The sequence below is a fragment of the Anomaloglossus baeobatrachus genome, chromosome 1, assembly GCF_048569485.1.
Source record: "Anomaloglossus baeobatrachus isolate aAnoBae1 chromosome 1, aAnoBae1.hap1, whole genome shotgun sequence".
NCBI classification, from domain to species: Eukaryota; Metazoa; Chordata; class Amphibia; order Anura; family Aromobatidae; genus Anomaloglossus; species Anomaloglossus baeobatrachus.
The window spans coordinates 33,893,512-33,965,600 of record NC_134353.1 but is presented as its reverse complement, the minus strand read 5'-3'; the positions used below and the strand labels follow the sequence as shown (position 1 = coordinate 33,965,600).

The 72,089-nt window shown below is 43.8% G+C and overlaps 1 protein-coding gene across 1 annotated transcript; it reads left to right on the top strand.

The window, feature by feature from the left end:
- The first annotated feature begins 26,152 nt into the window (after window positions 1-26,152).
- Window positions 26,153-63,109, top strand: LOC142245199 (vomeronasal type-2 receptor 26-like). Its single transcript, XM_075318112.1, has 4 exons — window positions 26,153-26,287; window positions 43,799-44,014; window positions 47,002-47,125; window positions 62,184-63,109. Exons 1-4 carry the CDS (start codon window positions 26,153-26,155, stop codon window positions 63,107-63,109), a joined length of 1,401 nt encoding a protein of 466 aa, XP_075174227.1.
- The last annotated feature ends 8,980 nt before the right edge of the window (window positions 63,110-72,089 follow it).

The window sequence follows — 72,089 nt, the reverse complement described above, 5'->3', positions numbered from 1 at the left end:
TTTTAGAACAAAAAAATCTGTTGTTACTAGAGTTGAGCGCGGTTCGCGGTTCGAGGTTCTCCAGGATAATGGGGATCGCCATTTTTTTTTTTCCTTGTCTTCCTTCCCTAAGCGCGTGCGTGTAGTGGGGCGGGCCAGCATGTCAGCCAATCCCAGACACATACACAGCTAAGTGGACTTTTAGCCATAGAAGCAACAGCATGTGTGATAGGATGTCCATGTCACATGTCCCTGCATTATAAAACCGGACATTTCCTCCAGCACGCCATTATTTGCCTTCTGCGTCCTTGGTGTCAGTCATCACTCCTATCTCCGATACTGCTGTGTACGCTCCATACACAGCGCTGTACAGAATAGGGATAGCACTTTCTATCAGTCCTGTTAAGGGCTCATACCGGCAGGGTCAGAGCCATAGGTGACAGAGTTTAAAACAGAGTTTAACAGCTACACAAGATGACAGCGTCTGTGTAGCTAAGGTCAGGGATTTCCTCGCTGCATTTCCCCATTAGGAGGGATAGAAAGGCAGGCTTCCTTTCCTCTACCAAGACCCACAACCCTGCCACTGTACCCTCCTGCCCTTTGCACACTCAAACTCATTGTTACTAAGCCATTATACTAGCAAACACTGAGTAAACTTAGTGGCATCCTAAACGTGGCTGTTGGACTTCTGTATTGTCCCAGTAGTGCAAAGATATTTGCAGTACGTCTGCCTGCACTGCACACTCAAACTCATTGTTACTAAGCCATTATACTAGCAAACACTGAGTGAACTTAGTGGCATCATAAAAGTGGCTGTTGGACTTCTGTATTGTCCAACTAATGCAAAGATATTTGCAGCACGTCTGCATTGAACATCCAAGCTCATTGTTACAAAGCCATTATACTAGCAATTTATGCTGCCAGTTTAAGGGCCGTAGTTGCATTGTCAGGGATAATTATTCTTTATTATTCTGCTGTTAATAAAGCTAGACCACCGCTGAAATCTACACCACCTCCCAATTTTTACTACCACATTTTAAGTGCACAATCTTGTCGCAATGAACATGAGTGGCAAAATAACAGATGCTGGTGCAAAGGGGAAGAGGCGTGTTGGAAAAGGAAAAAAAGGGTTTGTCCGTGGGGAAGGTGGCAAAGCTCCATTAACATCTGCTGAAGATAGACCATCTACCAGCAAAAGTAAGATGTCTACTACTTACCATGGACAATCCGATGTGCTCCCTTTTTTACGGACACAAACAACTGGAACAAAGGTAGATGATGGCCAAAAAAGGAAAATGCTTGAATGGATCTCAAGTGGTCCAACAAGTGCCCTCTCAGCAACCTCAACAACGCATCCAAAAAACACCAGTCCTCTGAGTTGTCATCCCAATCAAACTTGCTTTCTCCCAGCTCTGAAGTCTCCATCCGCCCTGCACAGTATGGTGGAACTGAGATGGCTGAGTCTGCAGAGCTGTTCAGTCACACTATAGCCTGGGAATCAGAGGTCTGCTCCCAAGCTACAGTGAGTACAGACCAGGAAATGGTCTGCAGTGATGCCCAGAACCTTTGTGACTCTGATTCAGGCCGTGAGGACCAAGTTTCTGAGCATAATGTTGACCCTTTGTCAAAAACTGTAACACCTGTGGTTATAGACAATGAGGAACATACTGATGATGATGAGACGCAGATACCAGATTGTAATGACAACTTAAATATTCGGTCAGGGCAAAAAGAGGCTCGGTCTGAGGGTGAGGGGAGTGCAAACACAACAATTGATGAGGAAGTTCTAGATCCCACCTACTGCCAACCCACAGTCAGGCACTCGAGGAGGTCAACAGAGGCGGTGGAGGAGGATGCAACCGACGACGAAGTTACCTTGCGCCTTCCTGGACAGAGTCAGAGCACTGGTAGCACGTCTACAACTGCATCCTCAGCCACCACTCTGCCTCTGAGCACTAGTCGGGGGGGCTCAGCAGGTCGCATGCCCTCTAAGCCTTGCCTAGCCTTGTCCTTTTTTGACATAGAAAAAGATCGCCCAAATTATGTGATCTATAAAATTTGTCGTGATTCTGTTAGTAGAGGGCAAAACCTCAGCAGTTTGACAACTTCTTTCATGAATCGTCACATGAATAAATATCATATGTCCCAGTGGGAAGCTCACCGTTCTGCAATGCGGCCTAGCGGAGTGAACCATCCACGGCCTGCCCCTTCCAGTGCATCCGCGCGCTCTTCATCTTCTAGGACTGTGGGGACAACTGTCACACCTGGTTTTCCACGCACAACTTCCACCACTGTAACTGCAACAGGCAGTTTGCTTGGTAGGTCGTCAGTTGGTTTGGAAGGGGAAACAACTCTCTCAGACATCGATAGCACCAACGTTGGATGAAGGCAACATCATGTCTCCGCCTGCACTTTCCTCACAAACCTGCATTTTTCCAGGGACACCCTACTCAACACCGTCTACACAGAGCAGCCAGATCTCTGTCCCTCAGATGTTGACAAATAAAAGGCCATTTCCTGCGACCCATGACAAAGCTAAGAGATTGACTTTATCCCTCTGTAAGCTCTTGGCTACCGAAATGCTGCCTTTCCGCCTGGTGGGTACACAGGATTTTAGAGACCTTATGTCTGTCGCTGTGCCCCAGTACCAGATGCCCAGTCGCCACTACTTTTCTAAGAAAGGTGTGCCTGCGCTACACCAGCATATCGTACACAACATCACCGCTTCCTTGAGAAACTCTGTGTGTCAACGGGTGCCTTTCACCACCGATACTTGGACCAGTAAGCATGGACAGGGACGTTACATGTCGCTGACTGGGCACTGGGTAACTATGGTGATAGATGGTGAAGGGTCTGCTGCACAAGTCTTGCCTTGTTGTCCAGCAATTTTTAACACACTATCCCGGCCTAGATGGCCTTCTGACCAGGGCACGAAAACTGTCTGCTCACTTCCGCCGTTCAACCGCCGCAGCTGAGCGACTTGCATCGCTCCAGAAGTCTTTCGGCCTGCTGGTTCATCGCCTGAAATGCGATGTGGCGACATGCTGGAATTCGACTTTCCACATGTTACAGCGACTGTGGCAGCACCGCCGAGCCCTGGTGCAATAAGTCATGACGTATAGCCTGGGCCAACGAGATGCGGAGGTGGGGAAGATCACCCTGATGGAGTGGTCTCAGATCAAGGACCTATGCACCCTTCTGCACAGTTTCGACATGGCGACGAATATGTTTAGCGCTGACAATGCCATTATCAGCATTACAATTCCAGTCATTTACATGCTGGAGCACACGCTAAACACTATTCGGAGTAAGGGGGTGGGACAACAGGAAGGGGAGGAACTACAGGAGGATTCATATGCGCAAGGGACAACACCATCACCAAGGTCCAGACGCTCATCATCACCAACGCGGCAGGCATGGGACCATGGGGGACAGGGATCAACAAGGGCACATGGTAGCAGGTTAAATGTTGAGGAAGGTGCAGGAGAATATGAAGAAATGGAGGACGAACTGTCCATGGACATGGATGACGCAGCGGATGAGGGAGACCTTGGTCAAATTTCAGTTGAAAGAGGTTGGGGGGAGATGTCAGAGGAAGAAAGAACGGTTAGCACCTCTATGCCACAAACACAGCGTGGACTTGGTCCGCATGGCTGCGCAAGACACATGACCTCCAACATGACCCTCGTATTGTCAAAATTAGAAGTGATGATGACTACTTGCTTGCCACACTATTAGATCCCCGGTACAAGTCCAAATTTTGTGACATATTTCCAGCCATAGAAAGGGACGCACATATGCAGGAGTATCAGCAGAAGCTGTTACTCGATCTTAGCTCGGCTTTTCCACCAAACAACTGTGCAGGTGCAGGGAGTGAATCTCCCAGTTGTAACTTGACAAACATGGGACGGTCTCGTCATCTTCAACAGTCTACCTGTGCCAGTAGCACCGTATCTGGTGCTGGTAACTGCAATTTTATGGAATCCTTTCATAATTTTTTTGGACCCTCCTTTGCAAAGCCAACAGAGACAACAAGTCTGACACATAGTCAACGGCTGGAGAGGATGATACAGGAGTATCTCCAAATGAACATCGATGCCATGACTTTGCAAATGGAGCCTTGCTCATTTTTGGCTTCAAATCTTGAAAAATGGCCATAGCTCTCCACTTACGCCTTGGAGATTTTGTTGTGTCCAGCTGTCAGCGTTGTCTCTGAACGTGTCTTCAGTGCTGCTGGGTGTGTGCTGACAGATAAGCGCATGCGTCTGTCCAGTGACAATGTGGACAGACTAACGTTCATTAAAATAAACAAGTCATGGATCCACAAGGAATTTACTACCCCTGTGTCATCCTGGGGAGAATAAATGCTTGTGGATTTGGAATGTGCTTGATGCAAATCAAAACATCCTGTTTGCAACTAGGGCACAAGTGCTGCCACTGAATGGGTGGGTGTGTGTGGGGCACAATTTTTGGAAAAAAGGGAGACTCCACTTGGAATAACCCTTGCTTGCTGTGTTTTTTAAAAGGAGCCAAGATGAACAAGTCATGGTTCAGCAAAGACTTTGCTACCTACCCCGGTGTCATGCTGGGGACGGTTAAGTATGGCGTATTTTTGAATGTGCTTGATGCAAATCTAGCTGTGAAGTGTACATCTGGGGCACAAGTGCTGCCACTGAATGGGTGGGTGGGTGTGGGGCACAATTTTTGGAAAAAAAGGGAGACTCAGCTTGGAGTAACCCTTGCTTGCTGTGTTTTTTAAAAGGAGCCAAGATGAACAAGTCATGGTTCAGCAAAGAAATTGCTACCTACCCCGGTGTCACCCTGGGGACGGTTAAGTATGGCGTATTTTTGAATGTGCTTGATGCAAACCTAGCTGTGAAGTGTAAAAGTAGGGCACAAGTGCTGCCCTTGAATGGGTGGGTGTGTGTGGGGCACAATATTTGGAAAAAAAGGGAGACTCCGCTTGGAGTAACCCTTGCTTGCTGTGTTTTTTTAAAAATGATCCAAGATGCACAGAGCTGGGATCAGGAAAGACTTTGCTACCTACCCCGGTGTCATCCCGGGAACGGTTAAGTATGGCGTATTTTTGAATGTGCTTGATGCAAATCTAGCTGTGAAGTGTACAACTGGGGCACAAGTGCTGCCACTGAAGTGGTGGGTGTGTGTGTGGCCCAATTGTTGGAAAAAAGGGAGACTCCGATTGGAGTAACCCTTGCTTACATTGTTTTTAAAAATGATCTAAGATGCACAGAGCTGGGATCAGGAAAGACTTTGCTACCTACCCCGATGTCATCCTGGAAACGGTTAAGCATGGCGTATTTTTGAATGTGCTTGATGCAAATCTAGCTGTGAAGTGTACAACTGGGGCACAAGTGCTGCCACTGAAGTGGTGGGTGTGTGTGTGGCCCAATTTTTGGAAAAAAAGGAGGCTCCGCTTGGAGTAACCCTTGCTTACATTGTTTTTAAAAATGATCCAAGATGCACAGAGCTGGGATCAGGAAAGAATTTGCTACCTACCCCGGTGTCCTCCTGGGGACGGTTAAGTATGGCATATTTTTGAATGTGCTTGATGCAAATCTAGCTGTGAAGTGTACAACTAGGGCACAAGTGCTGCCACTGAATGGGTGGGTGTGTGTCGGGCACAATTTTTGGAAAAAAAGGGAGACTCCGCTTGGAGTAACCCTTGCTTGCTGTGTTCCTTGAGTTATCTCAGAGCCATCCAGCTCTATAGTCTCCGCCTAACCCACAGGATTCCAGCAGCTCCATTATCATCTGGAGCACGGTGGGCCCCGACTGGCGATTGGGATATATACTCCTAATCTGCCGGCCCCCCATAACAGATTGCTGGTAAGTCCCAACAACACAGTAACGATGAGCGACCTGTATATTGATCTCGGCAGATCATTAAATATACGAGTGTATAACGACCCTGTTAGGAGGTCTTGGTAGGCATCAAACACAGTGATGTGTCCTGCCCAGCAAGACATCGCCTTTGAAGAAAATGGTCTGGACCATTCGGCAACGACTAGCGATCTCACAGCAGGGGCCTGATCGCTGGTAAGTGTCACACATAACAAGATCGCTGGCGAGATCGTTGCGACGTCACAGAAACTGTGACTCAGCAACGATCTCGTTAGTGATCTCGTTGTGTGTGACGGGGCCTTAATTGAAACCTGAAATAAACAATAGGCAATTCGTTCATTTTTTTTCTTGGGTTTTTACATTTAAGCTATTCATCTAGTGGTGTGTTGTACTTAGAACACATAAGTGCTTTACAGAAGAATTTTAAATTTGGATGTGAAAAGGAAAATTTAATTTTTTTTCTGCTTAAATATTGCTTAGCCCAAAGTTTGTAGTATTCGCAAGGTGTAATAAGAATATATGGGCCAAACAGATTGCTAAGCAGAGATGACTGAACCCATGGAAGTTCGGTTCGGTGGATTCAGCTGGATTTTAGATAAAGTTCGGTTTGGGACCTAGACTTGACCTAAACCCCAATGGAAGTCACTAATTGGGCAGTTTGGGTCTCTGCCCAGAGGAAGCCAACCATAAGCAGATTACTAACGGGGTGGGTTGGGCAGGGATTTTCTTTTTTTTTGTTTGGTGTACACTACTCCCAATCAGGCTGTTGTTACCCCCAGTTTAAGCCATTCAAACACTTCAAGTGACTCACACTGGGCAAAGCACCAAGGGTACTCCGAACTCCGATTACTCTTTTTCTCTAAAGTCTGTGTTTGGTACGAACATCGTTATCCAAATTTCAGGTTCGCTAATCTCTACAATTTCAGCTCAGGACAGGACTTGGCCCGAACATGACCCCAGACCCCAGAAAATTATGCATTCATATTGAACTTGCGAAAGAGGGCAGCCATCTTAACCAATCCTGTAAGAGAAGGTCATATTAGCTTTGATTCCAGCTGGGGGAATCACAGAACTGCTTCACTTGCAATATTATATATGACCTCGGCTGAGGAGCTACGGTTTTAACTACAGTCATATGAAAAAGTTTGGGCACCCCTACTAATGTTAACCTTTTTTCTTTATAACAATTTGAGTTTTTGCAACAGCTATTTCTGTTTCATATATCTAATAACTGATGGACTGAGTAATATTTCTGGATTGAAATGAGGTTTATTGTACTAACAGAAAATGTGCAATCCGCATTTAAACAAAATTTGACAGGTGCGAAAGTATAGGCACCTTTATCAATTTCTTGATTTGAACACTCCTAACTACTTTTTACTGACTTACTAAAGCACTAAATTGGTTTTGTAACCTCATTGAGCTTTGCACTTCATAGGCTGGGGTATCCAATCATGAGAAAAGGTATTTAAGGTGGCCACTTGCAAGTTGTTCTCCTATTTGAATCTCCTATGAAGAGTGGCATCATGGGCTCCTCAAAACAACTCTCAAATGATCTGAAAACAAAGATTATTCAACATAGTTGTTCAGGGGAAGGATACAAAAAGTTGTCTCAGAGATTTAAATTGTCAGTTTCCACTGTGAGGAACATAGTAAGGAAATGGAAGAACACAGGTACAGTTCTTGTTAAGCCCAGAAGTGGCAGGCCAAGAAAAATATCAGAAAGGCAGAGAAGAAGAATGGTGAGAACAGTCAAGGACAATCCACAGACCACCTCCGAAGACCTGCAGCATCATCTTGCTGCAGATGGTGTCAATGTGCATCGGTCAACAATACAACGCACGTTGCACAAGGAGAAGCTGTATGGGAGAGTGATGCGAAAGGAGCCGTTTCTGCAAGCACGCCACAAACAGAGTTGCCTGAGGTATGCAAAAGCACATTTGGACAAGCCAGTTACATTTTAGAAGAAGGTCCTGTGGACTGATGAAACAAAGATTGAGTTGTTTGGTCATGCAAAAAGGCGTTATGCATGGAGGCAAAAAAACACGGCATTCCAAGAAAAGCACTTGCTACCCACAGTAAAATTTGGTGGAGGTTCCATCATGCTTTGGGGCTGTGTGGCCAATGCCGGCACCGGGAATCTTGTTAAAGTTGATGGTCGCATGGATTCAACTCAGTATTAGCAGATTCTTGACAATAATGTGCAAGAATCAGTGACAAAGTTGAATTTACGCAGGGAATGGATATTTCAGCAAGACAATGATCCAAAACACCACTTCAAATCTACTCAGGCATTCATGCAGAGGAACAATTACAATGTTCTGGAATGGCCATCCTAGTCCCCAGACCTGAATATCATTGAAAATCTGTGGGATGATTTGAAACGTGCTGTCCATACTCAGCGACCATCAAACTTAACTGAAATTGTTTTGTAAACAGGATTGGTCAAATATACCTTCATCCAGCATCCAGGAACTCATTAAAAGCTACATTAAGCGACTAGAGGCTGTTATTTTTGCAAAAGGAAGATCTACAAAATATTAATGTCTCTTGTATGTTGAGGTGCCCATACTTTTGCACTTGTCAAATTTTGTTAAAATGCGGATTGCACAGAAATAGCTGTTGCAAAAACCCAAATTGTTATAAGAAAAAAGGTTAACATTAATAGGGGTGCCCAAACTTTTTCATATGACTGTATGAGGGTTCACAGAACTGGTTCACTTAGGCTATTTTACAGGATTTCTGCAGAGGAGCTATGGTTCCAGCTAAAGAAACACAGAACTGCTTCACTGCTCAATGCTGATCCCACAAATTTGTTTAGAGAACCCAATTTGGGACAACTTGAACATCTTCTACATATCTTTCTGTGCTTGGTCAGCTTCCTAAGTGGGTGCCTGCCAAAAGCAGGGTGCTGCTGGCTGGGATAGTTGGCCCTGAAAGCCTCGAAAGCACAAAGATTCTAATCCCTTGTGGGCTAGCGGAAGGGTGAGACTCTGTTGCTTCTACCAACTTGAGTTCTTGCTGGAAGTGTACAATATGTTGTGCCTGTTGGTGAGCCAATAAGGGTTTAAGAATGTGAGGTTCCCTCACCGTCTGTTGTCTGATCAATAAATATAGCTATTGGCACAGTACTCCACTGCTAGAGAAATGTACCAAATTGATACATACAGCTCAAATAGGTAAGTAAAATGAAATAATAACCATCAAATATACAGGCATAAATAAAAACCTTTTTCTGATATGTTAATTGGCAATATTGTAAACAAATGTAGTTACTCAGCACTAACTAGTTAGCATTGAATCCAAGAAAGAAAGATGCCTATGACTAAGAAAAAATGATTAAAAAATACAATGAATATATTTAAACTATCAAAAGACTGAAAACAAGTAAAAAGTAGCAATGCATGAAAGTGACCAGTAGATTGCACCAAAACATCACAGTTGGCTAGGACAACATATAATGTAATAAAGGAGTGTTAAACAGTGTTAAGTTAGTATTAATGATAAACGAACCTGTGAATATTCGGGTTTGTCGAACCAGCACAGACAAACCCAGACAACACAGACAAAAAAATCGAGTTCTGCAGCCGAACCTGACCACGGATGAACCTCATATAAGTCTAAGTGACCCAAACTTATGTGTTATAAAATGGTGTTAGTAAGGGCTAGAGATGAGCTAACCTGTTTGATAAAGGATTGCCAATATCAAATTCGGTATGAGTCTTAATTGGTCGTTCAGGCTCAGTAACCCCCAGCACTTTCCCCAAAAGTCAGTAATGTTCAGTTTTGTTTGATTACTGATCGCTAGTGATGAGCGAGTATGCTTGTTACTACTCGGTACTCGCACGAGTATCACTGTACTCGGGCTACTCGGCGGGGACCGAGTAATCTCGCAATACTCGTGCTGTACTCGTGGTCTTCATGTTGGCGCTCTTTTTAGAGCCAGCCCTTATGCAGGGATTGGCTGGCAGACCACTGCAATGCCACAGCCCTGTTGTGGAATTGCAGTGATTGGCCGGCCCTCACAGCATGACCGTGCCTTTAGCCCGACACTTCCCCGCTCGGCTACGGCCCCTCCCGCTCTCCACTCCGCGTGTATATATATATGCACGCTTACACACACACGCACGTTTTTTTTTTTAATTTACAGTTTTATGGTTTCTACATGCTGCCGGTGGTCATTTCAGAATAATACTCGGGTCCCCCATAGGATAACATTGGGCTCGGTGCTCGGGCCGAGTACACGAGTATCTTGGGATGCTCGGCCCGAGCCTCGAGCACCCGAGCTTTTTAGTACTCGCTCATCACTACTGATCGCGTTTTAAAATAATACTTTTTTAATGATAAGATTTTGTATAGGATTATGGTGCTGTGTGATGAATGGGGGCACATGCTTAATGAGTGGAGGGAGTGCGGACTCAGGAGACACCAGATGAGTATGGCACCATTTTTTTTTTACATAACTTTATTTGCGATTGTTCCTGCAGCCAATCAGGGTGCAGCAAACATCCACAAGGTTCAGACACAAGGGTTTGTGTGATTGGCTTCCTAAATCACATGTCCCTCTGCAAATAAATTGGAGACATGTGGAGTAAGTGCCATTTTGTGAATGCTAAACATTAGGGAAGGTGCTGCCACTGGTGCTGGACAGTTAGCTTAGTTAAGGGTTTATTGATAGGTAGTTGAGATAGATAGGAGAGCGATAGTGCAGAATAGGGACGTGCAGTGTAGGGAAAGCTGTGTGCCACAAATCAACATTTAATGATAGAAATAGGGCTAGGTACTTGTCAGTGCCTGCTAAAGAGTTGCCAGTAAAGAAACTAAATAGCTATTGCTACTTATTACAACCTGCTTCCAATATGCCAATCAATTACATTTCTAGGTATTGCTAGTCAGTACTGCCTGCTGTCAATTTGCTGGTGAACGAGGTAAAAAGGTCTTGTCATTTTTGTTAGCCTGCTGAAAATTACACAGTCAATCACATGTGTACGTATTAAAAAAAAAAAGCTAAGAAAGCCAGCTAAACTCAAAATGGCATGTATTATAAGATGTGCACTGCACAAAAAAAATCCAAACTGTACTATTATAAATTTGAGATTTTTGGCAAAAAATTGCAATTTCTTGAGCTACCCCGCCACGTCACGGCAAATCTCTTTGGGACAGTCCTACTCTAAAATATTTTTATATAAAATGTGCCATGCGGCCTCACATATTGTATGAAAAAGTAGAAATGTTCATAGTAGCACTTACCTGGTGTTTTTCAATCCCGTACCCATGACTGAGTCATGGCTGTGGGCGGGACAGACCCAAGCACATACTACATGAAGTAAATAGCCTGTGGACAGGGCCTGATGACTGAATGTGAACAGTCACCAATTGCCAAAATCAAGACAGGTGGAAAAACAAACCAAATTGAGGTGCACGGCAAGGTTGGCGGTCACCGACTAATTCAACAACAAAAAAAAAAAACAAAAACAAGTAAGCAAAATGGCATTGTTAATTTAAGTCAAATTTATTGTCTGGAAGGGCTCAAAAATGCTGGCAAAAAAGCAGAAAGATTTTGACATGCTGCATCTTGGTGGTCACCACAAAGACGCAGCCAAGAAAAAGCTGCAGCGCGTGGACAGAGAAACTGAAATCTCATAGATTTTCCTGGGAAAGGAAATGCATACAGTTTTGGGAGCAAAACTGTGCCTAAAAAATGTGCAAAAATGCGGAAAAAAATGCAGCATGCACACAAGGCCTTAGTCCAGGAATGCTCATGGGCATTCAAACAAGGTGTCTTCATTACCATCAGCATAGGATTGATGCATTCACTATAGGATGGATCATCAAGCAAAGTTCGGCCATGTATGTCAAAGCTCATAGACCTTCCAAACAAGGTAAAGAAACATATATATACAGTACAGACCAAAAGTTTCGACACACCCTCTCATTCAAAGAGTTTTCTTTATTTTCATGACTCTAAACTTCTAATTCCCATTGAAGACATCAAAACTATGAATGAAAACATGTGGAATGAAATACTTAAAAAAGTGTGAAACAACTGAAAATATGTCTTATATTCCAGGTTCTTCAAAGTAGCCACCTTTTGCTTTGATTACTGCTTTGCACAGTCTTAGCATTCTCTTGCTGAACTTCAAGAAGTAGTCACCGGAAATGGTTTTCCAACAGTCTTGAAGGAGTTCCCAGAGATGCTTAGCACTTGTTGGTCCTTTTGCCTTCACTCTGCGGTCCAGCTCACCCCAAACCAACTCGATTGGTTTCAGGTCTGGTGACTGTGGAGGCCAGGTCACCTGGTGTAGCACCCCATCACTCTCCTTAGTCAAATAGCCCTTACACAGCCTGGAGGTGTGTTTGGGGTCATTGTCCTGTTGAAAAACAAGTGATGGTCAACTAAACGCAAACCGGATGGAATAGCACGCCGCTGCAAGATGCTGTGGTAGCCATGCTGGTTCAGTATGCCTTCAATTTTTAATAAATCCCCAACAGTGTCACCAGCAAAGCCCCCCCACACCATCACACCTCCGCCTCCATGCTTCATGGTGGGAACCAGCCATGTAGAGTCCATCCGTTCACTTTTTCTACAAAGACACGGTGGTTGGATCCAAAGATCTCAAATTTGGACCCATCAGACCAAAGCACAGATATCCACTGGTCTAATGTCCATTCCTTGTGTTCTTTTGCCCAAACAAGTCTCTTCTGCTTGTTGCCTGTCCTTAGCAGAGGTTTCCTAGCAGCTATTTTACCATGCAGGCATGTTGCACAAAGTCTCCTCTTAATAATTGTTCTAGAGATGAGAAAGTGTGTCCAAACTTTTGGTCAGTACTGTATATATATATATGTGTATATATATATATATATATATATATATACACTGCGTGCAGACTTATTAGCTATATTTTAGCGGATTATTTTTATTATTGATCAACACCTATGTTCTCAATCAACCCAAAAGACTCATAAATATCAAAGCTTATTATTGGAGTGGGCTTTTTTAGATTTGGCTATCTTAGGAGGATTTCTGTTTGTGCAGGTAACTATTACTGTGCAGAATTATTAGGCAACTTAATAAAAACCAAACCTATTCCCATCTCACTTGTTTATTTTCACCAGGTAAACCAATATAACTGCACAAAATTTAGAAATAAACATTTCTGATATTCAAAAACAAAACCCCCAAAAATTAGTGACCAATATAGCCCCCTTTGTTTCTGATGACACTCAGCAGCCTACCATTCATAGATTCTGTCATTGCTTGATCTATTTATGATCAACGTTGCGTGCAGCAGCCACCACAGCCTCCAGACACTGCTCCGAGAGGTGCACTGTTTTCCCTCCCTGTAGATCTTACATTTTATGAGGGACCACATGTTCTCTATGGGGTTTAGATCAGGTGAACACGGGGGGCCATGTCATTATTTTTCCATCTTTTAGACCTTTACTGGCCAGCTTACTGTGGAGTAGTTGGATGCATGTGATGGAGCATTGTCCTGCATGAAAATCATGGGTATTTTAACGATACCGACTTCTTCCTGTACCACTGCTTGAAGAAGTTGTCTTCTAGAAACTGGCAGTAGGTCTGGAAGTTGAGCTTCACTCCATCCTCAACCCGAAAAGGTCCTACAAGTTGATCTTTGATGATACCAGCCCATACCAGTCCCCACCTCCACCTTGCTGGCGTGTGAGTCGGAGTGGAGTCTTCTGCCCTTTACTGATCCAGCCTCTGGCCCATCCATCTAGCCCATCAAGAGTCACTCTCATTTCATCAGTCCATAAGACCTTTGAAAAATCAGTCTTAAGATATTTCTTGGCCTAGACTTGACATTTTATCTTTTGCTTCTTGTTCAAAGGTGGTTGTTTTTCAGCCTTCCTTACCTTGGCCATGTCCCTGAGTATGGCACACCTTGTGCTTTTTGATACCCCAGTAATGTTGCAGCTCTGAAATATGGACAAACTGGTGGCAAATGGCATCTTGGCAGCTTCACGCTTGAATTTCCTCAATTCATGGGCAGTTATTTTGCTCCTTTTTTGCCCAACACACTTCTTGCGTCCCTGTTGGCTATTTGCCATGAAACGTGTGATTGTTCGGTGATCACGCTTCAAAAGTTTGGCAATTTCAAGACTGCTGCATCCCTCTGCAAGACAGCTCACAATATGGACTTTTCAGAGCCCGTCAAATCTCTTTTCTGACCCATTTTGCCAAAGGAAAGGAAGTTGCCTAATAAGTATGTCCCCCTGATATAGGGTGTTGATGTCATTACACCGCACCCCTCCTCATTACAGAGATGCACATCACCTGATTTACTTAACTGATAGTTGGCTCTCAGCCTATACAGCTTGGAGTAGGACAACATGTATAAAGATATCGTGATCAAAATACTCATTTGCCTAATAAGTCTGCACACAGTGTATATACATACTATATATATATATATATATATATATATATATATTGGTACATACCAAAAGGTTGGACACACCTTCTCATTTCTAGAACGACTGTTAAAAGGAGACTTTGTGCAGCAGGCCTTTCAGGTAAAATAGCTGCTAGGAAACCACTGCTAAGGACAGGCAACAAGCAGAAGAGACTTGTTTGGGCTAAAGAACACAAGGAATGGACAATAGACCAGTGGAAATCTGTGCTTTGGTCTGATGAGTCCAAATTTGAGATCTTTGCATCGAACCACCGTGTCTTTGTAGAAAAGGTGAATTGATGGACTCTACATGGCTGGTTCCCACCGTGAAGCATGGAGGAGGAGGTGTGATGGTGTGGAGGTATTTTGATGGTGACACTGTTGGGGATTTATTCAAAATTGAAGGCATACAGAACCAGCATGGCTACCACAGCATCTTGCAGTGGCGTGCTATTCCATCTGGTTTGCGTTTAGTTGGACCATAATTTATTTTTCAACAGGACAATGATCCCAAACACACCTCTAGGCTATGTAAGGGCTATTTGACTAAGAAGGAGAGTAATGTGGTGCTACGCCAGATGACCTGGTCTCGACAGTCACCAGACCTGAACCCAATCAAGTTGGTTTGGGGTGAGCTGGACCGCAGAGTGAAGGCAAAAGGGCCAACAAGGGCTAAGCATCTCTGGGAACTCCTCCAAGACTGTTGGAAGACCATTTCTAGTGACTACCTCTTTTAGCTCATCAAGAGAATGCCAAGAGTGTGCAAAGTAGTATTGAAAGCAAAAGGTGGCTACTTTGAAGAACCTAGAATATAAAGCCTGCTTTACACGGTACAATTACGCATACGATATCATATGCGATCGTACCCACCCCCATCGTATGTGCGGCACGTTCAATTTGTTGACCGTGTCGCACAAACGATTATTTCACATCACATGTACTTACACTTCCATACGACCTCGATGTGGGAGCAAACATCCACTTCCTGGAGTGGGAGGGACGTTCGGCGTCACAGCGACGTCACGTGGCAGCCGGCCAGTAGAAGCGGAGGGGCGGAGATTAGCGGGACGTTAACATCCCGCCCACCTCCTTCCTTCTGCATTGTCGGCGGGAGCCCCGGGACACAGGTGAGATCTATTCATCGTTCTCGGGGTGTCACACATTGCGATGTGTGCTACCTCGGGAACATTAAACAACCCGACGTACAATTTTTAGCTTTTGAACGACGTGCATGCAATGAACGGTTTTTCGTTCAATCGCAGATGCACGTAGGTTTTACACGCTACAATATTACTTACGATGCTGGATGTGCGACACTTACGACGTGACCCCGCCGACACATCGTAAGATTTATTGTAGCGTGTAAAGCCCGCTTAAGACATATTTTCAGTTGTTTCACACTTTTTTAAGTATTTTATTCCAAACGTTTTAATTCATAGTTTTGATGTCTTCAGTGTGAATCTACAATTTTTAGAGTCCTGAAAATGAAGAAAACTATTTGAATGAGAAGGTGTGTCCAAACTTGTGGTCCGTAATATATATATATTTATATATATATATATATATATGCATATATATATATATATATATATGTATATATATATATATATGTATACATATATACATATATATACATACATACATATATATATATATATATATATATATATATATATATATATATATATATATATACTACAGTTCAAAAGTTTGGGGTCACCCAGACAATTTTGTCTCTTCCATGAAAAATCATACTTTCATTTATCAGATGAGTTGGATAATGAATAGAAAATATGGTCCAGACATTGGTGAAGTTAGAAATAATGATTTTTACTTGATAAAATAATTTCCTCCTTCAAACTTTGCTTTTGTCGAAAAATGCTCCCTTTGCAGCAATTCCAGATTTGCAGACCTTTGGCATTCTAGCTGTGGTCTGATATTCTCAGGCTGAGGAGGCAAATGTTTATTGGTACCTAGCCTAAAAATAGCAGGCAGCAGGAACCCCAGAAGTGATGCATCCATTAAATGCTCCAATCCTTGCGCTTCACTTCGGCTCTTCCCATTCTCCTGGTGTAATGGCAAATGGGGTAATAAATAGGGTTGATGTGAGCTGTGAATTGCCAGCTGACATCAAGCCTTGGTATTAGTAATGGGTAGGCGCCTACCAGTTACCTTCATTACTAATACAGTCGTTGAACATAGAAAAATACATTTTATTTGGACAAATATTCCCCTACTACAGCCCAGCCCTAGTTTACTTATATATTACATTTTTTTTTTAAAGTCCAACGTAATCCATAGCAAGGTCCCTTGTTGATTACCAAATGCGAACATGAAAAACATCAAAAGAGAAAAATATTAAAGAAATAAAGATATTCATTTACCAATTTATTACCCAGTAAAAATCAATATGAATGAGGCGTAGGCCTCTTGCTCACAGAACCCTGCCACTACAGACAAGACACAACTTGGAGACCCATATTGGAGTCTTCATATTTAAAAACATTTCAAGCAGACAATGGATCAGCAACACAGTGGCATCAATTCCCCCCTTTTCTCCATAATCTGTTTGCACACCAGTGAAGTATGGTCCATGCAATACACAGAATGTGGGCTGGCATTTTCGCTTAAAAAAATCAAGAGATAAGTGAATGAGAGGTGTAGGATCGATAATCTCTAGTAAGGGCTTGGGGGCTGCAAAAGAAAGCAAATAAGGAATAAAGCAGAACAGTTATACTTAGCAACCTTCCCCATGGCTATAACACTGTTTCACGGCCAATCATTAGCTGTCATATGTGTTCACTTCCATCAGTCCCGGAATCTGTGATTGGTTGCAGTCAGACTGTGCCCCCACCCTCCATGATGGCGTCTGTGATTGGTTGGAATCACACATGCTGTCTAAGTCCCTATAGTGGTAGAAAACTAAATAAATTAAAAAAATGCAGATAAAACAGACAGTTTTTACAAAGAGATATAGATTTGGTGTAGCTATTTGGTGTTTAAATTCCAGCACCAAATCTGCATCTCCTGGCAGAAAACCACCATCCCTGCCGTGAGATGTCATGGTATGAATTCCATTGGATCTGGGTGTTGTGGGGGTTAATAAATTGGAGAAAGAGGGTGTGTGTGTTTTTTTTTTTAAATAAATGATTTTTATTTGTGTTTATTTCTTTTCATTTACAGGATTAGTAATGGGAGGGGGTCTCATAGACCCCTACCTATTACTAATCTAGGGTTTAGTATCAACTGTAATTTTTAACAAATCACACCTGTCATTAACCCCTTTTATTACCTTGATTGAAACCACACCAGGGCTATTAGGAATAAATAGATAAAGAGCTGGAATTGTTGCATTTAATAGATGCAACAATTATAGGTGGCTGTGGGCTGCTATAAATAGGCAGTGGAGGGGTCCAATAACCATGGACCTCCCCAGCCTGAGAATATGAGCCTCCAGCTGTCGGCTTTATCTTAACTGAGTAACAAAATTGGGGGGAACGCATGTTTTTTTTTTATTATTTATTTCAATAATTAAAAAAAACGCATGGTGACGCTTTTTTATACATAGCCAACATAACTCAACAGCTTGGGGCTGCAGCCTTTAGACATATGCTTTATCTGTGCAGGGTGACCTTACATCATTTTATTTATTTATTTTTACACTCCCTTAGGGGACCAAGACAGTCATTGTGAGCGCATGCAATCAGAGACTCCAGGACGCTGAAATTCTGACTGCAACCAAATCCCAGACGCTGTCACAGATAGTGGGTGGGAGAAGCAGAATATATGCATAAGATGTAATGAGCAGAACCTGAAGAAGTGTGACAGGCATTTTGCTTCCTTTTTTTTTGTGTGACTGAACCCAAACAGGAACTGGAAATATGGGTAAAAGTCTGTGTTCACTTCCAGAACCCGGACACCTGGTGTTTGGTATGAACCCCGAACCCTACAGTTAGGGGCACTTTGCACACTGTGACATCGCAGGCCGATGCTGCGATGCCGAGTGCGATAGTGCCCGCCCCCGTCGCAGCAGCGATATGTGGTGATAGCTGGCGTAGCGAAAATTATCGCTACGCCAGCTTCACACACACACTCACCTGCCGTGCGACGTCCCTGTGGCAGCGACCCGCCTCCTTGATAAGGAGGCGGGTCGTGCGGCGTCACTGCGACGTCACATGGCAGGCGGCCAATCGGAGCGGAGGGGCGGAGATGAGCAGGATGTAAACATCCTGCCCATCTCCTTCCTTCCGCATATCCTACGGAAGCCGCAGTGACGCCGGTAGGAGATGTTCCTCGCTCCTGCGGCTTCACACACAGCGATGTGTGCTGCCGCAGGAGCGAGGAACAACATCGGACCATCGCGTCGGCGTAATTATGAATTACGCCGACGCTGTACTGATGATACGATTACGACGCTTTTGCGCTCGTTAATCGTATCATCCAGGCTTTACACACTGCGATGTCGCAAGCGATGCCGGATGTGCGTCACTTTCAATTTGACCCCACCGACATCGCACCTGCGATGTCGCAGTGTGCAAAGCCCGCCTTAGGGTTCGCTCATCCCTAGTCAGCAGCATATAGAATTATGACAGTGAGTCATATGAATGAAAGACTCAATGCTGTATGCACAGAATGTATTGGCAGCCAAAGGTGATTGAATGTGGGGCATTGTGATATCACATGAGCTCAAGGAACGTGAGCACCGACAGCGATGGAATGGTGCCAGTACGGGAGGTGAGTGCAGACAATTATTTTACATGGGGGAAACATGTGGAATCAGAAGTTATTGTCCAAATAGAGGACAAACCCGTTAATGGTTTTCCTTCCTCAGCTGTCAATGGCAGATCTCAAAATAACACATGCTTTAGATTGGCTGCTGCATGACAGAGTCTGTCATTTCTTTATAGCACTCAGATAGAGGCTTTAACATTTGTAATTAGAGCTGGGTGTGAAATTACAAATAATTTGGTGCTTTGTAAGACTAATCAGTTTTTGCAAACCCAGGAGGGCTTGCTTTATGACAAATAAATGGTTGAAATGACCTGACACCTTCCAAATCATAGCCACCATCCTCTTCAGGCTGGTGTATTGTGAAAGAAATGTTGTACTACTAACTAATGATCAGCGAATATATTCAGCACTATTAGTTACTCATATGAATTTTAAGGTATTCCCGATATCCATTACTCGTTGAGTATTTTGGTCTTGTGAGTTTCGAGTCCCCTTCCCACATGTTTTACACCTGATTTATAGCCACTAAACATGCAGGGATTGCTTGCCAATCACAATAATGCTGTAGTCATCTTTGCTACTCGCACTACTGTGATTGGGAGGCACATGGAAAATAAAACTAAAAATTACGTGCGGTTATTAAAGCAGGAGAATAATACTTACAGCGCTTCCCTGCAGCTGTCACACTCCTTTCTGGTGCGATCATTAAAGTGCATGAATATGCACGGTTTCCCTGCCCACTCTCTATGCTGCTGTCTGTGATTGGTTACACTCACACTAGCTGTTTGGATCAGGAGGTGGAGTGTAAAAATAATTAAATTGTTGGAAAAAATGGTGTAGGGTCCCTTGTATTTTGATACCCAACATAGATAAAGCAGACAGGTACAAGCTGCAGACCCCAGCTGTGTGCATTATCTTGGCTGTGTATCAAAACACGAAGAACCCCATGTCCTTTTTGTGATGCTAACCTGATGCAGTTCGGAGCTGAACCTCCAGGTGTCGCCCAAGCACAACCAGATAGGAACTAATAGAAGAAAACTCTAGGTGGCGCAGAACCTAGGGGAGAGTAATCAAACAGGCCTAGGTCAATGCACTGAAAGGTAACATCAGGACAAAAGGGAAAACTGAAACAGAGTCAAAGCACAAACTAAAGTCGGTACACAAAGGGAATCAGTCAGTAGCTAGGGATGAACTAAATAACTGGGATGGGAATGAGAAGAGAAGGTGGGTAACACAGAGGGAGGTAAACAGAGGGAGAAAGACACAACACCAGGAAGAACAGAACAGAATAAAGGGATGAGATGGAGAGAATCTCGGGGAGGTCAAGGAATGCAGACACAGGCATAGGGAGGACGTCGGCAGAGGTGGAGGAGGGGAATGGTAGCAGGACATGATCTGGGAAGACCAAGCAGATCAGAGCCGAGTACTTGCTAAAACCAGAAATATCACTGGCAGCGCAGCAGCAGGGTTGGCTCCATAATAAAGTGGAGGGGGTCCAAATCGATGTCCAGAGGACCCCTCCGCTACGGTCAGGGAGAGGCCAAAAACCCAAAGGAGACAAAAAGGGTAAGCCAGCTCTGCAGGAGACCGTCCTGCAGAGCAAATGCTAGAAACTGGCTCTGCAGGATGGCGGGCCAGCAGAGCATGGTCATGACACTTTTATTTATTTATTTATTTATTTTAATATTTATGTAATTAAAAAAACATTGTGAAGTCTCCCAACTTTGATACCCAGCCAAGATAAATTGGACAGCTGGAGGCTGGCATACTCAGTCTGAGAAAGCCCATGGATATTGAGCCCTCCGCAGCCTAAAAATAGCACCCTCACTCTCGCCCTTGGACACATAAGCTAATCAACAGGAAGTGAGCTCTGCATCTGGCTGCTCCCTTCCTGTTAATTGCTCCTGTGTCCTAAGACAAGGAGACAGAAACCAGTGCTGATTGGATGCGGGGTTTGTATGATGTCACAACATCACATGAGTCCGGGGAATGTGAGAACCATCACTGCTGGAATGGCATCGGCACAGAAGTTGAGCAGAGGCTTTTTTTATTTTACATAGGAGAAATATGTGGAATCAAAAAGTCTTAGTAGTGGAAAACTGATACATTTTGAATTTTATACTGATAGACTGTACTACTGCTGCTGGGTCTGTCATTGCCTGCCTTCAACTAGAGTGCTACATTGTATTTCTAAATGGGAAGGCGACTATCTTGACAGTAGACAAATATCAAACAGCTAACATAATGTGACTAATTTTTTTTAAAGACTTGATGACAACAAGCCATTGCCTCTTTACTTTGAAAAATTTTAACCTGTTCCGGGTCCATAAAAAAGGGTTCATTTTTGGACGGCTTGTTAAAAAGCTTTTGTTTCTTCTCTTTAAACTCCCCAGACAAGTATACTTTTTGCACTTAGCCATGTAAAAGCCATTGCTTTTACACATAGTGATCAGAGGCATTCCTGAATTTTTAGGATAATTCAGCAAAGTTAGCAAATTTGAATTTCAAACGGTTTTATAATCTCTAAAGATGACTATATCTATTTGTTCTTTATATTCAGGACAATCCACAGAACTATACCGAAAAATCTAGGAAACTGAAAATGCTGGATAACACCATACATGCTGTATGCATAAACATTTTAGGGTCTTTGTTCCTTTAATTTAACATTAACTTCCTTTTTCTTGTCCATAATATCTTTTTTTCTCTTAGATCAGCTATGGTGCCACAAATCCTCTGTTCTCCAATAAGAAAATGTATCCATCCTTCTTCCAAACTCTTCCAAGTGATCAAACTCAGTATCTGGCGATAGTTAAACTTCTCAAACATTTCGATTGGTCATGGATTGGTGTTATTGCCTCTGATGATGATGGAGGACACACACAAAGTCAGGAGTTAATGAAACAGGCAGAAATGTATGATATTTGCATTGAATTTCTTCTTAAAATGAAAACTGATGATATTATAAATGAAAACAACGACAATGAAAAGAACAAAAGAATATTTCAAAAATCAACTTCAAACATTATTGTACTTTGTGGCACAATTTCATTTCTCTCTGTACAGTTCATAGAGGAACAAAGCATTTCCGGAAACGTGAAGACTCTGATTATACCGGCCGGGTCAAATATTCACATCCTTTCATCAGTAAAATGTAAATCATCGTTCCATGGAAGCCTCATATTTTCATCACCAAATATAAAGATCCCAAATTTGAAATCATTTCTGGAAGATATAAGTCTGGAAAATCGTCCAAATGACCCTATACTAGAACATATCTTAATTCTATACTTAAAATGTAAACCTTCAAATCCCATCCTAAAAATTGTAGCTGAAGACAAGTATCTACTCAGACTTAGGAATTGTACTAAGACAATGAAGTTACATGAAATTGGCAGCAATCATTACTATACGGAAACCTTTAGAACCACCTACCATGTATATGACGCAGTCTACGCCATGGCTCACGCTCTACATGAAGGCTTTCTTCACATGCCAAGAAATTTCAATTGTAAACACATGTTGAAGGTAATTTAATAGGGATGATCGAATACTTCGATTATTCGGCTTCGTGAATATTCTTCGAAGACCTCAAAAATATTCGACAATTTAAATGAAAAAAGTCGATCCAACACAGTTCCAGTATGTAAAATTAAAAGTCCTTTATTGGAAAAGCATTAAAAGTCCATTATGCCATGCTGCGAGGACGCGTTTAGGACTGACCGTCCTTAGTCTCTTACGAATATTCGATGTGCAACGTAAGTCTATGGGAAACCCGAATAACAGCTATTCGGTACTATTCGGGCTTGCCATAGACTTACATTGCGCATCGAATAGTCGAATAGCGGTGAGGTATTTGGAAATTATTCGCAAAGCCGAATATTTGAGGTATTCGATCATCCCTATAATTTAACCCTTTTTGCTTCCATGTATAGTAGACACTTTTCTTTTCTGTCACACATTTTACATACTCAAACCCTAAAACTGATAAACCCCTTTATCCATATTTTTCACTTGAAAGTAAATACAAAACACCTTTACTTTTTTCCAAATCAGCCAACTTAGATTTTTTTCCTTTTAGTTTTTTCCTCCGCTTCTTGCACAAGCTATAACTTTTTTAGTTTTCTGTCCACACAGAGACATGAGGGCTTTCATTTTGTGGGACGAGATGCACTTTTGAATGACATTATTCATTGTACCACATAATATACTTTAAACAGGAAAAAAATTCTGAAAACTCCTCCGCAATTTCAACATTGTTTTTTGGGAATTCTTTTTAGGGCGTACATTATGTAATATAATTAATCTTGCAGTATGATTATTTCTCTTCAAAACGATTAAAGAGAAACCAAACGTCTATTTTTTGTATAACATTAATTTTGAAAAAAAAAAAATCTACTTTAAAAAAACACAAAACACATTTTTTATTGTGTTGCCATTTCCTGAGAACCACAACATTTTCACTTTTTGGATTGATGAAGTTAATTGAGGGCCTATTTTTTGTGGGGGGAGATACCAATTTTTGATACCATTTTAGCATAGATGTGTATTGCAATGTCCCAAAAAAGCATCATTTTGTCACTTTCAATTTCTTTTCTGTTTACAGTATTACGGTTCTGAATAATTTTTGCTATATTTTCATAGAGTGGACCTTTCTGAACGCGTTGATACCACCTTTGTGTATTCTTTAATTATTTTTTCTTCTTCAAAACTTTTTAAACTTTCCACTGTATTTATTAGTTTGGTAAGTGGACTTGATCCTGCAATCATCTAATCATTTATACTATATACAGAACCACAATATTGCTGCATATAGTAAAAGTCACAGTCTCCTCTAAAGCCCGGCCATAGGCACTGTTTCAAGGGAGCTTGGTAATGGCAAGCAGCTATTCTGCACCCCACAATCACGGCATTTTGGTATAACTATACTTTTTTGGGAGAACCCCCATATTTACAGGATTCAGGCCTTTTAGGCTCATACTATGTTCATAATGTACTCATCAGTGTTTGTGTCTCAAGTTACTGTGTTATTGTAGTCAGGGTTGCTGGGGAAAAGGGTGGATCATGCCTGTAAGGTGAAAGAACTGTGATGATGTAATGGCCACGTGATCTTTGGAGGGAGACTGACTCCTCCTTCCCAACGGCATAAGGCCATGACATCATCACTGGTCCTTCTGAACACAGTAAATAGCATCAGGAGGACAACATATGTAGCGCCCTTGAATATATCGGGGTGCTACAGGGAACTGCATCATTTCTTCAGGGTGCAGGGCCTACACCCCATGGTTCCAGGTTCCCGGAAACCGGTGTCAGCTCCATCAGCACCACAAACCCCAACCAACTTCCCACACACTGATCTGATCTGTTAGACGCACCAAAGGGTTGGTCTAGCTGGAACAGGGCCACCCACCTAGGGGTCGGGCAGACTGGTGGGAGGGACCAAGTGAGACTAGTATCAGCTCTCAAAGTGAGAGGAGCTGGAGTTTTAGTTTCCGGGGAGCTAGAAGGACAGAAGTTGGGTTGCAGACAGGGGTACGGGACCAGAGGAGTCGGGGATCGGTTGCAGGGACGTTGGACAGGGGTGTGACGGACGTAGTTTTGGAGGGACTGTTGGCACCAAAAAGGCCCAACAGAGACTAAGGGCATCAGCACAACGAGGGAGACAGGGTTTTCCAGACACAGCAGACCACTGAGGTCCTAAGTGCCAGCCCTCAGGAGCAGGGCTACACTACACATAGTGAGCCAACAGCTTCAAGCCACGGTGACCTCTAACGAACAACAAATTGTGCACGGAGGCAGACTCCAGATCACTAAGTGACACCGGTGGGACCGGGTACCTGGACGGGCTCCCGGCACCGGCAGCTGTACTCAGAGACTTTGGTTTACCTACAGTGTGAGTGTCTTCTTCACCTCATCCAATACCATGACTACCCGCATTGAGTACCCTGATCCCTGCACCCTGGCCTCCCAAACCTACCAACACCCTGAGCCTGGAGCTTTCTCTACCTGCGAAGGAACTGAACCCTTGCTGCTTCACACGATCCGCCCCGGTTCTCTCTCCAGCAGTGGCAGTACTCTCATTACAGCAACCCGCAGTTGGCGTCATGAACTCATCCCCTGTAAATAACCCCTTCTCCAGTTTTGAGTGTCTGTCAAGCCTGGGTCCAGACCCCTCGAGCCACGACCACCCCGGATCTGTGCACCCCGGTTGTCATTGGGGCGGCACGCATACATTGTGAACTAATTGCTGAAGGACCTGTGATGATGTCATGTGATTTTGGAAGGAAGGGTTCAACCTCTTTCACAGGCTTTTTGCTTCTAGAAGAATCTTGCAAGGTGTATACCTTGTGAGCCACAAAAATCCAGAACACTGCCTAGAAGAAAGTCTAAAAAGCAAGATCTGCTGAAAGTGAGAGAAAGAAGGGGGAGGGAAGCACTTTACCCTTATGTCACAAATTAGGAAAGAGTGGACAACCCTGATTGTACTCATTGTTTTTCCTTTTAGTTGGCTGACATCTAAGGCGGGCTTTGCACGTTGCGACATCGGAAGCCGATGCTGCGATGTTGCACGCGATAGTCCCCGCCCCCGTCGCAGGTACGATATCGTGTGATAGCTGTCGTAGCGAAAATTATCGCTACGCCAGCTTCACATGCACTCACCTGCCCTGCGACCGTCGCTCTGGCCGGCGACCCGCCTTGTTCCTAAGGGGGAGGGTCGTGCGGTGTCATAGCGACGTCACACGGCAGGTAGCCAATAGCGGCGGAGGGGCGGAGATGAGCAGGATGTAAACATCCCGCCCACCTCCGTCCTTCTGCATAGCCGCCGGCGGCAGGTAAGGAGATGTTCCTTGCTCCTGCGGCTTCATACACAGCAATGTGTGCTGCCACAGGAACGAGTAACAACATCGTACCTGTCGCGGCACCGGCATTATGGAAATGTCGGTGAATGCAACGATGATACGATAACGACGTTTTTGCGCTCGTTCATCGTATCCTCTAGCATTTACACAGTACGATGTCGAAAGTGACGCCGGATGTGCGTCACTTTCAATTTGACCCCATCGACATCGCACGTGCGATGTTGCAACGTGTAAAGCCGCCCTAAGTCAACAATAGTAGAGTTTTCTTCCAAGAGTTTGACTAACCAAGTGATTGAAGCAATCATGTCTGAAAGTGAACTTTCTTCGTCTGATGAAGAGTACCTCCCACCAGCTAATCATTCTGCTTCCATGGCCAGTGATTCTTCTGATGATGAAGTGGATCCAGATGAATTTATAAATAGAACATCCAAAACTAATGTATTCTTTCATTACTTCGACATACCCCAATATATAATATTGTGAGACAAGCTCAAGGAGCTGCGGAAAGGCCCCAATGCTTGTCCCCTAAAGATCTTTTCTGTACTTTTTTTCTGAAGCTATTGCAGATGAGGTGCTTTTACGTACAAACCTGGAAGGAAAACGTATTGCTTCTGGAAAAAAAAACATGAAAAATATATCAAAAGAAGAATTGTATGCATATATTGAACTAAAACTTCAAGAGGATGTAAAAAAACTTATGATGTTCCTATCAGAGAATTATTTCTGGACCTACTTTCTGATCTACACTACAAAGAAGCAATGTCAGTGGATAGACATGAGGAAATTCAGAGAAGCCTTCATTTTGATGATAAGTGAACTCGTCCTGCGAGGTTGGAAATTGATCATTTAGCCCCTACCAGTTACAATTGGAATATTTTTTATCAAGAATTGTAACAAACTCTACAATCCTAGTGCTAATGTAACAGAGGATGAGCAACTTGTAGTCTTCAAAGGACGTTGCAAGTTCATTCAATATATGCCTACTATACCAGCCAAATATGGAATAAACATATTCTGGATGTGTGATTCTGCAAATTATTATAAGAATAATGGGCTTATCTACTGTGTTAAAGAAGTTGGTGCTCCAGTGCAGAAAGACCTAGGTTCTGATATTGTTAAAAAAAAACATGCTGTACCATTGTACAATTCTGGTAAAATTATTACAATGGACAATTACTAATGTTGAACTGGGCAAATTTTTGATTGCAAATGATCTTACAGTGCCAGTTGGTGCTATGAAGCCAAATCGATGATACAGTTAGGTCCAGAAATATTTGGACAGTGACACAATTTTCGCGAGTTGGGCTCTGCATGCCACCACATTGGATTTGAAATGAAACCTCTACAACAGAATTCAAGTGCAGATTGTAACGTTTAATTTGAAGGTTTGAACAAAAATATCTGATAGAAATTGTAGGAATTGTACACATTTCTTTACAAACACTCCACATTTTAGGAGGTCAAAAGTAATTGGACAAATAAACCAAACCCTAACAAAATATTTTTATTTTCAATATTTTGTTGCGAATCTTTTGGAGGCAATCACTACCTTAAGTCTGGAACCCATAGACATCACCAAACGCTGGGTTTCCTCCTTCTTAATGCTTTAACAGGCCTTTACAGCCACAGCCTTCAGGTCTTGCTTGTTTGTGGGTCTTTCCGTCTTAAGTCTGGATTTGAGCAAGTGAAATGCATGCTCAATTGGGTTAAGATCTGGTGATTGACTTGGCCATTGCAGAATGTTCCACTTTTTTGCACTCATGAACTCCTGGGTAGCTTTGGCTGTATGCTTGGGGTCATTGTCCATCTGTACTATGAAGCGCCGTCCGATCAACTTTGCAGCATTTGGCTGAATCTGGGCTGAAAGTATATCCCGGTACACTTCAGAATTCATCTGGCTACTCTTGTCTGCTGTTATGTCATCAATAAACACAAGTGACCCAGTGCCATTGAAAGCCATGTATGCCCATGCCATCACGTTGCCTCCACCATGTTTTACAGAGGATGTGGTGTGCCTTGGATCATGTGCTGTTCCCTTTCTTCTCCAAACTTTTTTCTTCCCATCATTCTGGTACAGGTTGATCTTTGTCTCATCTGTCCATAGAATACTTTTCCAGAACTGAGCTGGCTTCATGAGGTGTTTTTCAGCAAATTTAACTCTGGCCTGTCTATTTTTGGAATTGATGAATGGTTTGCATCTAGATGTGAACCCTTTGTATTCACTTTCATGGAGTCTTCTCTTTACTGTTGACTTAGAGACAGATACACCTACTTCACTGAGAGTGTTCTGGACTTCAGTTGATGTTGTGAACGGGTTCTTCTTCACCAAAGAAAGTATGCAGCGATCATCCACCACTGTTGTCATCCGTGGACGCCCAGGCCTTTTTGAGTTCCCAAGCTCACCAGTCAATTCCTTTTTTCTCAGAATGTACCCGACTGTTGATTTTGCTACTCCAAGCATGTCTGCTATCTCTCTGATGGATTTTTTCTTTTTTTTCAGCCTCAGGATGTTCTGCTTCACCTCAATTGAGAGTTCCTTAGACAGCATGTTGTCTGGTCACAGCAACAGCTTCCAAATGCAAAACCACACACCTGTAAACAACCCCAGACCTTTTAACTACTTCATTGATTACAGGTTAACGAGGGAGATGCCTTCAGAGTTAATTGCAGCCCTTAGAGTCCCTTGTCCAATTACTTTTGGTCCCTTGAAAAAGAGGAGGCTATGCATTACAGAGCTATGATTCCTAAACCCTTTCTCCGATTTGGATTTGAAAACTCTCATATTGCAGCTGGGAGTGTGCACTTTCAGCCCATATTATATATATAATTGTATTTCTGAACATGTTTTTGTAAACAGCTAAAATAACAAAACTTGTGTCACTGTCCAAATATTTCTGGACCTAACTGTATATTCCTCCAGTGATGAAGCACATTCCACAGCGAGCACTTTATGATAGTGTCAGCAACGAAGCAACAATGGTGTCTTACAAAGCAAAAAAGGAAAAATCTGTTATATTACTCAGTACCATACATCATGATTCCAGTATTGACAGCAATGACATTAAACAGAAACCAGAAAGCATCCTGCACTAAAACAAAACTAAAGGAGGTGTGGAAAAGATGGATGAAATGGTTGGTGAATAGTAGTCATTTTTTCAAATATGCTTGATGTCTCATCCCTCAATTTCTACATTACTTATGCTGAAACTCATCCCGATTTTCATGCTAGGAGGAAGAACAGAAGATGCCTATTCTTGAAAGATCTTTGCCATGAACTTGTAATGCCTCCCATGATGAAAACAAAGCAACATTAAATTCTTGCCAAAGCCAACTAGAGAAGCTACAAAACAGCATAGCGTATGTTTTCAGTCAATTCCAGAGCCAGGAGAAAGAAAACAAAAGCATTGTTTTATTTGTCCAAAAAATAAAGACAGGAAAACTGAGCATTACTGTGCCATTTGTGGAGAAAATGTCGATAAAAACATTCTTCAGAAAAGATAACATATAAATAGTGCAACATTTTTCATATCTTACCGTGCAATTTTGAAATAAACTTGTAAAAGTTATTTATTTGAGTTAATCCATATCAATTGCCCAGGGGCCTAAAAGGCCTGGGTTATGTGAAAGTGTATATTTCAGACATCATTCTAGGGTTAGCTAATTAAAAAAAATGTTGTGGGATCTCTTCTATCTTTGATAACCAGCATGGGTAAAATCCCTAGCAGTCTGCATTACCATTGCTGGTTATTAAAAATAGACTGGATCTCACACTGACTGCTCACAAAGCAAAGAAGGTACCGTGGGAACCACCAGTTGTGACCTCAGCTTAACTCACTGCCAGATTGCCAGACTATAGAATTGCGTGACATGGCAGCAGAGAGTTTACCGCTAGTCACTGCTGCGGTTCTCACAGTACCAACTGTGACCACCAGTGAACTTGTTGCCAGATTGCTGGACTGCTCTGCTGCCATATCACGCAATTCAACAGTCCGGCCCAGCAGCAAGTTCAACTAATGTCACAGTTGGTGTTCACACAGAGAATATCATGGGAACCACCAGTTGTGACCTCAGTTTTACTAGCAGCCAGATTGCTGAACTGTCAAATTGCATGATACAGTGGTAGAGTAGTCTGGCAATCGAGCAGCAAGTTCACCCGTAGTCACAGTTGCTACCGTGTGAGTCTCTGGCTGTGAACTCTGGTGACCTGGTTGATGTTACCAATTCTCACAGCAGGAGGCTCCCTCACTGCCCATAGTGTGTTCAGGTGGCTACAGTGAGCTGTCATCTCAGCCTCTGGATGTGGCAGAGCCATTTATCATAGTAGGTCGATGTTGTGGATTACATCTGACCTGTGGGGCTGTTTTTAGGGTTAATAAATGGTTGAAAGAGGGTGTGTGTTTTTTTATTTCAAATAAAGGATTTTTTTGTATTTGTGTTTATTTTGTTTGAGTTGTAGGGTTAGTTATGGGGGTGTCATGCACATTACTAACCTAGGGCTTAATGGCAGCTGTGATGTTTGACAAATCACAGTGTCATCAATCTCATATATTACCCCGATTGCAACTGCACTAAGAAAATTGAGATGAGCTGTAAAAGTGCCAGAACTGGTGCATCTAATGCATTGCACCAACTCTAGGGCGACTCTGGGCTGCTAATTTCAGGCTGATAACCAGGGGCAAATATCTATGGCTCTTTCCACTGTGATGATACCAGCCTCCAGCTCTCTGCTTTACCTTAGCTGTTTTTTCAAAATAGGAGGGACCCCACAACATTTTTTTAAATTACCGTACTTATTTAAAAAATAAAAAAAAACATTGTGGGGGCCCCTATCTTTGATAACCAGCACGGGTTAAAACAGACTACAGGCTGCAACCCCCAGTAGTCTGCTCTACCATTGCTGATTATAAAAAATAGAGGGGATCCCACACCAACTGCTCACATAGCAATGAGAGTACTGTGCTGTGGAAAGCACCAGCTGTGACCTCAGCTGAAAGCACTGCCAGATTACCAGACTTTTGAATTTTGTGACTTGGCGCTAGAGAGTTCACCGGTGGTCATTGCTGCGGTCTTCAAGTTACCAACTGTGACCATCAGTGAGCTCACTGCCAGATTGCCGTACTGCTCTGCTGCCAAATCACGCAATTCAACAGTCCAGTCCTTCAGCAAGCTAAACTGCAGTCACGATTGGTGGCTCACACAAAGGGTATCGTGGGAATCACCAATTTCGAATTCGGTATGAGCTTTAGCGTCTTCGGTTAGGGCTAGGTCACCCGAGCAGTTTCCCAAAAAGTCGGTAATGTTTGGCTTTGTTTGATCACTGATCGCATTTAAAAAAAATGGTTTTCTAATAATGCTTTGATTGATCAGGGAATAAAAAATGTATCTTTTGTGTCAGGTGCCTGACAGGTGTGGCCATAGGGTTACGAAACATATGTTTGAGAGGGGAAGGATACATCAACCAAGAGTGCTAAATCATGATGAGGTTGTGCTGGAAAACTGAATAGGCAGGGTGTTGGAGGGGTACATTTGGGAAGTTCAGTTAGTCAAAGCTCTAGTGAGCATCCAATCCTAAGAGAAATTAGAAGAACGTCCGTTACTGGATTGCCTACTCCACTAGATTTCTTTGGCGGCCAAATGAGGCTATTAAATAGCAGGTGCTGGAGTGGATGGCAAGTGCTGCATCAAGTTGCCTCTTCCTGCACTTCAACATCACAAACAGTTCCAAAGACGTGTCATCCCAATTACACTTGTTTCTCCCCGCTTCACAAATCTCCAACCGGCAAACTTACTGTGGGTAACCACACAATGGCCAGTTTGCATAGCTGTTCACATATTCTATCCCATGGGCATCCGAGGTCTGCTCCAAAGATTCCAAGACTCAAAAGGAGGAAACATTTGCCCCGATGCCCAAAATCTTTGTCAGTTGAATCCTGGCCCGGGTAAAGTAGGGTCTGAGCTGGATCCCAACCCTCTTCAACTGACGTTAGCCCCCAAGGGTGGAGGTGATGATGATTAGACTCAGATACCTGAGGCACACGTGTACTGTTATGCGATGTCTGATCAGCAAGAGGAGGAGTGGGACAACATGGAACCTGACAATGAAGTTGTAGATCCCACTTAGTGTGAACCCAGAGGCACGCAGCCAGTAGCTCAGCAGATGAGGAGGAGGAGGAAGACGAGGATCTTACATTGGTTTTTCCCACACAAACACATAGCGATGCAACCATGAGAAGCACTGTATTCTCAGCCACAACTCTGGCTTTGGCCAGCAGCAGATGTGGGGCTGCAGTTCGCAGGAAGGGTTGCCTACCCTAGGCCTTTTTTGAGACCGCAAAGGATGACACATCTTGTGTTATCTGCCAATGACTCAGTATAGACAAAAATATAAATAGTTTAACTACTACATACATGATACTTGACATGCACAAGCAACATGCATTACTATGGGAAGCTTACTGCACTAAAATGCGGACTACCGGGCCTACCAAACTGTGTCTGCTGCTTCTTCCTCCTCCTGCATCACCATCAAAACTATTCTCACACAGGTGTCCGACCGCAGACTTGACATGGCTGTGATGGAGCCAGAAGTGCCCACACTGATAAAGCTTTTTGATTGGCTGCTCTGCAGTCTCTCAAAAAGCTTTATTTGGTTGCCAAAGCCAAATAGGAACCATACATAGAGTACATAGAGGTGAAAGTCTGTGTTCAGGTTGGAGACCTGGACACCCGATCTTTTGTACAAATCCTGATGTTTAGAGTTCTGGTTTGCACATCCCTACTCATGAACATTATTATTAGCTAATGTGATAGTGGCCTTTGGTTGCTTTTGTGTTCTTATGGACTACTTTATGCCTTTGTTATTTTCTGTCCTTGCTACATCGTGCCCTGAGGGGTGTGTATTATTTAATGTGCAACTAAACTGATCTCCTGCAGTCCAATAAAAAGATTTTATCCAGAAGTCTGTGCAATTTACTGAAAGTTGGTAAATGTATTCGGTGAAAGTAAAAAAAAAAAAATAATAAGGAATCAGCACAAGTATAAAGGTAACACAGAATTACATATGATTAGTGGCTAAAAAGTGTATATACAATGTGTGTTAAATCAGCGTGCTATCCAGTCTAATAAATGCAGCTGACTAGTGCAGGAGTGAGAATATAGGGCTGCAAACACTACATAATCCTCCTTACCAGTATTGTTTTTATGAAGGGGGATAAAATGGAGGATATCCTCTGTACCTCAGTCCATGAAGAAAATGAGCTCCTCCTTCCCACAATGCACCTCTAGAAGGAGAAGAGATGGAAAGGACAAAGGGACAAAAAAACGAGTGCAAATAAGCAAATTCAGCCCCTGTATGGAGCCTATGTACTGCAAACAAATACGCACTAATAAAAACATAACAATGTATGCTTGACAGCCTTTGTCGTTGAATTATCTTTCTTGGCAGACAACTGCAAAATGAAATATGCATAATGATACAAAAGGCAGTTTCCCAGAGTCAATTGGTAGTCCAGAGCACAGAGAGGGACCAACGGACTCAGGGTAAGTGCCTTTTGTATCATTATGCATATTTTATGCATTGATGTGTCAAGACAATAATTTAGACTATAGGTCTGTTTGTGTTCTTGCATATTGATATAAACCTGCAAGACAGGACCTTCACGTGGATGTTTTCTTCCTAAATATTTTGTATTGAATGGTGAGATGAATTTGAAATGCTGTTTTCCCATTACAAGTGGATAACAGATAATTCATATTCGAATGTTTGAATATTTTTTTGCCAAGAAATTCAATGTGCAGAGAAGTTATCCTCTGAAAATATAATGTTCTTTATTATACTCTGGGGTCAAACTCTAGAGTATAATAAAAGTAATATCTAAAAAATAATAAAAATCCTTATAGTCACCTCACTGCTCACCTTGCCGGTCCCTCTACTCTTGACATATCTTTGGATTGCCACGTCACTGCTCTCCGAGCCTTGGTTTCTTGGCTGAGACTTCCGAATTTGCTGGGTATGGGAAGGTTCTGCATCTGACATCATTTGTCTTGGTGTGGGATACGACTTTTGACTTGGCCTTGCAAACCCTGAAGCCATGGTCTAGCAACCAAGGCCTGAGGATTTCAGTTCTGCTTACACTAATCTGAGGTTGCGATTAAGACCGGATGGGTGTCGGTGAGGAGAGGAAAGGTCAAGGAGGGGAGAATAAAGTTTTGTTTTACACTTTAAAGACCTGTTATGGTTCATAAAAAGCAGGTTTTGGTGAATGAAGATTGTTGTAACATTCAAGTATAATTCAATTTTAATTAATTCAATCACTCATCTCTGTTCAGAACAATAAGTGTTTGGTGTAAGTTTTATTGCAGCGTTTATACTGTAGGGTACTTATACTATTGGGCAGGGACTGCAATGCAAATTTAGCCATGACACTCTGTGCACTACAAAAGGCACACCTCCCAACTTTTCAAGAAAGGAAAGAGGGAGAATGAGGGGCACTGCAGCCAAAATTTGAGATGCTGCCACCTGACTGCAGGCCCCCTATGCTAATGTTAGGTGGTTTCTCCCCCTGGAAAGACTCACCAGCTACCCCCGGCTCCTGTGGTATGACCTGATCGGATATATGTCACTGCGCTGCCCAGCTTCCGGTCTCTTTGTTCCTGGACCCGGACCTGTTTGGGCGGCCGGTGGCGTGTACCCGCTTCGGAAGGCGGTAAGAGAGCTATCAGCAGGGAGGGAGAGTTTTGCCCACGGTGCTTTAGCTGTGAGCGGCTCCCTCCCTGCTGAGGCAAAGGTGACATGTGCCGGCGAGCGGTGTTTTCAGGGAAATACCCGCCCGCCGGTCCGCCTGTGCTCGCCGTCCGTCGCAAATCCCCCATCTGCAGGGAAGGAAGCGTCCTACTCACAGCGCTGTTAGTTGTGAGCGGCTTCCTCCCTGCTGAGGCTCCAGCTAGGTGTGCCGGCGAGCGGCGTTCTGAGTGAACTACCCGCCCGCCGGTCAGCTGGAGCCCGCCCCTCATTTTGAAAAGAGCGCGAAAGCGCTCTTTGCTTATGGTGCCGTCCGCCCGCCGCCCTGCCTCCGCCAGTGGTGGGTGCGAGTGCAGGCTGTGAGCCGGGCGGTCCCTGATGCAGCGCAGGTGGAAGCGCTGCAGCGGAGGACCCGCCGGTTTTTGTGGGAATAACAAACCCCATGCCCCTGCTCCCTCCACTGCCCTGTCACCGCTGCCCTGTCACAGCCGGTGCGGGGGAGCGGGGAGAATGCGGGGGCAGGCTGTGGATGGGCACAGCCTCTGATGCAGCTCGGATTGGAGGTGCTGCATTGGTGTCTGTGCTGACTGCAGAAGTCAGCAGAATCCACCCATCCCCATTGTTATCCCAGACAAGCTAAAATAAATAAATAAATTATAAAAAATAAATAAATAAATTAGAAATAAAAAAATAAATAAATTAAGTAAATAAATTATAAATAAAATAAATAAATAAATAAATTGAATAAATAAATTATAAAAAAAAAAAAAAAAAAAAAAAAAGCTGTTAGTCATGAAGGAGCTAGGGGTCATCTGGGTATCCCGGCCAGTGGGGTGAATTACGGGGTGTGGTCAGGCCTCACTTCAACTGTGCAGGGTGGGGGGGAGGTAAGCTGTGACATGTGCATTGTACAACCCTCACTCACTTGAACAATCCCCTACCTCCCCTTCTGTGGGTAGTGGCTTGGATCGGACTCTGTCCTCCTCCCCCCACCTGGGGATATGCACGGGCGTTGGGGCCCCGGGCGTCATGAGTCACATGTAGATTTAGACCCCTTTTTTCTTCAGACTAACCCCTGGTGGGGTCCCGCGGCGGGAGGATGAGCATCAGGGTGTACATTGGCCTGGACAGCGGAGTGCTGTTGAAATTGGGCAGGAACATCCGGAGTCCGGCCGCCCTCTTTTTATTCTGCACATTCTGGCAAGTACCATTACGTGGGATTGCGGGGTGGAATAAGCGCCCTGGGGGGGGTCACGTGATGTCACCAGGCAACAGGTTTTCCTCCCTATTCAACATTCTGTAATTAAGTTATGTGTGACCGACACTATAGGTGTACTGAGGAAATCATACACCCGCCTTAATAGGCGCTATAGTAGCTGCCATTACTACCTCTTGTGGTTGGCATTCCGCAGTCTGATTGCTCTTACTGGAAAGAACCCTTCACATTTAGCTGCGGTAGGAGGAAGTAATGTTCCAGTCCTTTATAGTGACCACACACGATTTATGCAAAAAAAAAAAAAATGGAATCTCCTCCTCCATTCCTTGCAATAATCTAGTTGTCTTCTTGAACCGACTAATCTCAGAATGTCTACCCACCACCTTTTTTGATAAAAAAAAAAAAAAAAATTGAGCAAAACTGGATCCCAGATATTAGATGTGGCCTGTCAAGTGATTTATAGGAGGGTTACATTATGTTGGGCTCACAGGAGATCACCTCTCCTTGGTATACACTCTAACTTAGGGCTGTAGTTAACAAGGCGTAAGCTATGTTCGTCACTGATAACTTTATGGTAATAGCAAAGTGTATTTCTGTGCATTTTCGTGTTTGTTGGAGTTTCAGTTCAACAGACGAAAATGAACATGTGAGATGCAAAAATTGTCATTTTATGTAAGTGCATAATTATGCCCACTAATATTTCCTGAGCAATTATGTCCACATAAATAGCCTCAAAAAAAAAAAAATACACAATTTTAGTTTAGGTCTCAGGTGTGCACAACTGACAAGTGCTTTCCCATGTGTTAGTAGACAACAATCATTCTAATACTAGACTTTAGAGGGTGTCAAGTAGCTTCATTATTTGAAGCACCTATTATGAATTTAAAAAAAAAAAAAAAAAAAAAAATTATGGAAAAGCCCCTCCCTTTGGGTTTGACTTTTGTTTTGGAAGGTTTTGCCGCATGGAAATAGCGTTTATCGGCTATTACCCATCGTATGGAGGTTTATCTTTCGGCCCCTGCGTTTCCATAGGTATGAACTTCAACTTTGCGGTTAAGGTCATTTCTATTGCTGTCATTGTTTCCAAGGCGCCTTTCCTAGGCTTCCGGTGTAGGACTAAGTGGCAGGGTCACGTTACCCGGTATCGGTACATTGGTCCAACCCTAGGTGCGGTAAGATTAAACTTTATTTTCCACTACATGGAATCAGGCACCTGAAAAGGAGGAACTGATTGTGTAGCTGAATTTTTCTTTAAGCTTCAACGGCTACATTCGCTTCAAGAGCAGTAGCGGCTGCATCGCTAGGGGGTGTATTTAACAGCAGCAGGTCTGGCTGTTTGGGTTTGTTTTCAACACAACGTTTTTTTAAAAAAAAAATAAAAAAAAAATGTGGTATTATCAGTTGGTTACCAAGCCCAGGGGAAAAACCCGTCTAACCACCTGTTTACGACTTTCCTTATCAGTAGTGGGCTGTTTAGGCTTTTCGGATTTTAGAATGCGCATAAGTTAACGAAAGGTTAAAGTCATACCAGGTATCCAGTTGCCGTGATAGTATTGTTTACTCCCTATTGATTTTCCAATTCCAGGTATCCTCCTTAACTCCGTCCGCTGGCAGGTCCAAAGGGTTTTGATTCCTTAAATTCGTAATGGTACTCCCATCGAAAGGAGGCCGATGACCCGGCCTCTCGTTAAAACACAGACATGATGGGCCTATAGTAGGGTATGCAGCGAGTGGGGTTTACCAGGCGGGTGAAAAGCATGATGATTTTCAAGCGATCCCTTGCTAATGTATAACCGGCAGTATTTAGTGATTCTACTTCACCAACGGGTACCATTTTTTCCTGTTGTGAGCAAACTGGTACGGGGTTTTTGCCCTGCAATTTTTCAGTTGTGGAACTGGACCTGCGCGACCAAGGCCTAGTGGGACCCACGGTATGGAATGGGTAGTGGTTTAGCGGCAGGTGGGTGGATGTCAGGAGGCCTAATACTCCTGGCTGTTTGTCGATCTTATAAGGTACCAGGTCGGGTGGTTACGCCCATTGTGGTTTTGATCTTAAAGCTTAGTCACACAGGCTGAAGAAAGGCCTAGGTCTATCTAGCCAAGCCTGTCTTTCCTCACAGTTTTGGGATCTTTTTCCCCACCTCTGGTTGGTATGCCTAAGGTGTTAGTGATAACCCTCAGACAAACAGGGATGACGGGGAGCATCTTTTAACCATGAAGATTTTTTCCCATATTTGGCGGACAATTTCATGGCGGTAAATTGGTGATGGTTGTTATTGTGGGTGCGCTAGTTGCAGTACCTGGGATGTAAACACCCCCCCTTCCCCCCCCAGAACTGGGGTGTGGGGTGCTGCTGAAGCTTTGGGGCAAGTGTGTATGAGCGTGGTTTCAATGGGATGGGTTTGGCAACGCAAATGCATTTTGAGGAACGTCCATACCGAGTTTGTTTTATAAACCGTCACTAGTAGAAGGGCAAGAGGCTACTGACTGTCATATAGGCTAGCGTAACATTACATACGTTCCAGATTTGTGTATTAATAAAAAAAAAAACGCGAGTTTTTGCCAAATCAACCCCAAGGGAAAGGGGGTCTGCTGGTTAAGAGAATTTTGATGGTTTTGAGAGTTTTTCCTTTCTGACAATGTTTTCCTTTTCAGATGTAAGTCGGCCTAGGTTTCAAGCTTAGGTCATGCCCATACTTTTCGGGCAGCGGGAAAAGGTGATCCTTGCCCTGGCGGTTGGTCCGTGGTTTCCATTGGCCTGGATGTGATTGGAGAAGTTGCCGGGAGCTGGTTGAGCTGAGTGTGCTACCTGAGATGTTCAGGATTGGTGAGCCGCCCTCCACAGTTGACTTGGCGACACAAGTAGATGTCACAGATTTGGTCTCCTGCAACCTAGCTGCGCTTCGCCTCGTACCCTCATCCGGTCAGAGATGGTACAACTTTTCCTGTTATTTTCCTAATTTAAGATGGGCAAGGCAGAGGTGATTTTCAGCTCATATTGGAACGTATCCAAGGAAGGATGTGTTACGGGGCTGTCCTTGGTGCACGGACAACCAGTGCCTACCTAAGTTGATTGTGTAAAATATATATATATATCATTAAAAAAAAAAAATGGTGTGGTACCACCAGCTGGAAGGTATTAACTTTGCTGTCCTTATGAGGGAGCGGGTGCATCTTCAATGATGCGGTTTCGGATGGGTTGATAGTGGGAATGTGCGAGGAGATGGCTCAGGTATTGTGGTTTTTGGGGGGGTCGCAGCTTGCTAGCGCTGTGCTGCTCCTTGGCGGAAGGGGTAGGAAAAGTGGTGGTGAAATACCTGCACCGGACGGCCGGTGGCGGAAAATTTCCCAAAACCCCATGGTGTTGGCTGGTAATGCCTAATTTGAAAGCTGCGACCATAATTTACGCCAAAGTAAAAGATGAGAGTGTTTTTTCCCTATGCCTCTCCATAAGTGAAAATAAAAGTAATTTAACTTATAATGAACTGTGTGGTGTCTTTCTAGGGGGGAAAAGGTGGTGTTTGGGCTCTGGCAGTCAGTATGCGGCGCGCGCAGCGCGCCGCAGCAAATTTTGACCCCGCCCCTAGCCACACCCCTAGCCACACCCATTTGGCAGTAAGGGTCATTCAGCAGATGCCCCGGACTGTTCATTCATATTCATAGCAGTCAGAATTTTTTTATATTTCTGTGTCACTATATGACATGTTGCTTACTTGTGCCTATCAATCCGTGTTCACACGTTGCATAAATTCTGTTTCTTTTTGTTTCTGTCTGCACCAAACTACACAATAACAATCTTCTCTGTTTTTTCCATTTTTGCTGCATTTTTTCTGCCTTTTCTCCATTATTTAATGCGTTTTTGGTTCAGATGTGAATCTGCGTTTTTAAGTGTTTTTATTGTACGGAGAAGCTTTTTCCTGCATTTTTTAAGCTCCACATAGAAACCTCCAGAGAAACCCCCCCCCCCGAAAACCGCAGAATTCAGCAGCGTCTTTTCATGGAATCACATCCACTTTACTTGGACAATTAAACACAGCAGAATAAATGTGCAAAGAAACAGCAGAAAAAAATGCAGCATTTACACTACATGTGAACACGGACTAATTGTCCAAGCAAAGTGGATGAGACGTCCTGAGATCTCCGCTCCTGGTGCGTGGACAGACGCCGCTGAACTGTGCGGATTTGGTGTTTCTTTCTTTATAAGCTTCAGGATTCACATAAGCAACAAACATGTATCAAATAAGGGGGACAATGTGTAAAAAATACCACAAACACGCAATAATCAGAGAACATTGTTATTGCACTCGTGGCGCGGACACCTGCAGAAAAAATGCAGCATTTACGCTATGTGTGAACACGGCCTCAGTGATCCATTTTTCTTACATTTTTTATGGGTTTTAATAAAGAAAAATAATAAACTGCGCCATTTTTTTCCCGCCATTTACCGATCCCCATAAATAACCTGATCACTGTATTGTTCAGGTCATTACGATTACAGGGACACCAAATATGTCCATGTTATTTGCTGATTTGTGATGTTTATTATTTTATAAAAAAGTGCAATAAAATTACATTATTCTATTTTTTTATTATTTTTAGTAACTTTATTAGAAGAAAAAAAAATCCTCTTTTCCTCTCCCTCTAGAATACAGGACATAGAGATGCTGTTCTGTACAATGTAGCTGTGTCCTGTGTAATCTGCTGTGTAAGAGGCTGCATTGTAGGTTCATTTATGTGAAATCCTCCTCCTGATGTCATCAATCCTAGTGGCTCAACAGCTAGAGCAGCTAGGAAAGCCAGGAGGTTGCTGGACACAAGTTTTGAACGTTGCTGGTTTGAATCCAAGGTGGTGAAGATAAAAAAAAAAAAAAAAAAATTGTATTTGTATTTTTTTCCTCATTTCTTTATAGTAGTTTTATGGGAACAAACAAATCTGACTCTTTCACCAACATTGAGATACAGTATTTATCTATCTATCTATCTATCTAAAGTTAGGTCCAGAAATATTTGGACAGTGACACAATTTTCGCGAGTTGGGCTCTGCATGCCACCACATTGGATTTGAAATGTAACCTCTACAACAGAATTCAAGTGCAGATTGTAACATTTAATTTGAAGGTTTGAACAAAAATATCTGATAGAAATTGTAGGAATTGTACACATTTCTTTACAAATACTCCACATTTTAGGAGGTCAAAAGTAATTGGACAAATAAACCAAACCCAGAAAAAATTTTTTATTTTCAATATTTTGTTGCGAATCCTTTGGAGGCAATCACTGCCTTAAGTCTGGAACCCATGGACATCCCCAAACCCTGGGTTTCCTCCTTCTTAATGCTTTAACAGGCCTTTACAGCCGCAGCCTTCAGGTCTTGCTTGTTTGTGGGTCTTTCCGTCTTAAGTCTGGATTTGAGCAAGTGAAATGCATGCTCAATTGGGTTAAGATCTGGTGACTTGACTTGGCCATTTCAGAATGTTCCACTTTTTTGCACTCATGAACTCCTGGGTAGCTTTGACTGTATGTTTGGAGTCATTGTCCATCTGTACTATGAAGCGCCGTCCGATCAACTTTGCGGCATTTGGCTGAATCTGGGCTGAAAGTATATCCCAGTACACTTCAGAATTCATCCGGCTACTCTTGTCTGCTGTTATGTCATCAATAAACACAAGTGACCCAGTGCCATTGAAAGCCATGCATGCCCATGCCATCACGTTGCCTCCACCATGTTTTACAGAGGATGTGGTGTGCCTTGGATCATGTGCCGTTCCCTTTCTTCTCCAAACTTTTTTCTTCCCATCATTCTGGTACAGGTTGATCTTTGTCTCATCTGTCCATAGAATACTTTTCCAGAACTGAGCTGGCTTCATGAGGTGTTTTTCAGCAAATTTAACTCTGGCCTGTCTATTTTTGGAATTGATGAATGGTTTGCATCTAGATGTGAACCCTTTGTATTTACTTTCATGGAGTCTTCTCTTTACTGTTGACTTAGAGACAGATATACCTACTTCACTGAGAGTGTTCTGGACTTCAGTTGATGTTGTGAACGGGTTCTTCTTCACCAAAGAAAGTATGCGGCGATCATCCACAACTGTTGTCATCCGTGGACGCCCAGGCCTTTTTGAGTTCCCAAGCTCACCAGTCAATTCCTTTTTCCTCAGAATGTACCCGACTGTTGATTTTGCTACTCCAAGCATGTCTGCTATCTCTCTGATGGATTTTTTCTTTTTTTTCAGCCTCAGGATGTTCTGCTTCACCTCAATTGAGAGTTCCTTAGACCGCATGTTGTCTGGTCACAGCAACAGCTTCCAAATGTAAAACCACACACCTGTAATCAACCCCAGACCTTTTAACTACTTCATTGATTACAGGTTAACGAGGGAGACGCCTTCAGAGTTAATTGCAGCCCTTAGAGTCCCTTGTCCAATTACTTTTGGTCCCTTGAAAAAGAGGAGGCTATGCATTACAGAGCTATGATTCCTAAACCCTTTCTCCGATTTGGATGTGAAAACTCTCATATTGCAGCTGGAAGTGTGCACTTTCAGCCCATATTATATATATAATTGTATTTCTGAACATGTTTTTGTAAACAGCTAAAATAACAAAACTTGTGTCACTGTCCAAATATTTCTGGACCTAACTGTATCTATCAATCTATCTATCCCTCTATCTATCTATCTCTATCCCTCTATCTATCTATCTATCTATCTATCCCTCTATCTATTTCTATCCCTCTATCTATCTATCTCTATCCCTCTATCTATCTATCTATCCATCTATCTATGATTCTATCTATGATTCTATCTCTATCTATCTATTATCTGTATCTATATATCCCTCTATCATCTATCCCTCTATCATACATCCATCCCACTATCATCCATCCATCCCTCCCTCTATTTCTCCATTCATCCCTCCATTCATCCCTCCATTCATCCCTCTATCCCTCCATTCATCCCTCCATTCATCCATCCATCCCTCCCTCTATCCCTCCATTCATCCCTCCATTCATCCCTCTATCCCTCCCTCTATCCCTCCATTCATCCCTCTATCATCCATCCCTCCCTCTATCCCTCCATTCATCCCTCTATCATCCATCCATCCCTGCCTCTATCCCTCCATTCATCCCTCCCTCTATCCCTCCATTCAATCCTCTATCATCCATCCATCCCTCCCGCTATCCCTCCTTTCATCCCTCTATCCCTCCATTCATCCCTCCTATCCCTCCATTCATCCCTCCATTCATCCCTCTATCATCCATCCATCCCTCCCTCTATCCCTCCATTCATCCCTCTATCATCCATCCATCCCTCCCTCTATCCCTCCTTTCATCCCTCTATCCCTCCATTCATCCCTCTATCATCCATCCATCCCTCCCTCTATCCCTCCATTCATCCCTCTATCATCCATCCATCCCTGACTCTATCCCTCCCTCTATCTCTCCATTCATCCATCCCTCCATCCATCTTTGCAGCTGAATAACCTGCTTCTGGTGTCTGCAGTATAGAGGTCAAGATAACAAAATCTTCCTATGGGTTTCAATAGAGGCAGTAGCTCAGTGGTAAAGCTGCTGCCTTTGAAACAATGACTCACAGTTCCACGAGTTCGAGTCTTGGCCGCTCCGAAAAGCCAGAGCCGATTATAATTTAATTTAATTTATTCACTTCACTGAGGGGAAGAGCCGGGACATCAGCTGTGAGCCACGGGAGTGCGGGACAGCCCTGATAAATCGTGCAAGTCCCGCAGAATCCGGGACGGTTGGGAGGTATGCAAAAGGTCACATTATGATGTAAGTGAATGTGGTGACATTACAGCAGGAAGGTTATGGCCACCATTAGACAAATGGAAAAATGAATGTGTCCGTACAAGTCTACTCTGTCTTCACCAAATGTTTTCATCCTCTTCTGTTTCAATTCTCAAAAAATACTCACACAGTTTTCCTATATGCACCAAGTTTGCTTTCTCTATTCTTATTTTTAATGTTTCACATTTTTAGTACTTTTTAAGAAAACTTAATTTCCAAGATCCAATGGGAAAAGAAGTCCACTTTAATGAAAAAGGAGAAATGTCGACTTACTACCACATTAATAATTTTAGAATTGCCTTTACTTCTTGGTTAATTTTGAAACATGTTGGAAGATTTAATCTATCAGTTCCTGAAGAAGATCAGCTTTTTATAGATACTAGGAAAATATCTTGGAAAAATGACAAGGTCAGTATTATAATCTATTTTCATGTATTATTATTTTATTGTATTTTGCTAAATATTCAATGTTATATATTATATAAATCCCTTCCTTTAATCCTCTTTACTTGTCATAAAATTCTGTACTTAGCAACATATACTCTTCTTAAATGTCAAAGACCTAATGCCTGCTTTACACGTGACGACCGATCGTGCGATTTCACGATCGATCGTATCCGCCCCCGTTGTTTGTGCATCACGGGCAAATTGCTGCCTGTGTCGCACAAACTCGTTTAACCCCCGTCACACGTACTTACCTTTCGGACGACCTCGCTGTGGGTGACGAATGTCCACTTCCTGGAGTGGGAGGGACATTCGGCGTCACAGCGACGTCACATGGCAGCCGGCAATAGAAGCGGAGGGGCGGGGATGAGCGGGATGTAAACATCCCGCCCACCTCCTTCCTTCCACATAGCCGGCGGGAGCCGCAGGACGCAGGTAAGCTGCTGTTCATTGTTTCCGTGGTGTCACAAAGAGCAACGTGTGATGCCACGGAAACGATGAACAACCGCTGCCATTTAAATGAAACAATTTTATGAAACCTAGCGACGAGTACACGACTCACAATTTGTGAGTGATACTGTGTCGCTAGGAAGTGTTACACGAGACGACATCGTGTACGATGTGCGTCACGAAAACCGTGACCCCGACGATGCATCACACGATAGCTCGTCTCGTGTAAAGCCCGCATTAGAGTCTCCAAATTTGCATATTTTATTAAAAAGTTGATGTCAGGTGTGTGAAAGTCAGATTTTGAAAGCTAACATAAAAAATACACAACAACACTTAAAAAGGTCTTCAATAAACTTAAAAGTTTTTGATATTTAAAATGTCCTTATAAAAATCAATTTTTACACGTATGCACTTTTGTCACTTTATTATAAAATACCCTACACTTCTCCATGTCGAACTATTCCTTAAAAAGTAATGTAAAGTTTTTATACTTACTTCAAGTGACATTTTGTTTGAGGGGACCCTCAAACAGGAGATCACAAAAGACTGGGGCTACATTTAATTTCCAGCAGTAGAGTCTATCACCCCTCCTTGAATTGGTTGGCATCAGGGGGCCATGCTGCAGTCACTAACCACAGCTTCTTTCCCCATTGTGAAACAATACATCACCAGGGGCAGTAATAGTTACAGGTGGAGGGCCGTGGGAACCTCCAGCTGTGCCTGCAACTTACCTGAGTGATGTAAGAGCTGATTGCTGTGGCTCAGTCTCTTTTTGAAATCCGCAGTATACCATGTACAATCACAATCTCACGCTATGCCTTCAGTAATGTAGCAGAGCTGGAATCATCATGGGACCTCGAGTGGATCGGCCCTGGGTGTTTGACGGTTAATAAAGTGGTGAAAGAGGGTGCTTTTTTCTCTTATTTCAAATAAAAGATTTTTTGGGTGTTTGTGTTTATCTATTTTCTCTTACAGATTAGTTATAGGTGGTCTCTTAGATGACTCCCATTACTAAACTAGTGCTTAGCGGCAGATGTGAGGGGCAATTAATCCCTTATTTACCCCGATTGCCATGCACCAGGGCAATCGGGAAGAGACGGATAAAGTGCTGGGTTGTCACATCTAATGGATTCAGCAATCTTGGGTGGCTGCCGCCTGCTATTTTTAGGCTGGGGGGCTCAATAACGATTGGTCTCCCCAGACTGAGAATACCAGCCCCCAGCTTTCGGGCTTTATCATGCTTGGATATCAAAATTGGGGGGGGGACCGCATACTGATTTTTAATATCTTTATTTGAATAAAAATAAATACAAAGCCGCATACGATTCATCTTATTTTGATACACAGCAACCTATAGCCGTGGAATTAATCTGTACTGAATATCACAATATGGGTGGACCTTACGCCAATTTTTTATTTATTTATTTTTACTGTACGATATAGACCCGCACACAGTGACTGTGATTTGAAGCGTCAGACATGCTAACACTCCGTGGGGGAGCGTCTGACTGCAAAAAATCATGGACTCTGATGGGTGGGGAAAGCAGTGCATATGCAATGAAGGTAATGAACAGCCCCAGAAGGGAATGAGTGGCAGTGGGAGCAGCTACAGCCGCGGTGGTGACTTGGTAAGTACAGTTCGCTTGCTTTATTATTTTTCTTTATTTTTCCTTTTTTTTTGCATTACCCGTGTGCCAGATCTGGATCAATACCTTGAATTCACTGAAAATCCCAGGTCCAGGCCTTGCACTCGGGTACCTGCGCAGGTCCAAAATTTTACAGTACGGGTCCGCCGAACACTAATTGTCACTGCAATGGTGCTGATCTCTTTCAAGCTCTCATGTCCATTCTCACCCAGATTCTGTCAGCGCCATGGCTTGAGTGCATCTTTAGAGGGTAGAAATGAAAAAAGCGGTGGTAAGTGAAGAGAGAAGTACTCCTGTGCAGGAGTGCAATGGGGACATAAATACAGCATACTACAATGCAGTAAAAGAGAGCTTACTGGTGCTGGCCATACATTTTATGGGGAAAACCGGGTGAGAGGTTCCCTTTAAGGACCACTATTTTCTTTTTATTTCTCCTCATTGAATTCTCAGAGATAGAAGTTTTCTATTCCTCAAGTAAAACTAGCAATATGTAATAGTTTTTACAATCGTTGCACAGTGGTGTTGATCGGAGGGGATCTGGGTCCTGCAACTCTCACCGATCTGTAAAAATATGTCATCAGTATGAAATCAGCAGGGGTCCAACACCTGGTACCCCCACTGAACATCTCATACCAGCTCTTGTAGCAACCAAATGTAAGCAATGAATCATAGAATTATAGAATGTCAAAGTTGGAGGGGATCTCCAGGGTCATCTTGAAGCTGAATACATTTTTCTAACGGCAAAAAAAGCATAAATAATGTTTCAGATATTTAATATTTCATTTTTTAAGCTTAAGTAATATGACAAAACAAATATGATATAATGTATTAAAAATATGATCACTTATGTTTTAGACTCCGGTCTCTAAGTGCACTGAGGACTGTCCACCAGGTTATCGAAGGATCTTAATGAACGGAAGACATAAGTGCTGCTTTGAATGTCTGCAGTGTTCTGATGGGGAAATATCTAATGAGACAGGTATTAATTACTCTTTCATTCCAGGTACATTTAGTTGACTGTCATCTTTTTGTGTGTATCTGATTGTATTATGTGTGTATTTCTGTTGTCGTCTGGGCAGAGAGGGTCTGACAGTTGCCAAAAGAGAATTGATAGGTAATGAAGTTATCAGGGGGATAATGATTGAGGTCGTCGAGTATTTTGACCATAACTAGGTCCAGGGAGGAAAATAGCCAACAGACACCAGTGGTGTTTTAAGCTGAATGTTTATCCAAGGATTCATATTCAATCAAAATCGACAATGACACCTAAAGCAATTGGCTCCTTGCACCACAAGACTATACAAGCCAACTACGTTTCCTAGTCCGGCAACTGATATCGCTGTTCTAGTCAGGGGTGATGCACAATATTACTGCCATGTGCCCACCCACCTGATTGCATCGGCTATGAAGCCAGAAGAGAATGCTGGTCATTATGGGGTCAGGGACAGGTAAAAAGAATAATATTTATTTTTACGATCTTGGAGAAGAATGCTACATAGAGACATTATCAATCTTTTACCAACATTGAACGTACTGGGTATGTCCTGGATAATGTCGGTATAATCACCACTGGCTGCTGCGGTGAGCCAGCGGCAAGCACTGCATATGTCAGCTGATTTGTACAGCTGACATGTGCTGCCATCAGGAGTGGGTGGATCCGCGATCCACTAGCACCTGTTAACGCCTTACATTGCACTCTCAAAATGTGAAAGCACTGTGTAAATGCCCACAGTGGGTAATGCGCATTTTCCCACCACCATTGGAGGCCCCGTGACATGATCATGGGGAGCCAATGGTTGCCATGGTAGCACAGGGTCATGTGATGACTTCTGTCGCTATCATGACTCACTTTCTCTTACAGCCGACAGAGCACCATCTGTAAGACGAGAGCAGCATTTCTGCAGATCAGAGCTCTGCATCTGAGATCTACAAAAAACAATCAGACTGCTAATCCTCACAGTCCCCTAGGGGGACTAGTAAAATAAAAAAAGTTAAAAGAAAAGTTTTAAAAAAATATAAAAAAGGAAAAAAACTAAAAGTTCAAATCACTTCCCATTCGCCCCATTGAAAATTAAAGGGTTAAAAAAATAAAAAGTATACACACATTTGGTATTGCCGCATTCAGAAATTCCCGATCTATCAAAATTTAAGATCAAATGGCAAAAAGTTCCAAACACCAAAATTACATTTTTTAGTTGTTGCAAATTTTGCACAATATGCATGCATCTCTATGCATCTGAGATGCTCCTGTCCGGAGAGTGAGTCCATGATGGGTGATGCAATGCGAGACTCACGCGAGATACATCCGAGGCACTTGCAAGTGTGACACCGGCCTAATACACACTTACGCAATATCCAGAACTCCAAAGTATAATGTTATTGGTGTTAATGTTAATATTAGTATTATTACTCTAGTTCTTTATAATGATCAGTATAGTGGTATTATTCAGCCAATATGTGTTGGTCATGGGTTCCTGTCATGGTGTGTTGGTATTTATCTCTTGTATATGATATTATTGGTATCCTCGAAAATAAGACATACCCCAAAAATAAGCCCTAGCAGGAATTTTTGGCCTTTTTGGTGTATATTTAAAATATTAACCCTACTCCAAAAATAAGCCCTAGCTGTGGTTCAATAATGAATAGTGATGAGCGAGCATGCTTGTAACTACTCGGTACTCGCACGAGTATCGCTGTACTCGGGCTGCTCGGCGGGGACCGAGTAATCTCGCGATACTCGTGCTGTACTCGTGGTCTTCATTTCTGCATGTTGGCGCTTTTTGAGAGCCAGCCCTCATGCAGGGATTGGCTGGCAGACCACTGCAATGCCACAGCCCTGTTAGTTGTGGAATTGCAGTGATTGGCCGGCCTGCACAGCGTGACCGAGCCTTTATACCGGCCGGCGCGCTGTGCTCTGCTCACAGCTATCCAGACAGTCAGTGCAGGGAGAGTGTCGCTGATTCAGGGAAAGCTTTGCGGCCCTTTATAGCTTTTTCAGTTGCAGGGCTGCAAACAGTGTGACCAAAAGTCCTTCTCAGGACTATTCTAGTTGTATACAGGCAGGCAGGGTATAGCCAGGTCGGAGTACAGTAGCAGAGTCCTTCTCAGGACTATTGTTGCTATATACAGGCAGGGTATAGCCAGGTCTGAATACAGGCTAGTGACCAGAAGAGTCCTTGTCAGGACTATTGTACCAGTATACAGGCAGGCAGGCAGGCAGGGTATATATAGCCATTCCTAGTGGTGACCGTATACCAGCCTTCATCATATCTGGGGCTGGTGTACACAGTGTAAAACAGTCCAGATAGTGTCTGACTTGTCTGTAATTGTCGCTCCCCAAAAAAACCTGTTAGGTTCTTATTGCGTCCGTGCTTGGTTTTTAAAACCGCACGTGTGTGCCTGTTGGTGGCAGCGTACAGGTGCACTTGTGTGCAATTTCCACAAACTTTGATATAACGCACAAGTAGTGAATATACACGTCAGCAGTGCACAGCATTGCAAAATGCGCAAGGGCATTGGCAAGGAACAAGGAAGTGGATGTGATGGTGGTGCAGGCAGAGGCCGAGGTCGTGGGCAAGCTCTAATTTCGCCACAACAAAGGGCCACATCTAGTCGCTCGCACGTCCTGTCCCAAATTCTTGGGGACCGCAGCAGTACACCGCTCTTGAACCAAGACCAGTGTCAACAGGTTGTTAGTTGGATAGCAGATAATGCTTCCAGTCAGATTGGCACCACCACAAACACTCTGTCTTTCACACGGTCAAGTGTCAGTAGCCGTGATACTGCACCGCACATTTCTGAACCTGATCCTCCTTCCTACCACCAGGCTGAGTACACGTCCTCCTCGGACATTAATGATCCCACACTTGGACACTCGGAAGAGCTGTTCACGTTTCCATTCACACATTCTGGCCTCTCGCCAGCTCATATTGAAGTGGGTCATGAGGAGATCGTCTGTACAGATGGCCAAATATTTGAGCAGCCACGTTCTCACGAAGTTGGCAACGTGTCTCAACAAGTGGTGGACGATGATGAGACACAATTGTCAGGAAGTCAGGAGGAGGAGCAGGGTGCGGAAGAGGAAGACGACGTGGTGGATGATCCAGTAACTGACCCAACCTGGCAGGAGGATATGCAGAGCGAGGACAGCAGTGCACAGGGGGAGGGAGGCGTAGCATCACAAAAGGCAGTAAGAAGCAGGGTGGTGGCCCCAGGCAGAAGTCAGGCAACCGTTCCCCGGAACAACACGACGACACAAGGTGCCTGTACAAATGTTAGGTCTTCCCGAGTCTGGCAGTTTTTTAAGTTGGATCCAGATGATTCAAAAAAGGCCATTTGCAACACCTGCCGTGCCAGCATCAGCAGGGGTACCAAAACTAGCAGCCTGACCACCACCAGCATGATCAGGCACATGTCAGCCAAGCACCCGACTTTGTGGGAAGTACAACAGAGTCGAGGAGCAGTGCTTGCTGATGTCACTGCTACGTCTTCGCTGGTTGTGCATGCGAGCCAATCCCCTGTCCATGCTGCCTGCGAACAAGCCTCCTCCACTCCTGCACCTGCAGTTGCCTACGCAGAAAGAACACCATCATCAAGCACGTCCTTGTCCCAGCGCAGCGTTCAGTTATCCATTCAGCAAACCTTTGAACGCAGGCGCAAATACACTGCCAACACCCCACATGCCACAGTTCTAAATGCTAACATTTCGCGACTGCTTGCGCTGGAAATGTTGCCTTTTAGGCTGGTGGAGACAGAAGCATTCTGTGACCTGATGGCGGCAGCTGTCCCACGTTACTCGGTCCCCAGCCGCCACTATTTCTCCCGGTGTGCCGTCCCCGCGTTGCATAACCACGTGTCACAAAACATCACACGTACCCTGAACAACGCTGTTTCACCCAAGGTCCACCTAACCACAGACACGTGGACAAGTGCTTGTGGGCAAGGCCGCTACATCTCATTGACGGCACACTGGGTTAATATTGTGGAAGCTGGGACCCAGTCTGAGCGAGGGACGGAACACGTCCTTCCCACACCAAGGTTTGCAGGCCCTACCTCAGTCAGTGTTTCACCCACACTCTACAGCTCCGGAATGTCATGCTCTTCAGCCTCCTCCTCCTCCTGCGCATCCTCATCCACTGTACCCTCCACACCAGTCACAAGCTGGAAGCACTGCAGCACTGCCTCGGCGAAGCGGCAACAGGCTGTGCTGAAGCTAATCTGCATAGGTGACAAACCCCACAATGCAGAAGAGCTGTGGACAGCTCTGAAACAGCAGGCAGATCACTGGCTCACACCTCTGAACCTAAAGCCAGGAAAGGTCGTGTGTGACAATGGCCGGAACCTGGTGGCGGCTTTGAGGCGAGGCCAGCTGACACATGTTCCATGCGTGGCCCATGTGCTCAACCTCGTGGTTCAGCGGTTTCTAAAGTCATACCCAGAGCTGTCTGATCTGCTGGTAAAAGTTCGCCGCCTGTCTGCACATTTTCGAAAGTCACCTACTGCTTCAGCCGGCCTTGCCGGCTTTCAGCGCAGTTTGCATCTTCCGGCTCACAGACTGGTGTGTGATGTCCCCACGCGTTGGAATTCAACTCTGCACATGTTGGTCAGGATATGTGAGCAGAAGAGGGCAGTTGTTGAGTACCTGCATCACCTAAGCCGTCGGGAAATGGGTCAAACTCCACACATAACACCTGAGGAGTGGAGATGGATGTCAGACCTATGTACCATCCTCCAAAACTTTGAGGACTCCACCAAGATGGTGAGTGGTGATGACGCCATTATTAGCGTCACCATACCGCTACTCTGCCTTCTAAAACGGTCTCTGCTGAAAAACAAACATGATGCATTGCAGGCGGAGCGCGATGAGTTGCAGCAAGAAACAGTAGTGGGTGTGGGTGATGATAACACACAGCCCAGCCTCGTCTCATCACAACGTGCAGTGGAGGACTATGACGAGGAGGAGGATGAAGACATGGAGCAACTCTCCGGCCAAATTGAGGATATGACATGCACACCAGTCATATCCTCGGTTCAGCGTGGCTGGCCAGAGGACAGGGTAGATGAGGAGGAGGAGGAGGAGGAGGAGGAGGAGGACAGCATGTTCAGTCATCTTGTTGGTCAGGCTACTGAAGTCCTGGCTGTTAAGAGTCTGGCGCACATGGCTGACTTTATGGTAAGCTGCCTGTCTCGTGACCCTCGCGTTAAGAACATCTTGGCCGACAATCATTACTGGTTGGTAACACTGTTAGACCCACGCTACAAGGAGAACTTTTTGTCTCTTATTCCCGTGGAGGAGAGGTCAACCAAAATGCAGCAGTTCCGGAAGGCCATAGTCACGGAAGTAGGCAAAGCATTCCCCTCACAAAACGCTAGCGGCATAGGTCATGAATCAGTGGACAACCGAGGCGTACAGCCGAGAGAGGCACAAGTCCAATCCGCCAGAGGTAGGGGAACAGTCTTTAAGATGTGGGACAGTTTTCTCAGCCCCTCACGTACCACAGCCCCTGAGGTGCGGGGTAGTGCCACAAGAAATCCTAAGTTTGCCCAGATGCTGAAGGAGTACCTTGCAGATCGAACAACTGTACTCCGACATTCCTCTGTGCCTTACAATTATTGGGTATCCAAGCTGGACACGTGGCATGAATTGGCTCTCTACGCCTTGGAAGTCCTGGCCTGCCCTGCTGCTAGCGTTTTGTCAGAGCGTGTTTTTAGTGCCGCAGGTGGAATCATTACAGATAAACGTACCCGCATGTCAACTGAAAATGCTGACAGGCTGACTCTGATCAAGATGAGCAAGGGTTGGATTGGGCCAGACTTCACCACACCACCAGCAAATGAGAGCGGAATTTAAAGTTTGCCATGTACCTCCACTCACCCATGGGTACACACTTCTGGACTTTGGATAATCGCTGGACTGCTCCTCCTTCTCCTCATGCGCCACCATGATGATGACCGTTACAAATTGCAATACTTAGGCCTTTGTTTCAGGTATACCCCCAGTGGTAAATTTTTTCGCCCATTCTTTGCAGAATGGACATTACAACGACAGGAGACCCGCTCCTTTGCAATGGGAACAATGTTTTGAGGCCCTCATGCACGTCTCTACCCAGGGACAACGTGGAGCCTCCCAATTTTTGGCTGCCCTGCCTAAGGGCTATACTACAATAGACCCACTTCCTTACAATGGACACTTAATGTTTTGAGGCCCTCATGCACGTCTCTACCCAGGGACAACGTGGAGCCTTCCAATTTTTGGCTGCCCTGCCTAAGGGCTATACTATAATACACCCACTTCCTGACAATGGACACTTAATGTTTTGAGGCCCTCATGCACGTCTCTACCCAGGGACAACGTGGAGCCTCCCAATTTTTGGCTGCCCTGCCTAAGGGCTATACTACAATAGACCCACTTCCTTACAATGGACACTTAATGTTTTGAGGCCCTCATGCACGTCTCTACCCAGGGACAACGTGGAGCCTCCCAATTTTTGGCTGCCCTGCCTAAGGGCTATACTACAATAGACCCACTTCCTTACAATGGACACTTAATGTTTTGAGGCCCTCATGCACGTCTCTACCCAGGGACAACGTGGAGCCTCCCAATTTTTGGCTGCCCTGCCTAAGGGCTATACTATAATACACCCACTTCCTGACAATGGACACTTAATGTTTTGAGGCCCTCATGCACGTCTCTACCCAGGGACAACGTGGAGCCTCCCAATTTTTGGCTGCCCTGCCTAAGGGCTATACTATAATACACCCACTTCCTGACAATGGACACTTAATGTTTTGAGGCCCTCATGCACGTCTCTATCCAGGGACAACGTGGAGCCTCCCAATTTTTGGCTGCCCTGCCTAAGGGCTATACTACAATAGACCCACTTCCTTCCAATGGGCACTTCAGGTTTACAGGCCCTCATGCACGTCTCTATCCAGGGACAACGTGGAGCCTCCCAATTTTTGGCTGCCCTGCCTAAGGGCTATACTATAATAGACCCACTTCCTTCCAATGGGCACTTCAGGTTTACAGGCCCTCATGCACGTCTCTATCCAGGGACAACGTGGAGCCTCCCAATTTTTGGCTACCCTGCCTAAGGGCTATACTACAATAGACCCACTTCCTTCCAATGGGCACTTCAGGTTTACAGGCCCTCATGCACGTCTCTATCCAGGGACAACGTGGAGCCTCCCAATTTTTGGCTGCCCTGCCTAAGGGCTATACTATAATACACCCACTTCCTGACAATGGACACTTAATGTTTTGAGGCCCTCATGCACGTCTCTATCCAGGGACAACGTGGAGCCTCCCAATTTTTGGCTGCCCTGCCTAAGGGCTATACTACAATAGACCCACTTCCTTCCAATGGGCACTTCAGGTTTACAGGCCCTCATGCACGTCTCTATCCAGGGACAACGTGGAGCCTCCCAATTTTTGGCTGCCCTGCCTAAGGGCTATACTATAATAGACCCACTTCCTTCCAATGGGCACTTCAGGTTTACAGGCCCTCATGCACGTCTCTATCCAGGGACAACGTGGAGCCTCCCAATTTTTGGCTACCCTGCCTAAGGGCTATACTACAATAGACCCACTTCCTTCCAATGGGCACTTCAGGTTTACAGGCCCTCATGCACGTCTCTATCCAGGGACAACGTGGAGCCTCCCAATTTTTGGCTGCCCTGCCTAAGGGCTATACTATAATACACCCACTTCCTGACAATGGACACTTAATGTTTTGAGGCCCTCATGCACGTCTCTATCCAGGGACAACGTGGAGCCTCCCAATTTTTGGCTGCCCTGGCAAAGGGCTATACTAAAATAGACCCACTTCCTTACAATGGGCACTTCAGGTTTACAGGCCATCATGCACGTCTCTATCCAGGGACAATGTGGAGCCTCACAATTTTTGGCTGCCCTGCCTAAGGGCTTTACTACAATAGACCCACTTCCTTACAATGGACACTTCAGGTTTACAGGCCCTCATGCACGTCTCTATCCAGGGACAATGTGAAGCCTCCCAATTTTTGGCTGCCCTGCCAAAGGGCTATACTACAATAGACCCACTTCCTTACAATGGGCACTTCAGGTTTACAGGCCCTCATGCACGTCTGTATGCAGGGGCATTGGTGAACCTCACAATTTTGGACTGCCCTGGCAAAGGAAAATACTACAAAGACTCACTTCCTCAAAATGGGCACATTAGACTCAAGAGGCCTTCATGTACGTCTCTTCTCAGGGACATCGGAGTGCCACACAATGTTTTCACGTAAAATCTTTCATGTATTAATCTCAAAAAGTAACATACACCAGCTCTATCTCACTATTGGGTATGTGCCCTTAACATTTCCGCCATGAAAAATCATTTTGGGGTCATTTTGGAAGGTTTTCTGGTGAGTCCGTAAAAATGGCGTAAAACGCGGACAAAATTGTTCACAGCTGTGACTTTTCAGTGATAAATGCTTCAAGGGGTCTTCCCCATGCTGTTGCCATGTCATTTGAGCACTCTTCTGAGACTTTTGTGACACTTTTAGGGTTTCTCCATGCTGCCGGGGGGTCATTTCACAAAAATACTCGGGTCTCCCATAGGATAACATTGGGCTCGTTGCTCGGGCCGAGTACACGAGTATCTTGGGAGGCTCGGCCCGAGCTTCGAGCACCCGAGCTTTTTAGTACTCGCTCATCACTAATAATGAAGTGTCACAGCTGCTAAAAAAAGTTACAGAATGCTGCAGGACATTTCATCAAAGAAAGCAGACACCCTCTAAAGATTTATTTATTTAATCGTATGAACGTATATCTTACCATCATATAAAAAATAAACACCAGACAATAGACAGTGATTGAAAAATATCAAAAGGTTAAAAATCAAATTTGAATATCAAGATTTTCTATATATGCAATAGCGTTATCATTTACAATATAGAAATCCTTCTTGTCACCATGGTAGGATCCCAGGGGGCACTCCTCAACAATGTGCTGGATAGTTTGACGATCTGCTCCACAGTCACAGGTCGGAGAGTCATATTTTCCCCACTTATACATAAAATCTGCACAGACGCCAAAGTTTGTTCTGATACAATTTAGAGTAACCCATGTTTTCCTTGGTAGATTGAAGCCTGGTGGAGGGTTTTGTAAATTAGGGAACATTTGGGGATCACCGTCTACTACATTGACCCAAAGTTCTCGCCATTTCTCCTCTAAATTGAAGTCTTGTTCATGCAAGGTGATTGCAGTTCGGATGGGTGGGTGTCTTGATTTCAATCGTTGTATTGTAACATCTCTGATATTTAGGTGTATTGGAAGTTTTTCATTATTCACTATTTTAGTGTATTCTTTAAGTAGGAGCTTTTGTCTTTTTAGATTTGCGGGTGCGATATGACCCAGCACAGGTAACCAGTGAACAGGTGTAGGTCTAATAGCACCAGATATTATACGCAAAGAGTTGTTCAGCTAAGTGTCAATTAAGTTTACATGACAGCTATTTAACCATGCTGGAGCACAGTATTCTGCAGCAGAGTACACCAGGGCAAGAGTAGATGTTCTCAAAACAGATGTTGCCGAGCCCCAGGAGGATCCACAAAGTTTCTGAATAATATTATTATGTGCTTTCAGTTTCTGTGCCAATTTATCCAGATGGGATTTAAAAGTTAGACTTCTATCAAGGGTTACACCTAAGTACTTAGGATTGAAATTTTGTTTAACAGATTGGCCTTCAAATTGTACTTTAAGTTCAGTCTTGGCACTTGCATTGTGTAAATGAAAGCAACAAACTTCCGTTTTTGATGGGTTAGGTTTTAATCTCCATTGTCGGAAGTACTTTCCCATTACACTAAGATCTTTTGTAAGAATGTCCTCTGCTTCCTCCATTGTTTTGCTTACCATAGCAAGTGCCCAGTCATCGGCATATCCAAATTTCCGTGACACTGTTTTAGGAATATTAGCTAGGTACAGGGCAAACAGGAGAGGTGCCAGCACTGATCCCTGGGCCAGTCCGTTGTTTCAAGATTTATTACAACTGGTTGAATCGCCCATAATAAGATGAAAAGTTCGATTTGCAATCATATTGTTCAAGAGGTACATCATTTTCTTACATGGAATCACCTTCAGAAATTTATATAAAAGTCCTTCCCTCCACACAGTATCATATGCAGCAGAGAGATCGATAAACGCCACTGAAACTTTCTTGTTCTTCTGGAAATCAGCTTCAATGAGAGTTGTCAAAGCTAAGACTTGTTCACAACAGTTTCGAGCAGGTCTGAAGCCGGCTTGCTCTATAGGTATTGAGTCGAAAATCTTTAGACTGATCTTGTTATATATTAAGCGTTCTAAGAGCTTATATAAGCAACTCAACAAGGCAATGGGTCTATAGCTTAATGGATTATCTTCAGGCTTCCCAGGTTTTAACAATGCAATTATTTTGGCATGTTTTAATTTACTAGGGACTTGAGCATTCTCCATAATATCTGAGAAGAACTTTGCCATCCATTTTTTCGCATAAGGTCCACAGTTTTTGAGAAATTCAGGATGGATCCCATCAGAGCCGGGAGCTTTGTTAATTTTAGTTTCAGCAAGGGCAATTTCAATGTAACAGGTTGTAAAAGCACGTGAGTATACTTCAGATGGCGCCACTGATGATTTTAGTAGCTTAAACTTACTTTTAACTTCTATGGTGTGAGCTCGGTCTTTTGGGCTTCTTGATATGTTCACAATATGTGCTGCAATTTGATTTGAAGTTATAGAATTCATTTTGTGCTTTACTTTACGATTTCCTTCTAGTTTTCTTAAAAGAGACCATGCTTTTCTACTGGACCTTTTAAAGTCCAAATTCTCAACTGTTTCCATCCATTTAATACAACGTGCTGCATTCAGTTTGTTCAACAATTCCTCACCAATTTCACCATCTTCACTCTCAAGAAATTGTCTGTACAGTTGTTCACATTCATCAGACCATCCTGGGATATATTCTTTGTGAGAGCCACGTGGTATTGATTTCTTTGCAGCTGTAATAACTGCTTTACAAAACCGTTCATAGTTTTCACTGATTGGAGGTATCCAGCCGATACACTTATCAAGGTGATCTGCAAACTTCTTCCAGTTGGCTTTGGCAAGGTTCCATCGAGGACGCGGATACGAGCAGTGAGACTATGGAACTCTCTGCCGCATGATGTTGTAATGAGTGATTCACTACTAACATTTAAGCAGAGCCTGGATGCCTTTCTTGAAAAATTTAATATTACCAGTTATGTATATTAGATTTTATGACAGGGTATTGATCCAGGGAACTAGTCTGATTGCCGGATGTGGAGTCAGGAAGGAAATTATTTCCCCATTGGAACTTGTTTGCCACATTGGGGTTTTTTGCCTTCCTCTGGATCAACATGTTAGGCTACGGGTTGAACTAGATGGACTTAGAGTCTCCCTTCAACCTTAAAACTATGATACTATGATACTATGACGTTACAAGAGGAATAGATACTCCAATGGTGATGATGACAGGGCGATGCTGGCTACGAGGGAAATGTTTGACAACACATCGAGATGTAGACAAAGGTTGATTGTTTCTATTGCGTGAGACAAAACATAAGTCAGGATTGTATCCTCTCTGCCAGGCTGCTGACTGGAAAGTTGGAAAGTCCTTTGCATCAAAAACGAGGAATATATTATACGCTTCAGACCAGTTTACCAGATACTCGCCATTGTCATCGTTGCTAGCATATTGCTAAAGCTCGTGGTGGCTATTAAAATCTCCTATGTATACAGTAGGGTGTGGGTGAACATGAATGACTTCTGTGGGCCATTGTACTGCAGGAGGCTTGTAAATATTAACAATTGTGAAATCGCCAACTTTGCTCACAACTTCATGGATGTCATTTTTAACAGATGTAGATACAAGCATTGCGTTTTCAATGTTACAGGATAGAAGATAGAAGGCATCTTCAAAAGAGAGAAGGCAGCCTCAAGAAAGAGAGGACAGCCAATAAAGAAACCAGACACCCGCCAAACAAAATCATATTCACTAGACCCCGAACAACTACAGCTGGCAAGTGCCAACAGTTGATGACCTCTCTCACAGAAATCTGTGTCGCTGTCAGATCCCTCACCATTCCACTCGCACACATAGATTGGGTCTAGTAGTCCTCCGCTCTCACACACAGATCAGGTCCAGTATCATTCTGCTCTCTCTCTTACACACACGCACGCACACACATCTAATCGCAGTATCACTCGACTCACACATGGACACATCTGGTCGCAGTATCACTCTGCTAGCACTAACTTTGCCTGAGTGATACGGCTTCCAGTCAGCAGGAGGTGCAACTGCTGTTGTGTATAGGGGAACTTAACAGAACAGTGATGAATATGTCCAGGGTCTGGTCAGGGTGATTCTCTTGAGTATTGTTTGCCTTCTTTTAGGGTTAACCTTAGCCGTGTTACCCATAAAACCTACAATGAAAATAAGCAAGAGTGCATTTGTTCAGGGCAAAAAATAATATAAGACGCTCTTTTATTTTCAGGGAAACATGGGTAGGTCTTGGTATATTTACCTCAGCAACAGGATAGTGGTTAAACTCAGACACTACGTTGTGATAATTAATGATGAGTAGACCCATGGATGTTCAAGTTTGCAGAGTTTGGCCGGACATTATAAAAAAGTTTGTTTCAGGACCTGAACTTGAACCAAACTTTACTTAGGACAAAGAACCCAATATAAGTCAATAGTCTTATGTGCTGTAATACAGCTGTACAATGGTCATAGTAAGCGCTAGAGGGCTGCAAAATGGGGGCAATTGCCTGCAAACAAATGTGGATATAGCATAAATATAAAAAAGACACCTATTTTTTATAACCAGCAACTTTAACTTTAACTTGGCTGGTTATCAAAAATAGAGGGGATTCCATGCCACTTTTTAAAATTTTTTAAATAAATAATTTTAACAAATGCCAGTAATTAGGAAGAGTCGGGCATAGCTCTACAATTGGTGCATCCAATGAATGCATTACTTCTGGGGCAGCTGTGAGCTGTGATTCTTAGGCCTGGAAAGGCCCAATAACCATGGACCTTCCCTCTCTGATAATAACAGCCACCAGTTGTCTGCTTTACATTGGCTAGTTATCAAAATATGGGGAACTCCATGCCATTTTTTAAAATTATTTATATAAATAGTTTTAAAAAATGACATAAGATCCCCTTTATTTTTGATAACTAGCCAAGGTAAAGCAGACAGCTCAGGGTTTCAGCCCCCCGTTGTCTGCTTCACCTACCCTGGTTATCCAAAATAGGTGGGAACCCATGACATTTTTTTTAATCATTGTTGCTCACAACACTGGTTATCAGTCTTGTAATCACATAACCCAATTTATTATATTGAAATGGAGGAGTTCAAATGTAACTGCAATTTTTTTTATTTTCTTATTCAACAAGTGATATGCGTTATTACTTGGTTTTCTAACAATAGACATTGATGGCATATTAAGACATATCTTATTGCTATTTATGCCATATGTATATAAATAATGTATGCCATATTTTTAAATAAATGGCTTAACCTAGCTAAAAGACCAAACATTTTTTTCCAGAAAGATTCTACAAAGCTCTATGTGCCAAATCCTCTACTTATCATAAAGAGCGTAATCATAAAGCATGTACAAAGGATCTCTAGCAGAGATGAGGGGACTTGAAAAGTAAAGTTTGGTAATTTTATTAAACACAGACTTTACATAAAACAACAGTGTTCAAGTTAACAGTTTGGGTGCTTTACGTATGCTGACCACTCACTCAAGTATCGCTGTGCTCGGGTACGCTCGGTGCTCAGCCCACAGCCAGCTGCTTGCAGTGTTTGAATGGATCGCACTTGGGGTAACAACAGTCTACTCAGATATAGTATGCACCAAAAAAAATTGAAAGACCCCTCTCCGGAAGTGCTCTGTTTTGGCTAACTGTATGTGTGCACAGAGCCAAACTGCCCAATTAGTGACTTCCACAGTATTTCAGGTTAAAGGCCCCGTCACATTAAGCAACATCGCTAGCAACATCGCTGCTAACGAACAACTTTTGTGACGTTGCTAGCGATGTTGCTGTGTGTGACATCCAGCAACAACCTGGCCTCTGCTGTGAGGTCGCTGGTTGTTGCTGAATGTCCTGGGCCATTTTTTAGTTGTTGCTGTCCCGCTGTGAAGCGCAGATCGCTGTGTGTGACAGCGAGACAGCAACAACTGAATGTGCAGGCAGCAGGAGCCGGCTTCTGCGGAGGCTGGTAACCACAGTAAACATCGGGTAACCAAGAAACCCTGTCCTTGGTTACCCGATATTTACCTTTGTTACCAGCCTCCGCCGCTCTCACTGTCAGTGCCGGCTCCTGCTCTGTGCACATGTAGCTGCAGGACACATCGGGTTAATTAACACGATGTGTGCTGTAACTAGGAGAGCAAGGAGCCAGCGCTAAGCATTGTGCGCTGCTCCCTGCTCTGTGCACATGTAGCTGCAGTACACATCGGGTAATTAACCCGATGTGTGCTGTAACTAGGAGAGCAGGGAGCCAGCGCTTAGTGTGCGCTGCTCCCTGCTCTGTGCACGTGTAGCTCCGTGCGCTAGTAACCAAGGTAAATATCGGGTTGGTTACCCGATATTTACCTTAGTTACCAAGCGCAGCATCTTCCACGCGGCGCTGGGGGCTGGTCACTGGTTGCTGGTGAGCTCACCAGCAACTTGTGTAGCGACGCTCCAGCGATCCCTGCCAGGTCAGGTTGCTGGTGGGATCGCTGGAGCGTCGCAGTGTGACATCTCACCAGCAACCTCCTAGCAACTTACCAGCGATCCCTATCATTGTTGGGATCGCTGGTAAGTTGCTTAGTGTGACTGGACCTTAAGTTTAGGTTACAAACCAAACTTTATCTAAAGCATGGCTGAACTCGCTAAATCTGAATTTCCACGGACTCGCTCATCTCTAATCTCTAAGTCTACACAAAGTTTCAAAACTTCCATATTGTAAAAATAAGTTATAGATTCATAAATAATTTTTCTTTTATATTCTTCTTTTAGACAAGCGATCATGCATCGGGTGTCCAAGAGACCAGTGGCCAAATGACAACAATCAATGTGCACTAAAGGAGACTGACTATTTATCATACTCCAACGACTCAATAACTCTCGGAATATCTATCATTGTTATTTTTCTTTTTCTCAAGACTTCTGTCATCTTGGGAATCTTCACTATATTTAGAGATACACCAATTGTAAGAGCAACTAACCAAAGCTTAAGCTTCTTCTTGCTTGTCTCCATCATGTTAAGCTTTCTCTGTATATTTTTGTTCCTGGGTCGCCCTACACATGTCACCTGTATGCTTCGTCAGACTTTATTTGGGATCATCTTCTCAGTAGCCATCTCTTCTATTTTGGCTAAAACCATCATGGTCTACATGGCCTTCAAAGCCACCAAGCCCGGAAGCAAATGTAGAAAATTTATTGGAGTGAAGATCACCAACTGTTTAGTGTTTGTTTGCTCTTTTGCACAAACTATACTTTGCATTTTCTGGTTATCTACTGCACCGCCATTCCCAGAAAACAACTTTGACTTGTATGCCGACAAAATCATTCTCCAGTGTAATGAAGGGTCAATAATGGCATTTTCCATTATCCTTGGTTACATAGGCTTTCTTGCTGCCATTAGTTTCGTGGTGGCTTTTCTGGCAAGGAATTTGCCAGATAGTTTCAATGAAGCTAAAAACATCACATTCAGCATGCTGGTGGTCTGCAGCGTCTGGGTGGCTTTTATTCCAGCCTATTTAAGCGTAACTGGAATAAGTACAGTTCTGGTAGAGATATTTGCAATATTGTCTTCAAATGTTGGCATTTTAGTTTGTATATTTTATCCTAAATGTTATATTATTATTCTGAGACCAGACTTCAATTCAAAAGGTAATTTGTTAAAAAAGCAAAAATATGGTAGAGAAAATAAAACCACTTAAATATTTAGTATTTAATGTATTCAGATGTTTTCAATGTGTAGTTTTTAAAAATGGTGTGTATATACTGATAGACTATGGCACTTCCTTTCACTAAGCATGTGACCTATGAAGGTAATTGCTTGCACCAGAAATTTTTATGAGCTTCCTTACACAAGGGGTGAATACATAGGCACATGGCAATTTTTCTCATTTTACTTCTTCAATATTTAGTGCTGATGCATCACACGCAAATCAGATTAAACAATATTTAAACACAGGTTGTAATGTAAAATAAAATAGTAAAAACAATCCAAGGGGGTAAATTTTTTGCAAAGCTTTACCGTATACCATAATTGCTGCTATTTCAGCTACAAAATACACAGGTGGGAAGTGTTGACACTGCTGGTGGTAGAGAAGGGCCTCTTGGTCAGACATGCAGTAGGCATTTGTCTGCTCAGGAATTGATTAGCTGATAATACACTAATTTTGACTATTTCATTAATCACAAAAGAGTCCCCCACTATAGCCAGGGTGCAAACAATGGCTATTCAGCAGTAACGCCTTTGCTCCTTGATAATGATATGCCTTATAGTCTAAAAGCAATTGAGCTTGCAGCTGGCTAGGTTTGCCAACACTCATCATAGCCAGCACTGTCTTTAATTTCACAATTTCAGCCTTGATCCCTTACTCAGTTACTACCTTCTGCTGCTCCATCTCCTTTTCGTCCTCCATATCCTAATAGATGTTACTTTGTCCCTGAAGGTCCCCAACAACCCCAGTGCAGTGATAAACATAAAGAAGCTTCTGCTCTTCCTTTATCATTTGTTATATTCTGTTGAGTATTTTTTCACATACATAGGAGTCAGATGACATAATTTATGCCCCACTGACAAAGTTAGTAACCTCTTTGAAGGGACTTAGTAGCCGACATATTTTTCTACTGTTGCTAATGGCTGATTTCAAGTACTCCAGGTTAAGGTTTTCAAACTGCCATTAGTCTACACAGTATGCAGCTCCAGAAAATACAACATTAAAGGGAAGCAATCACCAGGATTTTTGTATATAAGCTGTAACCAGTGCTATAATGGCACTATCAGTCTGAGTCTATACATACCTGTAGTGGTCAGCTCTGATGTTTAGGTTTTGAAATCTAAGAAAGTAAAGTTTATAAAGTCAGCAGCTGCTTGAGTGACAGCAGCTGAGGAGCAGATAATATCTGGGGGGTATTCCTAGTTATCTGCTCCCTCTGTTAGAATTAGCATAAGTATTATGCAATCGATTTAACTTTTCACTAGCAGGACCTGTGTGACCAGAAGGAGCGGGGCCTCAGCCAATAGGAAAATGTTGCTTCCTGATCTCAACCTTGTTGGCTGAGGCCCCACTCCTTCTGGTCACATTGGTATGACATCACCACAGGTCCTAGAAGAGAAAAGTTACATTGATTGTATCACACTTTTATGGTAATTCTAACAGGGGGAGGGGATAACTATGAATTCCCCTCCATATATTATCTGATCCTCAGCTGCTGTCACTCAAGCAGCTGCCGATTTTATAAACTTTACTTTCTTGGATATCAAAATCTATACATCCGAGCTGACCACTACAGGTATGCATACAGTAGAATCAGCCTGATAGTGCCAGTATAGCACTGACTTTAGCTTATATATGAAAATCCTGGTGATTGGTTCCCTTTAAATTTTATTGTGTTGCAAACCTGCTCGAATCGATCGGTATTTTCAGAGGAGTGTTGTTCGAATCTAACCGTTCGCCAATTTTAAATTTGAGTTGTTTTTGTTATGATCAACTCGTTCGACGAACTCGAATGATTTGCTTACCGTTCGATCGTTCGAGGTTATTTTTGATAACGATTCGATCACCAAAAGCGTAACTGTAGCTTTTTATAGCTACGTGTGTATGGAGCCAGCGCTGGCAGCCTGCGGTAAGCTGGTAACCAGGGTACATATTGGGTATCCAAGCAAAGCGCTTTGCTTAGTAACCCGATGTGTACCCTAGCTATGTGTGCAGGGAGCCATCGCTGGCAGCCTGAGAGCAGCATATGCTTGAAAACAGGGTACATATTGGGTATCCAAGCAAAGCGCTTTGCTTAGTAACCTGATGTGTACCCTGGTTACCAAGCACAGCGTCGTTACACAGGTCGCTGGTGGCTGGTCGCTATGGTGTACTGCCTAATTGACAGCTCACCAGCGACCATGTAGCGATGCACCAACGATCCCTGCCAGGTCGGATCGCTGGTCGAATCGTTGGTGTGTCACTAAGTGCGATGGGACCCTAAGCGTTTCTAAGACTATAAACACAGCTATAAATGCAAGGGGTGGGTAGTACAGTGACGTGTATAGGAAGAGGATTCCTTGTGTTGGTGAACACAGAATCCACCCGGTACTGCCACCTCTGCTTCCACCTCCCATGCAGCACTATGTCTGGAAGGGAGGTGGAAACAACTGCTTAATCAAAAGTGAACAGTAGAAAAAAGAAATATCATATTCACCTGTCTGCAGACTCCCGGTGCCATGTCTGTTCCCAGCTCCTCTTCCAGGTAACACCACCCCCACTCCGGCTGTGTGCAGACTCCCTGGACGCATTCTGATAGCTGCAGGACCTGGCGATGATCAGCTGATGCGGTCACCTTACGGAATCAGCTGACAGTATAAGTCCAGCGGTAAGACCGGCTTTTTATCCCCCCAGCTGGCTAAACTATCAGCTGATGCCGTCAGGAGACTTCATCAGCTGATTACCGCCGTGTCCTGCAGCGGTCGGATGAGAGTCTGCACAGAGGTGTGTAGCTGGCTTTTTTTTTGCACTGATGCATCAGCTGATTGTATAAAAGCCGTTCATACAATCAGCTGATGTATGATGTGATTCAGGCCGTTGAACCTGACACATCATCTGATCGCTTTGCCTTCCAGCAAACTGATCAGATGATATTAGATCTGGATTGGATCCTTGACCCAGGATTACTGTGGAGGGGGGTCCTTTACTTCAATAGAGATGGAGTCACTAATTGTGTTGTGCTTTATTTCTACTAAAAATATTTTTCTGTGTTGTGTTTTTTTTATCTGTACTAGAAATTCATGGTGGCCATGTCTAATATCAGCGTGACACCATGAATTTTGGACTTAGTACCATCTGAGAATACAAAGCTGGTATTAACCCCTTTATTAACCAGCGAACCACCGCCATCACGGCCGCTGGACGAGCCGGATAAAGTGCCTGGAAATGGCGCTAGGAAACAATGCGCCATTTCCAGGGGTGGCTGCGGGCTGCCAAAAATCCCAGCCTCCTGCTGCCTGGCTTTACCTGACTGGCGATCAAAATATGGCGGGAGCCCATGCATTTTTTTTAACTATTTTTTTAAATAAAAAAATTAATGTGCTTCCCTGTATTTTGATTACCAGCCAAGGTAACGCCAGGCAGATGGGGGTGGCAACCCATAGCTCTCTGCTTTATCTGCACTGAGAAACAAAAATACCACGGAGCGCAACGTCATTTTTTTTAATGATTTATTTTTACATTATTGTGATGTTAGGCAATCAAAATACAGGGAAGCCCTTTTTTTTTTCGTTATTTAAATAAATAATTAAAAAAAAAAATATGTGGGCTCCCGCTGCCTTTTTTGTATTGGTAGCTAAGGGTAATCCAAGCAGCTACTGGCTGTTAACCCCCACTGCTTGGTGTTACCTTCACTGGCAATGGAAAATCCAGGGAAGCATTTTTTATTTTTTTTGCCAAAAAACTGCAAAAAAAATGACGTGAGCTTCGCCATATTTTTGTATGCTAGCTACATACAGCAGGCAGGTATGGCTGCCCCTAACCCCCAGCTGCCTATTTGTACTCGGCTGGGAACTAAAAATATAGGGAAGCCCTTTTTTTAATTATTTCATGAATTTCATAAAACAATTAAAAAAAAAAAAAAAAACGACATGGGCTTCGCCCCGTTTTTGTGTCCAGCCAGGTACAATAAGGCAGCTGGGGATTGGAATCCGCAGCACAGGTTGGCCCAAGCTTTCTTGGCCCCTATGCTGCAAATTGCAGTGCGCAGCCGCCCCAGAAAATGGCGCTTTCATGGAAGCGCCATCTTCTGGTGCTGTATCCAATTCTTCCAGCAGCCCTGATGCCGGGTGGCTCGCTGGGTAATAAGGGGTTAATACTAGCTTTGTTTTACTAGCTAGTATTAAGCCAGAGATTCTTAATGTCAGGCAAGTTTGACAAGACCATTAAGAATCTCCAATAAAGGGTTAAATAAAAGACACCACACAGAGAAAAAATACTTTAATAGAAATAAATACACAGACACACTTAGAGACTCCATGTTTATTACTCCCTCTCACCCCTTCACGATCATGGTCTTCTGTCTTCTTTCTCCTTCAACCCATGCTGCTCTTCTACATCAGACAGCACTGCATGGGAGGAAGAACGCTGCTCCCCGTGCAGTCTAATCACTCAGTGAGTGAGCAGAGGCTGTGGGTTGGTAAGCGGTGACGTCACCGCTGCCACCGTTGCAATATAATAGTATAATAGTATAATATAATAGTAACCTGACAGGTGGGTTACTATAGCAACGGTGATCTCCGATCACCTGATTCCCGACACCGCTATTCACCAGCTTTGGCATCCAGTCCCTGCATGTGGGCTGACTCTGTCAAGAGCGCTGACATGCAGGAACAGGAAGCCAAGCATGAGCCCGAGTATCTCGCCGGTACTCGCCGAGGATACTGAGAATGGAGATGCTCGAGGGTGCACCGCATACTGGCGACATGCACTGACAGGACCTAGCATGACATCAATGCCATGTGACCAGACTATAGCCAATGAGATAATACACATGTGACTGGTCACATTCTATGACATCACGGAAAGGTCCTATCATCAGTGCTGGTTACCGCGAGGACACAGCGATGACTGGAAGGTGAAGCGGCAGGAGACAGTCTGCAGAACGCGTCACGGGACCTGTAAGTATACTGGCAATGTTTATTATTAACTATGTGTTTATGTATAATGTGTTTGTATGTGTTTGTGTTTGCCTGCCATTGTTTTCAATGGGGTTCGAAGGTGTTCGTCGAACGTTCGTCAAACGTTTGACGAACACACCCGCCGTTCGACGAACCAAACTGAACTCGAACAGTAGGGTGGTGGCACATCTTTACTAGAGATTGTGCTTTGCCTTGTAAGAATGGTTGACAAGCCATCACCATCTTTAGGAGGGTATATTTCTTTAAAAATATTGCACAATCACATTTAAGACATTTGCCTTGTGAGAAATGTGTCACTTTGCCCACTTGTAGTGCAGCAACAGTGTTTTACATATTGCTGTTTACTACAATGCCATATTTTATTTTTAAATTTTTCAAGAAGTCATCTAATATGAGATTTGCAGCTTGATAGAAAGAAGCAACTCATCCATAGAATAATAAGCAGTGGATGATGCTGACCACAATTAGGTATCACTTAAAGATGTGGGCCTACTAGGAAGATGGTGGCTTGATTAATGACATCATCAACAACATCACCATTATAATCATCATCATCTACTATTTGGCATATGCCTTCTACTCCTTTTCCACCTTCTATTTTTCTACTGGAGCTGCCAATGCTGACCTAGTGTACACAGACATCTCATTGCCTGTCCCATCATTTTCTATACTATGTAATGACTGCGCCACTGCTAAACACAGTTTTATATCTCCTGCTGGTCCATTGTGTTCTATAACCATTCTGTTATATTACTGCTGAGGAGACTCCCTATCCTGGGCTTACACTGCAATATATCTCTTCACCTATGCTACACTGACAAGCAAAAGGGTAACAATGATGTGAACTTTACACTTTCAGGCTCCATATCTCTCCCTCCACTGCAGCTTTGTGTGAGACAACCTTCATTTTCTAGACATTAATTTTGGCTACCTCATAAATAATTTGACTTGCAATTATTTAGCATATGATTAGTTATGCAGGTTTTAAAAATCTAATATTTAGTCTTTATTATTTTGTTAGCATTTTGTAAATCCACCTTTGTCTCTTCTGCATCTTACCATTGTTGGTGCATACTGGTTTGCTCACTTGGGTATGCATATGTCGCGGGCGGGGAGGAGGGTGTCAGCTCTGCGCTCCCCCCTCTGCTCGGGTCCGGCTGCTGCTGCTCATTGGTGGCTCTGGAGCGGTGGGCCGGGTCCCGGGGGTTCTCGAGCGGCGCTCCTCGCCCGTGAGTGAAAGGGGATTGAGTTTTGGGATATAGTCTATTGTCCGTGACGCCACCCACGGTTGTGGTGATCTGTTAGCACCACCGCTGCTCGGTGTGGGGATCCCGGGAGTGATGGTGGGAAGCAGCAAGTTGTTGTGTTGCCCCTCCGTGGGTAGGGGTTGGTGATCCCGGGGCCCAGTGTTGAGGTGGGTAGATGCAGGGCTTGGTGGGTGCAGGGACGCGGGGGCAGCGCTGTGCCTTGCAGCACTGTGGTACTCATTCAGCCTGAGACGTGGACACAGTTCTCGGTAAAACACACGGCTGGAAAGACGGTTCCCACAGACGGCTGCACTTGCTTTCCCCAGTAGGTGACGGTGATGTCCCTTTTCCTGCACCTAATGTTGTTGATGGTCTCGATGGGTTCCCACCGGTGACCCGCTCCCTGGCTTCAAGCTGGACCGGAGGATCTCTACTCTTTGCCCGCAGGCACTGGCCCTTAGAAACTGGTGCCCTTGCGGTGTCTCTACTGTAATGGTTGGGCTGTTGCCTTTAATCGGGACTTGCTTGTTGGGAGACAGACGTCCCCTTCACTGACAGATTTGGCAAATTATGGCGACTCCTAGCCTTGCTGGGGTCCGAGAGGCCCCTGCCCTGGTGCTGACTGTCCTTTGTACACTGCTCCAGACCGCCGGGCCACCACCCGTCCGCGGTCCTTCCAGGAACTTCCAAACGGTCACCCCTCCGGACAATCACCGCCGTTGCTGACCTTGCTGACTCTGTCCTGCACACAGCTGGACCAACTTCAGGCTTTTCTACTCTCACTTTTACTCTTTTCTTCTTTGCTCCACTACTACTTCACTTTCACTTCACTGTTTACTCCTTCCTCACTCAAGCTCCCCCTGAGCTAAACTGCTAGGTTTTTCCCGCCTACAGGGCTGTGTACTACTCGGTGGGCAGAGCCAACCGCCTGGCCCACCCCCTGGTGTGAACATCAGCCCCTGGAGGAAGGCAACAAGGATTTTGGTTAGCTGTGGTGTTCCTAACTGGAATGTAGGGTGTGGTGGTGTGATGACCTGTGACCCCTGGCTTGCTCAGTGCGTCACACATACAACTTTGTCTTTACCTCTACCCACAAGTGTTGGATTGGGTTGAGGTATGGGGACTGTGAGGACAATCCAGCACCTCTACTTCATTGCCATTGAACCTTTTCTTCCCCAATCTCACGTATAACTTGGGTCATCCTGCTGGGACACTATGTTGTCCTTTTCATACCCATAGTACTTGAGTTTACAAAGTAACTTGTCTTGTAGGATCCTCACATATAGCTCAGCATTGAGACCACCATCTATGCCGGTCAGGTATCCAACACCTTTGGCTGTGAAACAAACCCATATCATCAGGCTTCCTACACAACCTTGGATGTACGTCTAATGTCATGTCTATCCCTTTAATGTCTGCTCAAGAAGTGATACCATATGTTTCTCCCCACATGTTGGCTGATCTGTTGAGCCGACATGTGTGGCTAACAGGCGGAGATTCATCAGAGATTCACTCAGGCCTGTTAACCGGTTAAATCAAGCTGTTAATGTCTGATAGCAGGATTTAGTGCATGTTGGCGGGGAGTGCATCATTCCTTGCCCTCATTGGTGGCCCAGTGAAGGTGAAGATGGGTTTCATGACAGCTGGGGGTCATCTGATTACCCCTGTCTCTGTCATGATGTTGTTCCTGTGAATGCCAGCAAAGTGCCAGCATTCACAGGAGATCGTCATTTCTGCTTTTCTGGGGGAGGCTGACGCTGAGCTAATGCCCTGCTTTGAGCAGCACAAGCAATCGGACAATGCAGGCTCCAAGTCCCCTAGAGTGACTAGTAAAAGCAATTAAAAGCGTAAAAAAAAAAATCAAATGACCCGCTTTTGCCTCATTAAATTTAAAACCATTAAAAACCAGCAAACAACAACTCATATTAGGTATCGTCGAGTTCAGAAAGACTTAATCTATCAAAATATAAAATAAATTGATCTAGTAAAGAGCATAACAAGAAAAAAAATGAAAGTTCCAGAATTATGTTTTTTGGTTGCCAAAACATTGCAATAAAATGCAAAAAAAGGCAATCCAAACCTCCTGTCTACTCAAAAATGCTCATGACGCAAGAAATATGCCCTCATTGAGCCCTAGATCCTGAAAAATGAGTTCCGAGCCTTCAAAATGGCAAAAAAACACAAATTTCTGCATTTTTTTCACCACTTAAATAAAAAATATACTGTATATATACAGTACAGACTAAAAGTTTGGACACACCTTCTCATTCAAAGAGTTTTCTTTATTTTCATGACTCTAAAAATTGTAAATTCACATTGAAGACATCAACACTATGAATGAAAACATGTGGAATGAAATACTGGTGTGAAACAACTGAAAATATGTTTTATATTCTAGGTTCTTCAAAGTAGCCACCTTTTGCTTTGATTACTGCTTTGCACACTCTTGGCATTCTCTTGATGAGCTTCAAGAGGTGGTCACCGGAAATGGACTTCCAACAGTCTTGAAGGAGTTCACAGAGATGCTTAGCACTTGTTGGCCCTTTTGCCTTCACTCTGCGGTCCAGCACACCCCAAACCATCTCGATTGGGTTCAGGTCTAGTGACTGTGTAGGCCAGGTCATCTGGCGTAGCACCCCATCCCTCTCCTTCTTAGTCAAATAGCCCTTACACAGCCTGGAGGTGTTTTTGGGGTCATTGTCCTGTTGAAAAATAAATGATGGTCCAACTAAACGCAAACCGGATGGAATAGTATGCCACTGCAAG

Coding starts and splice junctions, on each gene's coding strand:
- LOC142245199 (XM_075318112.1), top strand. CDS start 26,153: ATGTCTGAAAGTGAACTTTCTTCGTCTGATGAAGAGTACCTCCCACCA. Junction 26,288..43,798: donor ATAGAACATCCAAAACTAAT/GTATTCTTTCAT, acceptor TCACATTTTTAG/TACTTTTTAAGAAAACTTAA. Junction 44,015..47,001: donor TATCTTGGAAAAATGACAAG/GTCAGTATTATA, acceptor CTTATGTTTTAG/ACTCCGGTCTCTAAGTGCAC.